Source organism: Molossus molossus, unplaced genomic scaffold (assembly GCF_014108415.1).
Source record: "Molossus molossus isolate mMolMol1 unplaced genomic scaffold, mMolMol1.p scaffold_m16_p_22, whole genome shotgun sequence".
NCBI classification, from domain to species: Eukaryota; Metazoa; Chordata; class Mammalia; order Chiroptera; family Molossidae; genus Molossus; species Molossus molossus.
The window spans coordinates 6,119,376-6,189,801 of record NW_023425358.1 but is presented as its reverse complement, the minus strand read 5'-3'; the positions used below and the strand labels follow the sequence as shown (position 1 = coordinate 6,189,801).

General features: G+C 55.4%; 1 protein-coding gene and 1 pseudogene across 1 annotated transcript; both read right to left on the bottom strand.

Moving 5' to 3' along the window:
• Nucleotides 1-1,210: 1,210 nt before the first annotated feature.
• Nucleotides 1,211-1,750, bottom strand: LOC118640278 (annotated as a pseudogene).
• A 14,978-nt stretch (nt 1,751-16,728) lies between these two features.
• Nucleotides 16,729-60,693, bottom strand: IGSF9B (immunoglobulin superfamily member 9B). The gene is made up of 20 exons (XM_036277076.1): nt 60,630-60,693; nt 50,305-50,502; nt 48,503-48,649; nt 43,575-43,726; nt 43,169-43,286; nt 41,737-41,878; nt 41,282-41,427; nt 38,787-38,929; nt 38,379-38,519; nt 38,181-38,297; nt 37,800-37,950; nt 36,650-36,773; nt 34,248-34,423; nt 33,092-33,318; nt 32,228-32,312; nt 29,603-29,764; nt 29,235-29,280; nt 27,064-28,710; nt 20,141-20,262; nt 16,729-16,937 (listed from the first exon to the last, which is right to left on the bottom strand). Exons 1-20 carry the CDS (start codon nt 60,691-60,693, stop codon nt 16,729-16,731), a joined length of 4,317 nt encoding a protein of 1,438 aa, XP_036132969.1.
• Between the last annotated feature and the right edge of the window lie 9,733 nt (nt 60,694-70,426).

The following is a 70,426-nucleotide window of genomic DNA, read 5'->3' as shown; positions in this document are numbered from 1 at the left end:
ATGTTTCTTTATATCCTCATTTTGGCTGCTTCCCTGTGTTTGTTTCTATGTATTAGGTAGAGTTGCTATGTCTCCTAGGCTTCCTAGGGTGGTCTGTTGTAGTAGGTGTCCTGTAGGGGGTCCAGCAGCACAGCCTCCCTGATCACCCAGCTAGGCCCTCAAGGTGCACCCCTAGTGTGGACTGTACACCCTTTTGTTGTAATTGAGTCTTGATTGCTGTTGGGACATAAATGGGAGGGTTTTACTCAGGCTGATCAGCTGCAGGGACTGGCTCTGCCCACTGACCACTGACCACTGACTACCTTGGATGATCAGCTGTGCAGGGCCTACCACACAGAGCAAGACTTATTTCAGCAGGGCTCTGGTACCCCCTGAGTCTATTCCTTGATTGTGTCACTTTTGAAGGTAGTTGGGTGGTGGTGCTTTGACATGGTCTGAAACTGTCCACTGTGTGTGCTGGCTCTAGGGCAAGGTCAGCCACTGCCTGTGTTCTATGCAGGGCCACCAGGCATAAGCTACAAAGTGATCTGCTGATGGCTGCTTCTTGTGCTGGGCTTGGAGGGGCCCAGGCGAAGCCAAGCTGTGAACCAAGGCTGGCTGCTTCTGGTGCCAGATCTGGGGATCGGGGGCCACTTAGCAAGAGGTATGGGGCTCACTGTGGCCAGATGCTGCTTGTTTGAGATAATTTAGGAAAATCTGAAGCAGGAACCAAGACAGGCCAATCCTATGGTAAAGCCATTGAAAACAGCTTGGGTAGGCCTGAAAGTTGGATGGGGCGGGGCCTCAGGGAATCACCAGAATGGGGCAAACAGTGTGAGCCAGGTTGCTGGAGTCCCAGATATGGTGCCTGTCTACCTGCCCTGGGGAAGGGCTCACCAAAGGAACAACAGCCTCCACCAGCACGTCTGTCCGGGAGAAAGCTGCCTCTTCGGTCCTCACCCCGATGCCTAACAGCTCAGTTTTTCCTCGTATGTCTCTGGTACCTTTCAAGCCGCCTCCCCCATGCTGGAGCCAGTCTCGATGTGGCTTCTTTAACTTCGTAGTTGTTGGACTTCCATTCAGCTCAATGTCAGGCGGTTCTGAAGGATATTTGTTCTGTAGTTTAGTTGTAATCTTGACGTGGTTGTGGGAGGCAATACCACGTTTACCTATGCCACCATCTTGACCAGAGTCCTACTTTATTTTTTTTTTGACAGATAAGCAATTTTTTTTATTCCTCCTCCTCCTCCTCCTCATCTTCATCTTCCACTTCCACCTTTTTCCAGGCAACTTTAGTGGGTCCCTTTGCACCATCAAACTCCTTGACTTATAGTCGGCGACATCCGTCTCATACTTCTCCTTCAGCTCCGCAGCCTTACTGTTGTAAGGCTGCTTTTCACTGTCACTTAAGTTATTCCACATCTCCAACAGAGATGCCAGGGTTTGTGGATTTGATTTTGGGGCAGAATCCTGAACAGAACAGAAAGAATCCAGATGGTGGCCTTTGGGGGCATTGGGGTCTTTTTTCTTCTTGCCTTCCTTAGCTGGTCCAGTTGCTGATCATGACGTACTGTGTGTGCCTCTGCCATCTCATCAGATTCAGATTTCTCCTTCCCCAACTGTCTTCCACCCCTTAGAGCACTTCTTGGAAAATTCTGCAAAACTGACAGGAACTTCTGGGTTTCCTTCTATGTTCCTCTCTGCATGTCTGCACAAAGCAGGCGTAAGCAGACGTCTTGCCCGTTGGCCTCTTGGGATCACCTTTAGCCATCCTGACTGTATTGTTCACTAGTCCCTGCTTTGCTTATTGAGAGTTCTTTACATATTAGCTATATTAGCCCTCAATCTATGATCCATACTGCTTTCCTCCCAGTTTGTCATGGTTTACTTTGGCCTTTTTGCCATGTAAGATTTTTCCTAATCTTTATGTAGTCAAGTTCATTAATTATTTTGTAGGTGGAAATTTATTAATTTTTAATGACATCTGGATTTTGAGTCATAGTAAAAAAAAAAGTTTCCCACACTTTATCTTGATTTCATCTAGCACTCATGAAGGCAAAATTTTACATTTAGAGCTTCAATACTTTGGGAGCTTATTAAGAATATCCGTTTACTCTATATATCGGTTATTGATTGCCTCAATAAGGCTACATTAAAAATCAACTGCCCTGGCCGGTTTGGCTCAGCGGTTAGAGCATCTGCCTGCGGTCTGGAGAGACCCGGGTTCGGTTCCCGCTAAGGGCATGTACCTCGGTTGCAGTTTGTCCCCGGCCCTGGTTGGTCGTGCAGGTGGCAGCCACTCGATGTGTCCCTTTCACATCGATGTTTCCCTCTCTCTCTCTTCCTCTCTCTCCCTCCCACTCTGTCTGTACAAAAAATGGAAAAATGTCCTCGAATGAGGAAAGAAAAAAAAATCAACTATAAAATGTCAGTGGCATATAACAATTGTTTATTTCTTATCTATCTGGAATCAATTAAGCGTCAACTAGGTATCCCGCCTGACTGTGGCTAGGATCACCCCCATATCTGGGGACCAGCTGATCTACCCGGCTTCTAATAGAGATGCGCTCCTTCTAGAGCAGTTAGAGCAACGCGGTTCTGCTCTGGGTCTCAGCAACCCTCCAGCAGGCTGCCACGGCATGTCCTGCAGCAAGGGCACAGGACAATGGAGCAATCCTTAAAGCACAGGCTCATTCGAGCCTTTGCTTGTGTAACATCTGCTGACATCCCTATGGCCAAAGCAAAACACCTGATTAGGTCTAGAGTTCGAGAGGGAAGGCAGTGGGAAGGTACATGGCAAAGGATTTGAATATAAGAAGGAGTGAAATCTCTACATCCTGTAGTTGCCTACACCTAGTTCACTCTAGGTCTCTCCTATCACCTAGGCTTCTTAAGTCTTTATCACTCACTGTCTCCATCTCCTCATATTCCCTTGTGCCCAATGCTCTGCAATTTGGCCTTCTCTCCCCATTTTTCCACTAAACCTGTTCTCAACAATGTTGCCAATGGGCTCTGAATTGCAAAATCCAACAGGTGTATTCTGGTTCTTATTTTATGTGACACAACATGTTAGTTGAGCATAAATTTGAGTCCTGCGTTCTATGGGCAGGTCATGTTTGTGCCAGATTTCTTCTGATTGCCCCTCAAGATCCATTCTCCACTCCTGTCTTCCCTGCTCTCTTCCACTACCTGAGTTATATCAATGGAGCCCTATACCCTCTGGCTTCTACTTGATTTCAGCCTGTGAGAATCCTTGTTAGGAGGGAGAAAGGAGATTGAGATCAAAGTATTTATTCCCTTGGTTCCAGACCTGTGAGGTCATCTGGGGCTGGCTGTAACCTCGGTCACTGCTCCTATCAAGGGGGCCTGCTCTATATGACTCCTACTTCTCAATGATGGTGACCTCTCCTTCCTGCTTGCCTTCAGGCCTAGGATGGTGCTGACCAGTGTGGCCCCTTCAGGCACAGGATGTCCCCTCCTCTTGGGAAATGCAACACACAATCTTTGCAATGTCAACTGTTTCCTGGTCTGTTAACCTTACCTCAAATGTTCTATTAATACTGTACATTTTAAAACACTAGGCTTCTCAAGAGTGTTATCTATATACATGGTCTCTAACTGCTCATTTCAGATGTCTCAACTTACTCCGGTCTGGCTTCTGCTCCCATTATTCTGCCACAGCTTCTCTTACCGAGGTTACCAATGACCTTCAAATGAAATGATACCAAATAGGCATTTTCTGGCCAGTCATCCATTCTTTCAAGTAAGTAGTTAATAAATATCTCTTTTGTGATAGACTCGTGGGCTCCAACAGTGAACAGGACAAACAGGGCCCAACCTCTAAGGAGCTTACACACAAGGGACACAGACACACACACGTGCAATGTGACAGAGTTAAAGGGCACTGAGCAGGAAACACACCTGCTACTTCAAACTGGCAACGAAAGCCCCAAACTGAGGACAAACAGGAGCCAAGCACCTCTCCTCCTCAGCAGAGCCGCAGTTCTCAGACAGCAGTGCCCTCCAGCCAGCCTATCAGGAGGTGGCATCGTTGGCACCAGCACCACCCAACTGACCTCTGCTGCTGTAAGTCAGGCCTGGGGAGGGAAGAGCAAAGGGAAGACCAAGTCCAGAGTCAGTGCCTATAAGTGCAAGAGGCTTGTCGCTCTCCTCCCTGCGTGGGCAGAAAGGGTGTGCTGTCCCCTCAAAGTCAGATGAAGTCACAGAGATGGGGGTGGCCAAGGAGAGCACGTCCCCTCGCAGTTTCTGCTCGTGCCGTCCCAGTGAGGCCCACTCTGAGCACCGTTTCCACTGAACCGACACCCACCCTCTGCACTCCGGTGCCCGTCCTGCTCCCTAATCCAAAGGCACCCACCACCGTCTTGTATTCTGTGCAATTTCCTTATCGCCGTCATTGTTTATGGCCTGGCCTGGCCCACTAGAGCATCGCCTGGGAAGAGCAAGACCCCATTGTTCCGTTCACTGATGGGCCCCAGCGACCGGAACAGTGGGCTAGCACGTAGTGTACCCAGTTCACATCTGCTCGGTACATGAGGAGTAGCTCCTCAGTCTCCACGCCTCGGACCCTTTCAGAACCGTGTTGATTAGGGAGACCTAAGCCAGAGGTGAGATTAACATCAGTAACTACTTCCTAGGTATAAATAAAAATTAGAAATATACTTTTTTTTAGCAAATGTTTATTCATAGCAAAATACAAAACATTTCTGAAGCGAACTAATGTTACATGAGGAGCAATTAAATACTAAACTTCCTTTACTCCGTTTAACTTGTAACACTCCCAAGCATACCTTCAGGATCACCCGTCTGCTCGTGAGATGCGCCTTTGTTTCCCTTCTTTTGTTTGTTTGCTCATATGAGTGTTTATTTTATTTTTAACTCACTGTATGAACATGGGTTACTGGCAATGGGGTGTTAGTAGCCGGCAAGCCTGGAGATACCAGCGAGTGGAGCCTGGCACGGCGGCCTGAGCCTGGCACGGCCAGATGCCTCCTCTCCCTAACTGAGTCTGAGGCCTCAGTTTTCAACTGGGGACAAGCTAAGGCCAAAGGAGTCACCGTCCTTTGCAGCCAGGGAAGGCATTATTGCTTAGGGCCACAGGGCAGGCATGGCTCAGGGGTCCTCTCCAGTCAGGTCTTCTTTGTTGATCAGGAAGAGGGGAAGGCCCACCCCTCAGAGCCCACCTGGAGGGGCCGCAGCTAGAACAGGCCCAGACCCAGGAATGGGAGGTCAAAGGCCACTGTAAGAGGAAACCCTTTCCCAAGGACGCCAGCAAGAGCTAAGGAGCAGGGTTCCTCCCCGTCTTGACAGTCTGTGATTTGGTGGTTGGAGGGACCGGCCTCCTGGACAGGCCGGTTATAAACATGTAGTTTGCAGTCTTTGAGGAAAAAGCACCTGTGGAGAGTGTAGCTGTTTCCACACACCTCCATTTCCTGACAGCGAGGAAGGGGAGAGACAAGAAACAGGTCATCACCGTGGCCACCCCACCCCAGAGTCTGCCTGGGTCTCCCTTCAGGCCCCAATTAGAGCATTCACTTTGGCATTGTACACCTGTGAGTACACACACACACCAGCCCTCACACATGCACACGCACGCACGCACACACACACACACACACACACACGCCTGGTTTCCTTGCAGAGTCTACCCAGGAAGCAGAATGGTATCCCATCTTCACCATCACCCTCTGCTCCAAGGGGTCCCCTTGGCCACAGGTCCCCAAGACCCAGCCCCAGGCTTGGCACTCGCTGGCATTCCCAGGCTTTTGAGAAGAGGGTGACAGAGCAGGGAGCTCACCAGAGACGGGTTATACAGAGTGTAGAATATGTTCATATAAGGCTTTGGTACGGCACTGATTTAATGTCCTTATAGTTTGATTTCTAAGTTGTCTTTTAGAAGAAAAAAAAAGCTTACTGAAAAAATAGTGTTTTTATTTACTTTTCAGTTACATACCTGAAGTTCAAATAGTAAGCCTCTAGTTGCCATTCAAGTTCACACTCTAAGGTGTTGTGTGCAGCTGTACAATTTGTTGGTTTGTCTTCAATAGTTAACCAAAGTCAGCCAACCAATACCAGGAAGGCAGCTGCCCATGCTGACCGTAACCAGTCCACACACACAGAAAACAGGAACACAAAAGCCACCCTGAGTCTCCCCCCCAAACCCCCAGGGAAGAAAACCAAGTAGAAAACAAAACACAGCGAGTTGGGAGGAACCAGAGCACAAAGGAGGGTCGGCCCAGCTGGCCTCTTCAAGAACAGCACCGTGAAGCACCCTAGCGCAGTTGCGTGTAATACTCGACATTCAGGAAATGGAAACGAGTTTGAATGGTCCTCAGAAGACCTGGCATGGATGGAGGGTAGCCCCCAAAGGAAGTTGAAGAAGGAAATAAGAGTTCGAAATGAGAGCAAGAACCCCCATGACGAAACTGATGTCATATCCAGACTCGTTGAAAAAGAACGGATGCGAGAGGCATCTAGAGGTATGGACATTTTTTGAGGTCTTGGGGAGGCATCAGAAGCCCCTCCCCACCCACACTGCCTAGTCACCTCCCTCAATATGTTCACAAGCCACTGGGTGAAATGCAGAAAAGCAATTCATACAAAATTGCCTCCAGGTGTGCCGTGGAAGAATTATATCCAGGAGGAGCAATTTCTCCTGGGAGGAGGGGAAGAGTTGAAGATAAAAGGAACCAGAGGTCACTGCCCTGAAGCATGATGTGGCCCCTTGCAGTCAGTGGCCATGACAAGAACACCTGTTGGAAGCACATCCCATCTGTGCCCTCAGTCTCTGGCCCCACCAATGTAATTAGGAAATTAAATCCAGATGACACATTAGAGGTGTTCAAGATTGATGTACATGACTTGGTAAGTGTAGCTTTAAACTGCTATTCTCAACGAGACCCACATTGCCCTTGTAACACTTCCGTCTAAAGCCCCAGCAATCCAGCTCACTCCACACGCACCCCCCGCCCAGTCCCTGCACACGACACCACAAGGGACCCTGCTCTCCGGGGTCACGGCCAATCTCATGGACAGCAAGCATGCTGTGCAGGTTTCTCCCCTTCTCCCTTGTCCTACTATTATCTTGTCCATAGTGGCTCAACCTATCATCTACAGCAAACAGCGAAAGGGCCCAGCAAAAAGCCAAAGAACAATGACCAAACCCATCTTCCCCAAGATACTGGTTGATGTACAGGAGAGAGGGGCCCACACTGATCCTCGGGTGAGCAGTTCCCAGTGGATCTGTCTGCTCCAAACACTCGCTCCACAGAGCAGAGGTCGCAAAACTAAACAATCCCACTACCTGGGAGCCAGGGAGCGTGGCACACACGTGGAACAGCTCATGCTCCTGAAGTGGCCGTGGGCCTCAGTGGCTTCTTCAGAACACCCGTCCCACCAACCTGTCCATTAACTGACAGGTTCAAAGACCAGACCTTTTGCTTACTCCATAGAGTCAGACCTCAATCCATTCGGGCCTTTACGAGTGGCTGGCTCCAATGTCCACCCTTTCGCTGTCTCTCCGAGGCCTTGTGGCCAGGACTGTGGAAAGGGCAGAGGTAAGGATTACATCCTCTCCAAGCTCCATCATCTCAAGGCAGAGGCTACACCGCTTGTCTTCACTTGTGCTCACATAACCAAAGAGCCCCATGGAGGCTGACGCATGGAATGGGAATGGACAGGTCAGTGACTCTTGATCTCATACACCTTGATGCTGCTGAGGTTTCTAAGGGCTGAGCCTTGGGTTTAAGGTGGACAGAAGTAGAGTTTAGAACAACCCTAGACCTAGTGGTGGTATTAACCCTCAGCGGGCCTGTCTTGCTGAAGTAACCTATTCTACTGGTTGCATGTGAACCAGACGGGAAACAGGGTCGTGGAGAAAGGGAGGAGGCTGGCTCTCAGAGCCCACAGAACAGTAGTGGGAAGTCTAGGTGTGGACTTTGGTAGGTGGAAAAGGGCTGCAGCCAGGAGGGCTTTTTCTCTTTCTCAACCTCCCTAAAAATTTTTCCATGAAACGTCTGGCTGTATTCTCCTCTGGCCGCTAGTGAAGACTGCAGGCAACATGAACCACCTCGAGGACAGACACACAGCCACTTGGACCCAGTACTGGAGCCCTTCCAGGACTCTGTGAATAAAGCTCATTTCTCCTTCAGTGCCCTTGGAAAAGGGAAGGGTTTTCAGCAGGTGACTCCAGGGACTCAAGGACACTACCTGCGTGAAGGGCAGGGACCCATAAGGTCTACATTATGGAGGGTCAGGAGTCAGACTAAAGCTCCATCCTACCTGCCCTACTCTTCCCATAATATCCCCCAAATGTTAAAAGAGCCCTTTCCCATGGCTGAGGCATCTGGGTTCCTCTAATGATCAAACTCCATGAGACAACAGCTCTGGGACAGCATGACGCTTTGGTTGGGGAGGAGGGTGATACTGCCTTTGAGTTGACAAGCAGGACGAGAGCAGAGAGACTCATCCATGAGTTTCTCCTGGATGACTGCACCATCTGGCCCTGCGCCAGTTCCAAACACGTTGCCCTCAGCTCTTGGCAAGTCAGAAGGTCAACCAGCACGGGGCTGACTGCTGAGGCTGCAAAGTGTGTGGCTCTTGCAGTTATGTGAGGTCCTGGATCCTCCGAGAGGTCGCCTCCGGGCACACAACGTTCCCTGCTCAAATACAAGTGAGCTCCTGCTCCCCAGAATCTCCAGTTCTGGGTCAAGTTCTTCTGATACATTGTTCAGCTCTCTGAGTCCCAGGCCAGGTGCCAGGAGTTCCCACCTGGCTCCACCCTCCCACATGCCCAAGTTCTCCTCTCACTCCTCGCCACATGGTGTCCCAGGACTGAAAATCCATTTCCACTGCCACCCTACTTTCCAAATAAAACACTAACTGAAAAAAGCATCTATGATCTATTTATAGGAGATATCACATTCATACTGGTTCCAAGAAACTGCAGCAAGAATGAGCAGGGTATCCTTCTCCAAGGCCAAGTCCATGCCGTCAGCCTCATAGCTATCTGGGGGCGCCCCCCTCTCGCACCACCCCCTCAGGAGTGCTTGAGTCGGGACGGGTACTACAAGCCCCTGGGTAACCTTGACTTTCTCCTTTCTAACGTGCTGATCCGGACTCCTTCAGAGGAACGGAGTACCAACCACAGCAACACAGGGATGGATTCCACGCTCCACCCTCACTATGCTAAGCACCTGTGTCAAAGCTTTCACGCCAGTGTCCCCTTCTAGTGACAAGCAATACCCTGGATCCTGGTTTAAGGAGCTATCGGACCCAGTAGCTCCCCACAATCTTCAGCTCACCTGTCCTTTCTGCAAGTCGATTGTTTTGTCGTTCACATTTTTCGTATGTACACATTTCCATCAGAAATACCCAAGCAGCTCTGAACAGTGTCTGGAAGGAAGAGGCATAGAGGAAGGATGGGGAGGGAGGGACATCAAGGCATGAGCTAGTATCGCAGACCACCTGGGTGGTCCTGCTCCCAGCATCTCTAAGCACAGGTACAAAAATAAAGCAAACTATGACTTCATATAGATATATAGATATATAGATAGGCTAGCTAGATAGACTTATATAGGTTTCCTCTCTAAGTACATATGTGTGCTGAGGGCACCAGGCCCCGCTTTTCTGGCCCAGCTCCGTCTGCTACCCTCCCATCCCCCACTCCCCAGATGTCTCACTGCCTGACGCCTCCCACTCATGACTATTGCATCTGACCCTTGCACCCACCCACCCCCTTACATAAGTTTCCCTGTCTCCTTAAAATAGAACAAATTATATATATTTATATATTTTATATACAATCTCCATAAAAAATACACTGAAGGTGGAATATTACTAACTTCACCCTCTTACCAAAACAGAAGTTGCCCACCAGAGAAAAAGTCAACCAAAAAGAGGACAGCCTATGCTCCTCAGGTGAGTTAGTGTGTCCCTACAAACCTCTTCACACACACACACACACACACACACACACACACAACACACTGCAAACACTACCATACCACAAACACATACCACAAACATCCCCACCCCACCCCACACAAATACCCACACATCACCCCACACAAACACCTACATACCACCCCAAACACCCCACCCCACCCCACACAAACACCCACACACCACCCCACACAAACACCCACACACCACCCCACACAAAACCCACACACCTACCCCAAACACTCCCACACAAATACCCACACACCACCCCACACAAAACCCACACACCTACCCCAAACACTCCCACACAAACACCCACACACCATCCCACACAAACACCCACATACCACCCCAAACACCCACACCACCCCACACAAACACCCACACACCACCCCAAACACCCACACACCACACCACACAAACACCCACACACCACCCCACACAAAACCCACACACCTACCCCAAACACTCCCACACAAATACCCACACACCACCCCACACAAAACCGACACACCTACCCCAAACACTCCCACACAAACACCCACACACACACACACTCTCTTTACTTCCTGAGCCCAGGAAAGGAACGCAGGACCAACAGCTGAGAGCCTAGCGGCCTCAGAGGGACAGGGGAGACAGTCCCCTCTCTCTGACCCAGCCCAGACACCGTCTGCTCAGGACAGACCTCTGGTTGTTTGCAGTAGGTGGTATATGAATGTTCACTGAAAGTGATTGACGATTTCCCTTCCAAGGGCTGCAACAAGACCACGAGGAGGTCTGTTCGCCTCTGCTGGGAATGAGGTTTCACAGAAGCCCTGACCTAAAGGGACCAAAGGGCCCTCAGCCCTCATGACCAATATGAGGGGAGCTGGCATTTGTCCCTTCCATCTACATATGTGAATACCCCACACATGGCCCAAAAGCATGCTTGTGGTATTTCTAAGGCTGAAAATGCAACCCCCTCCCAGCCCAACCTCTCTCCCCTCCCCGATCCCCTTCCCCACCCAATCATCTCCCCAACGTAAACCATGCACAAGGTCAAGATCCCTGGAGCCATAAACAAGAGGGGTAAGGAAGGAAAGGGAACCTGATTGGTATGCACATGGGGTGGAGGGGAAGAGTTTGCCCTAATTCCTAAAATAAGCCCAGGAAACCCAGCACCAGGGAGAGGTAGAGCACACATCTCCAAGGCCCAGACAGCCGTCATGTCACCATCTGTGGGAGGGGACAGGCCGAGCCAAGGGACCAGAGACAGGAACTGAAAATGTGCACCACTCTCATTCCCCAATCTAGCTCTCCCGGCCGGGGTACGGAGCTGAGAGCGATGTCATTGATGCCATCGGTTCTCTTCAGAAACCCTAATTACCACACAGAACCACCACAGGAGAGAAAACCCACATGATTTCAACTGCTGGTTGCTATTCAAACAGAGTACTTAGCAGTGGACATACTGTGGCCCCTCCTTCTCTAAGGCATGGCCAGCTATTAAAAATAAGCCCACCGATGCTTAGTTTTTCCTTATCATACACAAACCTTTGGCATCCGAGGGCGTCTTTGGACCAGACTCATCTATCAGGATTATTCTATCAACTTAAAATAAGGTCATGAAAACACTTGCACCCTCTGAGCAACCCAGCACACAACACATCAGGTGGGGATATTTTCTCTGCTCCTGAAAGACATTTGAAAGTATAGGCAGGGAGGCCCAGAAATAAAACACTGGACCAGTGTGGCCTCACCACCCGCCAGAGGAAGGTGGGAACAGACACCCCCAGCCAAACCGCAAGTTGCTAGTACAGCAGTCCAATCTGGGCTCTGCTTCTTGGGTTATTGACTTCTTCTAAAGAAGAGATTTTTAATTCTGCCTCTTGGTCAGAAAGGAGGCAGAGTTGGAGACAGAGGCATGGCTGGTCTGACCTCAGGGTAAATCTCTTTCCCCTCCTATGTCAACCAGACCAGACCGGTGGCCTGAGCCTACCAAAGGGAGAGAAATGGAGAAAAACCCTCTTGGGATAAAGCCACGGTGAGCTTCATGGTCTGAAGGTATAGTCTCCGCACCTCAGGAAGAAAGGGTCATAAATGCAAATGCCAACCCCAGCCCCTCATCTTCATCAGCAACAACTCCTCGGGAACAGTGTTAGGTCATGGGAGAGGAGGGAAGGCCACCTGCCCCCTCTGTTCATGAGAACAAACCCACGAAGCTCACAAGAATGACTCTTCCCTCTCCACTACCAGCGCTGCTGAGAGTCCGGGGATCGCAAGACAAGTGCTAGTTGAGGGCCCGAGGAGCCCCCAGGAGCACGTGGTAAAGTTGAAAGACATCACAAGGAAGGTGTTTGTTTGGTCTGGGCACTTAGTGTTGCAGGCTAGTTCCGGAAGAAGCAAGCAAGGAGGTTTAGCTGAGAAGCGAGGCACCTTCCAGCATCAGTCTGGGCGCAGAATCACGCGCCCGCAGCTGCCCCCCAGCGGATCTTCCCCGCCACCCCTTCTCGACCTGCCCACCCCGGGGCAGTCACTCTGCTTCCTTGCCTTGAGATGACCTCCAACCTGTACGCGGACCTCTAGGAGCAGCTCAGTTATCATGCGCCCCAGAGAGAAGAGGAAGCCTGGATGTCCCCCGGCTTTGCTCTCAGTCTCACCCCAGGATCCGCACTTTCAACTCCACGACGGACCGAACTCTCTATTCCCTTTTTCAGGCTCACAAACACCTGGCGAAACAACTCCACCTCCTCTCTCCGCTCCGGCTCTTTAACTCCGCTTCCTGAAGTATCCAGCCCCTCAATCACCTTCTTCCTCCATCTGGACATCGGCACACCTCCTGGGCCCTCTCCCCAAAGCAGCCCGAGGGGCTCTGGGCCTCAGCCTGCAGAGTCTGCCTCCCTTTATTTTGGACAAGATAGAAAGGCAAAGCTGGGCTGAGACTGTCCATCTTCCCAGAGGGAGCGGCTTATCGACACCTCCGACTCCTCCTCCTGCTCCGCAGCGATCCCTGCCATGGCCCCCAGCTCCGTTACATGCAAGCAAAGCAGGCCCAATGAACGGTGAGCTTCTCTGTTCTTGTTTCTCTACACGATAATAAAAGTACTTTATGTACAATTCTTCCCAACCCACCCCAAGCCCCCAAAAGCCTTCTTCAAACAAATTGGAATAAACAGCTCCAGTCACCCACACCTCAGCCCTGGATTCTAATCCTGGGGAGCGGCAAAGCCGCCCTGATGCTCCGTGGAGTCTGTTTCTTCCCTGAAGCTACTGTTTTGTCAACCTTGGGGGAAAAAAAAAAACCCTTGTCAGGAAAGTCCACGTCTTAACCCTACCCAGTTTCCTCTGCAGGAAAACAACTGAAATCAGTGCAACTGCAAGTATTTTCGATCCCAAATCAAAAATAAAGACAGAGAGCGTTAAAAAAAATCAATCATTTCTCACCCCACCCACCACTGCTTGGGACTCCCCGGCCCCAGAGCACGGTCATGGGACACAGGCCCCTTCACAGGGGACACAGACCCTGCCAGCCCAGGGCAGGGAGCAGGTTCCCTGCTGCGAAAGGAGAATCTCAAAGGCCCCTCCCAACCCCCCGCCCAGGGGAAGCTGCCAGGGAGACAGGCAGGGGGCGCGGTGGCAGCACTGCCCAGCACAGGACAGGCAGGGGCCACATGACAAGCCACACGCAGGACCCCACTCCTGCCATGAAAACCGTTCAGTGTTGTCAAGACACAGGACTCCCCTTCCCCTTACTGTTCATTTTCTGCCTCCGAACAGTGACAGTCAGGTCCCCCTGGTGCTCAAGCCCCTTCTAGAACATTTGACCCTTTTCCGGGTCGAGGGAGTCGCCTAAGCCAAGGTTCCCGGTTCGGATGCAGAAGGGAGGGGCAGGCACGGACCCCACCTTCATCCGAGCTACTTGCACTGCAAGGCCACCGACCACCTCCCAGACCATCCCCCACCGTGGCAGGAAGCTGACCGGTGCCGCCGCGGCTTCTTTGGGGCCAGACTGCAGAGACGTTTGGTCCCTACACGCCCATCGCGCACTCACAACCACACCTCTCAGGCTGGCACACACCCAGCACTTAAACGTGTGCGGGGGACATCTTTACCCTCTGTCACATGGACACAGGGGGCTGTCATCTGCCCATTTCCATCACAGTCCTTAAAGGAAGTACTGAAATCGCTCCCAGGGGTGTACGAGAGCTGCCGGCCTTCAGACACTGTCACGAGAAGGAAGCCCTCTTGGGAGAAGGGAGCCCAAGGCCATTCAGAGGTTGGCCTTGTGTCCCGCCCTAGCCTGGGCCGCACAGCCGGGCCGCCACCCAGCGGCCAGCAGAAAGCACTGCACCCACCACTGGTCTGTGCTGGAGGCAGGGGCACCACCAGAGGAAGAGAAGGGAGGAGTGGGCACCTTTGTTAGCACTGGCGACAGCTCGCTGCCCTCCCCCCACCCTGGAAAGCACAGCCTGGGTCGGCAGCACCTCAGCCCAGCGTCTGGCTCTCGCTCCTGTACGACACCCTAAAAGAGCAAAACCTTCACCCTCCTCTTCCCCGTTTGTGATCTGAGGGGCCGAGAATTCCAACACGAGGCTTAGGGAGCTGACCTAATCCCCCTGCGCGCCCACATCCCCACATCCACAGGAGTGAGAAATGGCAGTCTGAGCACAGCTGGGGACAGGGGCGAGGCCCGCGTGCCCCAGAGAGGTATTCGGTGAGTGCTGATCGGTGGTGGCAGAGGTGCTGCCGCCTGGCGGAGAAGACCGTCACCCCCTCAGCTCCGTCCCATGGGAGCTGCTGGCCGGGGGTAAGGTGCAGGTGGATGTCCAGGGACGTGCATTAGCCGGAAGGGTCCTCCCAGGCGCAGGCCCAGCCCAGGACGGGTGGCCGCTGACCAGGGCCAGAAACCGCCCTTCCACCTCGGGCACCCCTCGACGTGGACTGCGGCTGCGTGGCTCGTGTGGAGACCCCGGAGGAACTGGTCCTCGCGTGCAGGCGAGGGGAAGGAAGCACCGGCGTGGGCGAGGCAGGGAACTCGGCCCTCAGACAGAAGCTCCCAGGAGCAGCTCCTGGCTCTCCGGGCCGCACCTGGCCTGGGCCGCTGGGCCGAGCCGCGGGCAACCACGAGGCTCGCTGGGCCGCAGGGCTTTGACTTGGCCCATGTCTAAGCAGGTAACTGAGGAGAGGCAGATGTCCCCAAACCCACCAAGACAGCAGCACCGAGAAGGAAATACCAACAGCCACCTTAGCCCCCGGCGGTGCGAAGGGCACTCCCGTGGAGGAGGCAGGGAGAGAGCCAGAGGCACCGTGCCCCTCGGGCCTCTGCCCTGTGCTTGGGCAGTACCGTTATCTTACTGGAAGAGAGAGATTTGTCTTTAGTTGTTTTAAGATGACCTCACAGAGGCTTCTGGGTACAAATAGTTTGAAGCAGGACAAGATTTTGGCAGAGAAAGGCTCGAAGACCCTTCTACCTTCACTCCCATGCCTCAGCCAGTCCCACTTAAATAGAAGAAGGGGCTCTAGAGCACCCCCAGAACCCAGAACACTGAGGCACCCTAGCTTGGTCCGACCCCCCTGGGTGGGCGCCGTGGGCCCTGGGGTGCAGGAGGGCCCAAAGAAGCGTCTGCTGGCGGCGTGCAGGGATCATGGGAAGCAGCCTCGGCGGGCTCCCCACAAGTGGCAATTAATCAATCTGGGAAATTAGCTCCCACAAAAGAAAAGGAAGAGCCCAGTCAGCAGCTCGGAACAGCGCTGCGGAGGGTGCCGAGCCACAGGCAGGCTATAAATAGAGCAGTGGCGGCGTGTGCTCAGGGCGTGTGCTCAGCAAGACGGCTGCAGATGGGAGGGAGCCTTTGGCCCCAGGCTCCAGGGCCTGGCGGGGCCTGGCGGGACCAACGGGGCTGATGCATGAGCTCGAGTGTGTGCAGTGGGGCCTGCTCCTCGACCCTGCTGCAACCTTCCACTTCTGAGCAAAACTGTGCAAGGAAGATGCCAGTCCGGCCCTTTGTCCGCCACCCTTTCTTCCCCCAGGAACCAAGGAATAAGGCTTGTGTTTAGTTCTGTGACAACACGTAGCTGAACCCCCAAAGCAGGCAGCTGGAAATCATGACAAGCCCCCACTTCTGCTCTGGATGGGAGAATGTAGAGAGACAAATGGTGAATTCAGCGGAGAAGGCGTGAATCCTGTTTCGGGAAGAAGAGTCCCCGGGGGGCCCGCAGGACGGCCAGCCAGCTCTGCCCGTCCTCACCACGGAGCCCACAGGACGGCCGCCCCGTCCTCTCCTGTCACTGACCACGGAAATAAACAGCACTTTGCTCCAATGTACATATATACACACACAGAGAAACCCACAAACTACAGACCTATGCATTTGTACCTATATCTATATGCATGTAGAGTTCGGGAGCGGGACAGAAGTCCAGCCCGCTCCCAGGACTTAAAAAATGAAGCGGAAGCAGAGCAAGCAGGAGAGCCATTGCGTCCCTCTTCACTTCCAGAGATCTTTGAGGAGCTGAGAAAAGTCAGTGTCGTGAAGAGGGGAGCAGTGGGGCGGAGGCAGACAGCTCCCTGTCCCAGTTCACTTCCCGATCTCCACCCACAACCAGAAGGTCTGCCCAGTCCCCCGCCTAAACACGAGGCCAGCTGGCCAGGTGTGGAGGAGGCGGCCCCGCCGCCTGGAGGGTGGCCGGGCAGACAAAGGGTGAGCAGCCTGCACAGATGGGGAAGCGGCGGCCCTGCGCCCGTCACCCCGCCTCCCGCCCCGGCCCTCAGCCCAGCACCCTCGCTCTGGGACACTTAGAGTTCTGTCCTCACAGCAGCGTGGCATGGCCGGGGTCATCATGATCCACGCTGTTGAGAATCGCCGTCTGGTCTTCCGGAAGCTGGCGATGGCACAGGTCTGAGAGGCGGGCAAAGGGGTCGGGCCGAGAATGTCTCTTCTTCTTGCGGAGGCAGACAGCTTCCTCGGGCCACAGAACCTGCGAGTTCGGAAGCTGCTGCGCCTGGGAGGCAGGACCGTCTAGGAAGGTGGACACACACACAGAACAGGTGGACAGAGGAGGTGGGTGAACAGGAAGGCCGCGGCCTCACGCACCCACCCTGTTCACCTGCCAGGGCACGCATCCCGGGTTCAGTATTAAACCCAGGGGTCGCCTGAGTGTAGGGGAGGAGAGCACACTGCAGCCGAAAAACCAGCTTCTTCACCACAAAGGCCCCCACACCCACGTCCGCTCCCCTGGTTCCCAGGAGAGCCAAGAAGCAGGGTGGATCTAGCCAATCACTATTTATATTTTATCTTTCATTTATTTAATATATATTATATAGTACTCTTTTCTTTTTATTAAAGAAATATTGCCCTGGCCGGGTGGTCCAGTTGGTTGGAGTGTTCCCTTACACCGAAAGGTTGCAGGTTTGATCCCCAGTCTGTCTGTCTGTCTGTCTGTCTGTCTCTCTAAAAAAAATCAACAAAAAAATTATCCTCGCACCCATTCGGTGGGGCTCAGAGGACTGAGCGTCGTCCCACAGACTAAGAGGTTCCAGTTTGATTCCTGGTCTGGGCACATGCCCGGGTTGCAGGCTTGATCCCCAGTAGGGGGTGTGCAGGAGGCAGCCGATCGATGTTTCTCTCTCACATCAATGTTTCCATCTCTCTCTCCCTTCCTTTCTCTCTAAAATATCAATAAAAAAGAAATAAAAAAAAAAAAAACATATCCTCAGGTAAGGATTAAAAAAAAAAGAAGAAGTATCAACATGTCTTTTTTTGTGCCACCTAAGTACCAGGCACCATGCTAGGCGCTGGGCTTGGGACTTAACACAGTTTTCCTCCTCCACCACCCCTTCACTTCAAGCAGTGATGGATTTTACACAAGATCTCAGTCACATGCAACAGGCACAGTGGACCTTCCTGGGCAGCCAGGGCCGCTCCTGGGCCTCATGGCCCTTCTGGGGAAACAGATAAAGCCCTTACTTTCTAGAAGAGTACACTTGAGTGAGGGGGACAAGACAAACTGAAAGACTTAACATTACAAAAATAAAATTTTCAGATACTGCCAGTGCTACAAAAAAAATAAAACAGTGCAGCTGGTGTGGCTCAGTGGTTGAAATGTCGACCCATGCATGCACCAAGAGGTTGCCAGTTCGATTCCTGGTCAGGGCATTTGCCCAGATTGTGGGCCCAATCTCCAGGAGGGAGGCATGCAGGAGGCGGCCAACTGATGTTCTCTCTCATCGACGTTTCTCTCTCTCTCCCCCTCTGCCTTCCTCTCTCTCTAAAAATCAATAAAGAAAAAAATTTTTTTTTTTAAAAAGATACAATGGGGTCATGATATAGCAAATGACTGAGACACTGCTACTCTCTGAGTCACACTCATGAGCTTCTGAAGACCTGAGGCAGTGTTCCCACGGAAAGACTGTCAGTGTGAAGGCCCGGAGAGCGGACGTGGCGTGCACCAGAGACGGAAGGAAGGCCTCGGCAGCTGCAGCAGAGTGCACAGAGAGAGTCAGGCAGGAGACAGACGGGGGATGCTAAGAAGTTTAAAAATCTTCTCTGGTTTCAGTGGGAAGCTTCTGAAAGGTTTTCATCAGAAGGATGCATGTATGTGTGCACGTGTGTGTGCATACGTGTGTGTGTGTGTGCATGTGTGTGCACATGCCCATGACCAAAGGAGAGAGTACACTTTCTAAAGATCGCTGGTTGCCATGTGTGCCGTGCACTGCAGAGGGAGCAGGATGGAGTCAGGGGGACCAGCTGGGAGGCCATTGCAAAGTCAAGGCGAGAGACGAGCGTCACTCAAATCTCATTTTAGCAGTTGAGACAGAAAAAAGTAGGTTCAGATTCAGGATATGTTTTAAAAGCTGAGCCAACAGACCTTACCAAATGGACTAGATATAACATAAGAGCAAGAGAAGAATTAAGGTTGAGCAACTGGGTTGGTAGCAGTGCTATTTATGAATCTGGGGAAGAACCGAGAAGTAGATTTGGAGAGGATAATCAATAACTCTATTTTGGGCCTTATAAAATATCCAAATGCATGTTCAGCAGGCAACTGGAAATATGAGACTTGAGTTCATAGATAGATCTGGGTTAAAGACATATTTGGGAACAGGACCACTGTAAGAGAACAAGAGAAGATTGGCAGCTGATGTGTCTTTTTTACATAAAAAGAAAAAAAGATAGGTAGGTAAGTAGGTAGGTAGATAGATAGATAGATAGATAGATAGACAGATAGATAGACGGACGGACAGATAGATATAAGTCTTGGGCTGAAATGAACTTACATAAGTTAAAAATTTGGCTTTGGGCTCCAATTTCCCACCCAAACTCCAAAAATTTCGTTTTCTTTTCCTCTGCCTCAGTATTCCCATCTATAAACTAATAGGATAATAGCACCACCCAAAGGTTAGGTGAGAAGTAAGGCTCACATTCTCCAAGATTCGAGGGGGCTCTGTATAACACTTCTTCGTAACAGTCTCTAAAGAAAGTGGCTCCACAGTGTTGTCAAAGTCCTGCCGGGAACTGTCCTACAGTCCTTCTCCCACAACCTGTCCACTCCCAAACCCGCTGGGAAGAGAGTACCGGGAAATTATGAAGGAATCCTCTACATCTGGAGAAAAAGCGGAACTGTTTGTCTTAGGAGCTCCCTGTCACTGCTGGAGAAACATCAGACATAATTCATTAGAGGTGTCCTTTTTACAAAATGAGATTTCACTCTCTCGTTGTGAAAAATGTGGTCAACCTGCAGAAGCTAGTCCATGCACAGTGCCCCTTAGCACGGAGAAGGACCCCGTAACCCCCGTGCCCCACTAGAAGGCCTGAAATGATAGGGAGGGAATCTATAAGAAGATCAGAGTATTGCAGAATGGAAAAAAACAAAGATACTATTTATGTTGTTTAAAAATACATTAAAACCAGACAAGATCTTTTCTAAAGGTGTGGCCCAGACAGGTCCCGCAGAAACACATGCCGCTGGGAGGAAGGGCTCCCAGGTGGGGGCAGCAGAACTGGAAGGACAGTCAGAGATTTTAACTTCCTCTTTCCTGTGTTTTATATGAAAATTATATTTGTGTGTTCACTGAAAACCAGTGCTAGAGAGAAACACAGACAGAGATAACTGATGGATTCACTTCTAAAGGAAACCCTAGGGGGCGACCCTGAGCCGAGCAATCCCGGAACGATGGTGGGCACGGTGGACAGAGAAGAGCAAGGCACGTCCCGCCCTTTACCGGATCGTTTCTTTGACTTTGAAGAGCCCTTGGATGACTTTTTGGGCTTCTTTATCCGTTGGTATTTCAGAGCCTCCAGCCTCTCAGGTGCAGCAGTGTTCCCAGGAGCAGGTGGATGTGTTCTGCAAAGGGACAACCACAGAGGCACGGGTCAGCTCCCGCACAGGGCGCTTTGGAAGTGGGGCTGGAAACAGCCACAGGCCGGCCCATTCGAGGACACAGTGCAGTCCTATGGAGTCCCGATGTCCACAAGGGGTCCTTGGCACCTGGTGTCGACTGCACCTGGAAGGGAGGAGACCCACAGACAGCTCCAGCTACGGGAGGCTACCTCGGACGGAAACAAACCTGCAGAGCAATCAGAAGACCTAGGAAAGGGAGAAAGAGACTTTAATAGCAGGCCCACCACACTGAACTCAACCAGGGAGGAGGAAGGTCGGAGAAGGAAGCGGCTTCAACGTCTGAAGTTCTTAGAAACCATCACAATCAAGACCTCTCAGTGAAAAGTAAAAGGGCAGATTAAAGCAGGATGTGAGCAACCGCGTCCCCATCAACTCCTCCTCCAGAGCCAAACAAGACACCTGCTTCACAGACCCCTTTCTCCCCGAGACTCGGGCAGACCCAGCCGCTAACAAACACTGGTCATCTACCGACATGCAGCAGGGCTGGCTCCCTGGCCTCTGCAGCTGCGCTCAGGTTTCTTCAGTCATGGAAGAGAACACAGGGTGAATCCTGATTAAAAGGAGCCGGACAGATATCCTGTGAGTGGAAAAGAAGTCCCCACTGGGGAGCAAACCGTACGAGGTGTTTTTTGAACGATGGAGGGACGGGAGGATCACAGCTGCATTGCCCCAACACTGGATACCGTTGTGGGATCGAGGAAGAAGAAACTTACAGACTAATTGCAGACACGCCTCTGGTCCCTGGGTTTCCTGCATTAACTGCAGTGAAGCAACCTTCCTCTTCTTTGATGGATGTCATCCTTCCATAGCCCTTCAGTAAATCAACTATCAAGAAGATCCTCCAACGCTCAGGTCAGAGACAACTTCCTGACTTCCACAGCCCCCGGCAGCACGGAGCTGGGAAGCCCAGCCTACATGTGCACAGTCTGGCAGAGAAGTCCAACTCACCACCAGAAGCCAGGTCTTCCGCCCCCAAAGACCGACTCTGCCAGTTCCCCATCCCTTCCTCCTTCACAGGTTCCAGTCTACCCACAGAGATCTCCTACGGCAGCGGCAGCAGCTGGGAAGGCATTGGGAAGGCAGGCAAAGGGTGGACAGGGCTAGAGCATGAGGGGCATGACTGTCCAATGCTGGTGGAAGGTCCTCACCCCCTTCTCATCCTTGACTAAGGTTTCTTCATGCTGCCTAAAAGGAAAACCACAGATGTAAATCTGCTGTTCAGTTCATCTGCCGCCAGGGCCCAACCAGCCTCCTCGGAAGGACCACACACGGAGAGTGATGTACGGTCTGAGCGGGCACAGGACAAGCAAACAGTGCTTAGAAACATAACCCACTGGGGCACGAGAGAAGCTGGTGCAGGGTGACCCTAAAAATTCTCTGGATTCTCCAAGCCAGGTGCAACCTCCAGGGATGTTCTTATTATTACAATCCACAAATTGTTACTGTTATCTATTTCAATCACACAGCATCTATTTACCACTGATCATGCCAACAATGTTCTTTAATCCTAAAGACAACTCTAAGGGGTAAATACTACACTGACCCATTTTTCAGATGGAGAGACTGAGGTGAGGCCAGGTAGCTTGTCCAGTTGTCCAGTTAGTATGAGATAGAGCCAAGAGTCTCAGCACGAGGGTAGCCTATCTTTCCAGTGTCTTTCAGGTAAAGCAGGTGGAGAAGTCACATCAAAGAAAAACAATGCGTCCACACGGATCTGAGAAACCAGCCGGCCAGAATGAACTAGCTACCGCAGCCGCTGCCCTTCTCAGCCGTGGTGGCCCAGCTGACACACAGGAGACAAGTGGCTGCTTTGGGCAAAAGTGCCCACACAGTAAGGGCCCAGAGGAGGAGAAGCCAATTCTCTCATGGAACAGCCACACTCTCGCCCTTCCAGGACCCCTGCCGTTCACTGTTTCCCTCTGGGCTCGGGGCTCGAGCACAGCCCAGACAGAAGTCCCTGGGGCCACAAGGCTCCCTCCCAATGCAGAGGAAAGCCACCAGCAAATGACTAGGCCAGGGGGAGACAGACAGGGAGGGGGCGGGGGCAAAATGGGTCTTTGTTTTTAGCACAATATACAGAAAAGACACATGAAATGTGCTCCCACAGACTTTGCACCCTTTGAAGTCAAATTGCCTCCCTTTTCTGGGGAGGGTGACCAAGTCCCCTGTCAATGCCAAGCTCATCTGGGGGACTTCCAGGTAATGAGGCTTTGGGTGCTGGTGTCCCTCAGGCAGAAGGAAGCTTGGGGTTAGCGACTCCATCTACCCCTGGAATCATGTTGGCAAGTAACCCTGAGGCTGACTCGCAGGTTACCCTTCAGAACAGAAGCCAGCCCCGGGCTCGCCAGGAAGTGGAGGTCCCAGTTCTCTTTCTAAAATCAACCTCAATTCTTCCCAAACAACAGGAGTTCTGCAAACTCCGGGGAGCTCCTTCTCCCGGGAAGTAAGAGCATTACTGACAGGTGAAGGCCGCAAAGCTCCAGGACGTTCTGGGTCTTCCCTGCTGCCGCTCCGGCGTGTTGCTTTGCAGTTCGGAACTGCCTGGAATCTACTCTAACTCCCACCCCACCCCACTCCGTAAAATCCATACAAAATCCAAATCGTGACCAGTTAGCTAAGCTGCTTAGCTCTGTGCTGATCCAGAGGCAGCCTGGTTCAAAATGTAGGCGAACCACAGGACAGGAAAGGCAAATCCAAAACCCATGACGGACACTGCCCCCTGAATGCCCGAGGAGCTGACGGCGACGACACAACGTGCCGCTCCCCTCCGGTCCACGGGCCATGATTTAAGGAGCATTTTCCTCCTTTTCTTAATTGCCGGAGAGCAGACTCTGCTCGGCTGGTTCTACGCTGGGGTTGGCAGACTGCGGAAACCCACACGTGGACAAGGCGTAGCCAGGAAAAGGGTGAAACTCCTCCACGTACAGAGCAGAAGGCCAGAGCCTGGCTGGCAGCTGCTGCTCCACGCTGACCACAGATGGCACCTTTCTAATGGGATCAGGGCACACACCCAGCGCTTGGCTTGGCCTCAGAAGTCAGGAGAAACTCGTTCCAAATGGGAGCTCCTTCCTATGGTTCACCTAGTGAAAGGGGCCCATCCACGCTCCCAGACCCACCTGCAGAATGGAGGCCAAAGTCGGCATTAACGGGAAAGGGGGAGAGAGATATGACAACCGGGGTGCTACTGGTATCAGACAGGGAGCTGAAGAAACCGCTCCGCCTCCCAACCATCCACAAAAGAACAGGTCCACGCGTACAACTCCCCATTCGGAGCAGGGAGTTGGGAAGAGGAGAAACGGGGGAGAGAGAGGAGGAGAGGCAGGGGCGAGGAGAAGGGACAGGAAAGAAACAAGGAAACAGGACAGAGCAAGAACGAACGCAGACAAGACGAGTCACATCTCCAAGCAAGACCGAGTGAGACACATGCAAAGGCAGCATGAGGACAGCATCTAAGGAGGAGCCTGAGCCTCCCAATGGCCCGCAGCTCCCGCACCCAGGAGAGCCCTCAGCAAGCAGGAGGGCGAGCCGCGGCCCCTGCTGCCCAGCACCATCAGGGTCTATCTGCGGCCGTGGAGGACCTACTCTCCTAGGCTGGGGACGCTGGCCAGGCCCAGAGGAGAGTGCTCTCTCGCTGCGGGCCCTGGTTGCTGGGTTTGCCACAGCAGGGAGAGTGCCCTAGCTCAGCTCGCTCAGACCTGACGTGGTGGGGACAATGGCAGGGACAGGGCTCAACAGTGAGGTGAGGGGAGTGGCAGGAGCAAATGAGAACGGGGTCCAGGCACCCTCCAGGGGTGGGATGAGAGCTGGTCCTGGAGCTGTGACACCTCTGGGGGTGACAGAGGGTCCTAACAGGGCAGGGAGGGAGGGCAGGGTGATGGAGGACAGCCAGTCACTGTCGCTCCGCGGTGTCCACCCAGCAGGCCACTGGTGGCCCTAGCACAGGTGGGCTCACAGACTCCCTGACCCTCCAGTTATCCCATTGCTAACGGCCTCACACCATCCAGGGCCTCTCAGCTGCTGACACTGTCACAGCTGCAGACAGTTAAGAGATGGCAGAGCATCCTCATTACGGGACGCTTTCTTATGACTGCAAAAGATCTGCAGTCCTGAGTGGGAATGATCAGCCTCCCTGGACATCTCCAGGTGGCAAAGGGAGGCAGCTGCTTCTCACCTACGGAGCCGGGGTAGCAGGAGGCTCGGCCTCTCCCCGCCGAGCGTGGTGGCCTCATGCTCCCAGGAGCACGGCAATGACATCATGGCAAAGAGAAGCATCTTCTTAGCTACTATGAGCGAGTGAGCCTCGCAGAAGCCTGCAACCTTTTTGAGAGACTTGATACCCCTCTAAGTGCCCAGTTCCTGAGACTCCACCCAGAAGGAGAACAGCATCCTGGGCAGGGCTGCCTCTTGCTAAGCCCACTTCCTTCTGCCTGTCCTCTCCTCTTCAGAACTCCCCAAAACTCTCCTGCAGCTCGGACTCAGAGTCAGCTACTCCAGGGACTTTGAGAGCAATCTGAACCTAAGGGCGAGGTCTCCCTCTCAGTCCCGTGACAGCAGAGAATGGCTGCAGAATGCAAGGAGCAGGGGACGCAGTGGCATCTCCCTGGCCTTGTCCCGGAGGACGACAGGTGACCTGGTCCTAAGGCAGATGCAGTGGTTGAGGGAAGGAGCTGGGCCACACCTCAACCCTGTGCTCCTTGAAAGGAACAACTATTAGTAAGATCCCAAGAAGACTGTGGGGGACCAGCCACCCTGGAAAAGGCTAGGGAGGAAGGGGTGCTATTCCTGAGGCTGCTGGGAAAACAGGGCAGAGAGGGGCTGGGGAGTTTCTGGGTACCAGTGTGGCCCCAGAGAGATTCTCAAGGGCAGAGAGGCGAAGCAGATCTGAGGCAATCTGGGTCCCTCAGTGCATGCAGGTCCCACGGGACTCTGTGGAAGCTCTGGGCGTGTCAGCAGCAGAATGGCAAGGTGTCTGAGTGAGGAGGGGCACTGCAGGGCATGGGAGGAAGCTGGCCATGTGGGGTGGGTGAGAAGCTGCAGCTAGGCAGTGCCCGAGCGTGGCCTGGGGGCTGTTGGAGCAGCATGATGTGGGGAACCCAGAAGCCTTGGGGTTCAAGGGGCAGAGGCTGCTGCCCCCACTGAGGGGGTGAAGGGGTAGGGTCTGGATTCCCCTGTAAAGGAAGCGATGGCCCTGCCAAAGCCCCGTCCGCCTGTCCACCCCCCGCCCCGCCCCCGCCGTGGAGCTCCCTTACCTATTGAGCTGAGGAGAGGCTTGTCTCGACAACACTGCCCAGATAGCTGAGATCAATCAGAAACAAAGCAGTTATCAACACAGGCGCGGGGGAACCACCCACGCACACCCAGAGGGGAGGAGGGGAGGAGCACAGGGACCAGAGAACCAACGAGGAGGCCAGAGAATGGGCTGAGGGGAAGGAGAGGAGAGAGACAGAGAACCAGACGGCAACACGGGACAAAGCAGATGAGAAGGAGCGCTGCGAAGCAGACACGGGGTGCCCACAGCATCTCCTGCACAGCGCACGCACGGCCCCGCCTGGCCCACTGGCCGAGCTCTCCTCCACCTCCTGAGGCCCCTCCCTCCGCACCCCCAGGAGCGGCTGGGGCTGGGAGGTGAGGCTCGGACTTCCAGGTACCAGACAGGGTGGTAGTGAGTGGGGCAGGGGAAGGGCACTGGGCTCCCTCCCCTCAGCCACCACCCATCCTGCCTACCACCAGGCCAGCCTCCTGGGAACTCTCTGCTCCCCTGCGCAGGCGGCCACATCAAGAAGAGAGACCAAAGGATGGGACAAGAAAGAGAGGAAGAGAGAAGGGGAGGGCAGGAGGGAGGGCGGGCCTGGGGTACTACCGAGACACTGCAGGATCTTCTGAGCAGGCCGGGCCGACCCAAAGAGGATGGAGAAGGAAGACAGAAGACAGACTTGAGGAGGAAGGAAAGGGAGGAGGAGAAGAGAGGAGGGCAGGAGAAGAAGACAAGAGAAAGAGGCACAGACAGGCGTCCAGGCTGACTGGTACCTGGGATGCCAGCGGCTACTGTCTAGAGTGTGCTCTCGGGCAGGCTGATTGCAGGAGCTTGTCTGTCTGTCTGTCTGTCTGCAGCTTCCTGCGAGGCACACACATTGGGGTGGGGTATGTGGCCCCAGACACATGACTCACAGCCTGAGCTTTGGCTCCCAGCCTCCAGGACGGGCCCCCTGGAGAGGCTGCAGGAGGGCCCAGTGCTCACTAGGCTGTTAAGGGCAGGGTTTGGGAATAGGAGCATCCCTGGCCTGGTGGCCCAGGGAAGTCCGGCTTCAGGGTCCTGCTAAGCAAGGAGGAGGGGCTAGGGAAGAAAAGGAGACTGGATTCGAGGTCTCTGGGCAAACCCTGAAACCAACCCAAAGCCAGGATCACAGGGGCATGGTGAGCTCTCCACTCCACGAGGAACTGGGGTGACTATTCACTGGGAAGGCACGCCCTCCCCTTGCCCACGTGTGCCCACTCTTGAGAGCTCCGGGCTGGATGGAGAAGATCCCTTATGCTCCTGGCAGGGTACCTGGGCAGGTAAGCCCCACCCCCACCCCAGGACTACACCCGGCCGATGCAGAGACCAGGACTCTCCAGAAGGGATGCTGCAGGATGTCCAGACAAGCCCTGTTGTTCTGGTTGATGGAAGGGTAGAGGCCGGGGTAAGGCGTAGGGTCAGGAGGATGACGAGGTGAAGGTGGGCAGGAGAAACCAGCTCACACTCACCCTGAAGTTGATAACTGTGGTGGGGGGGGCTCTGGTCTGAGCAGCTCCTCCCCCATCCTTCGAGGGGAAGGCGTCTGTCCAAACACATCCAAGTTGTCCGCAGGCCCTGCAGGGCCCGGTGGAGGGGAAGGGTAGCTCGTGGCCAGAGTGGTGAAGCCCATGGTGGGCCGGTAGCTGGGGCTCCCACTGCGGCTGCTCTGCGACGGGGAGCCTGTGGACGGCGTGGACTTGCAAGAGAAGCTGACGGCGGCCGGTGGCTGCAGGGTGATCTCCGACATCTCGGCCTGCTGCAGAAGGCCCGGGCGAGGCCGGGCCCGGGCGGCCAGCTCAGGGGAGCCAGTGCGGGAGCTGAGGGGGCTTTGGGTCAGAGGTGAGAGCCGGGACGGCTGTAGCACCACTTGATGTAAACTGGGCTCAGAGCGCCTGGCCTGCCGGGGGCTGGGCCGGGGCCGGGGCTGGGGCTCATACCACCGGGTGTCCAGGCCAAAGGTGCTGGGGCCACCGTGTGCCCCCGGCTCGGCCGGCTCGGGGTAAGGCAACACGGGTATGCCCATACCTTGGCTGGTATGTCTTAGCTGCCCTTGGCTCACCAGAGGTTGCATAGGTCTGTCCTGCCACTTGGTGGCAGTGGGCACTGGGACAGGGCCTCTGCCCTGCGACTTGCCTGCCCAACCCTTTGGCGCCTCTAGAGACAGGATGCCCGGGTAGGCCGAGGGCACCTGGAGGGGGGTGGGAGGTAGTCCTCGGGGCAGGCAGGCCTTGGGCTGCAGACTCTCGGCTACATCACAGGGGTGCAGCTGGTGGGGGAACATCATGGCCGGGGTTTCCAGACCCCCAAAGGGGAATTCCGGCCGGCCCCAGGGCTCTGGGGAGCGCCCGCCGGTGGGTGTCTGAGTCAAGGGCAGAGTGCTGTTGGAAGCATTTTCTCCGTTTTCCTCAGGGATGGTGGGGTGGCCAAAGGGCCCCTCCGTGTGCAGGGGCGGGGAGGACATGACAGAGCTCAGGGGGCTGCTCCCTTCGGGCATGTAGAAAGGCGGCGGCTCCACCTCCCCAGGGCTGCTGCTGCTGAGGTACCCATAATACTGGCCGTGGTGGAAGGGCCGGGGGGCAGGCGGCCTGGCTTGGCCCGTAGCCTGGAGCCGACCTTCCAGGCCACTGGGGCCCTCCAGCCCACGGGGCTGGAACCGAGGGCTGTATGCTGGTGGTGGCAGGTAGGACTCCTGGCTGGACGACAGAGGGGTCAGCTGGGACTTCAGGGCGGCCACCGACGTGGGCACAAGTGGGTCCTCGTTCTCCTCGTCCGACTGGCGGAACTCAGGGTACATGTCCGTCTCCTCCGCAAAGGGGAAACCCTCGATGCGCCTGCCCTTCCCAGGCTCCGCCTCGGAGGGTCCCATCACGAAGCGGCCGTCGGGGCCTCTGCTGATGAGCTCAATGGGCGTCGTGGCCTCGGCCTCGGCCTCCGCCTTGGCCACGCTGTACTTCTTGCTGCTGATGGCTCGTTTGGTCTTCTTGTACAGGGACAGCTCCTTCTCCCGCGTGGGGCTCAGCGTCCTCGTGGCTGCGGGCGGGCCCTGGTCATCGGAGGACTCCGAGGGGGCCCGGAGCGTCCGGATGCTCTCCGGGCTCACCTTGCCCGAGGACAAGCTGTGGGGACAGGTGAGAGGGCAGGTGGGGTGAGGCTCCTGATTTCTTTGTGTTCCCTTAACAAGCACCAACCACAAACACCGGGGGAGACAGGACTAAGGAAAAGGACCACAGATGACCCTAGCATGTGGCATGAAACTCTTGGGCCAGCGCTTAACGTTCTGGATGTGTCTTCTGAGTGAACGCCCACCCACATCCCCACTCCTGCCGGCCGCCCCACTGTCTGCAGCTCTGTCTCCTGCGCCTGCAAGTCCACCCCCAGGGGCTCATAAAAAGTAAGCTCGTTTTCATAACAACTCAAAATACAGCAAGAAGGCAAATCTGCCAGGATGACCAAAAAGTCACAGAAATGCATTCCGAAACCAAGGAGAAGGGGCTGTCCTTCGTGTGACCGTCTGTGCGACTGCTCCTGTGGGACAGTGAGGGTAACGGGCTGCCCGCAGCTCAGCTAACTGACCGGTGGAAAGTCCGCACCCGCCCTCCGCCCACACCGCGAGCAGGCTGCGCCGTCAGCCGGCACTTACGGAGACTCCAGGCTCTTCCTGCAGTGAGTGATGGAGAGCGGGGGGTCTAGAGGGAAAGAAGGGGAGAGCCTGCTGAGGCCGCAGACAGCAAAGCACATTCCAGCTGTGGACAGGGCCCGAAGCAGGGCCACGAGGGAGACAGTCCTCTCCACACCGGACGCCTCCGGGTCCCGCTCAGGGCCTGTCCCCGCCACCGCACGGGCTGCACCAGGCTCCCCCGCCCCTGCTTCCTTTCCCCTCGATCCGATCAAGGTCCCCTGGCAGCTCGGACACAAGATCCCAGTGTCCCTCTTTTCAAAGGGCGCCGAGCTAGAAACAGGGAGCTTTTGGAACCGGGCCAGGTAGAGCGGGGGCGGGACGACACCCACCTTTTTTGCGCTTGAGCTTACGCTTGCGCTGCTTGTTGACAAAGCAGGCGGCCAGGGTGCTGAAGAGGATGGCGGCTGCCAAGAAGCAGATGGTGGCTACGATTCCAGCCAGCACGGGCCGGGCCAAGCCGTCGTCGGTCAGGTCCGGCTGCGGGAAGACGTCTGCAGGGAGGGGCGGGCACGTGAGGCCCCGCCCTCGGCCCCCAGCCCCCACTGCCCTCCCAGTGCCTGCAACTCAGACAGCTGGGGCTGGGGCTCCACCCCAGCTGGAGCCCTGCAGAGGTTTCCGTGGCCCGGGAGAAGGGGGATGGTTACACCGGGCAAGCGGACACCCCACGGCTAGGAAAGAGGAAAGAGCATCTACAGCTACCCCTATGGGGATAATCATTCCAATATAATGTAATTTCAGCAATCAGTGCTTTTGGCCAAGCGTTTTCATGCATATTATCAGATGGTTTCACATTAACCCCATGAGGTAGACGGGGTACATGTTATTGTTTTCATTCTCTAAATGAAGTATCTGGGCTCCGTTTGAGCGACTCATGGCCGAAGCCACGGTGATTCTGACTCCCAGGCGGTGTTTTCTGGCTTCCACAGCGCCAGTCTCTACAAAATGAGAGCCCAGACCCAAAGGCTCCTTGCCGGTAAAACGCTGCGGCCAGGAGAGGGGATGTCACTACGCGATTCCGCTCCGTCCATTCCTAAGCCTCGCACTACAGGTGAGCACCTTCTCCAGGGAAGACTCGCCTGACCCGGTCATCTCAGGTACCGACTGCTGGAGCCGACAGGGCCGTGGTTGGTGGGTCCAATTTCCTCATTTTGCAGGTCAAGACCAGAGGCTCGCTTTGTGCCCAACTCTGCGGTGCTTGTTAGTGATAGAGCCAGGACTGCCTCAGTTGACTGTATCATGCTGCACAGGCGGGTTCTATCAGCAAGTGCTACTCTTTAGGTTCACCAAAGGGGAAGGCTATAATTCTGATATATTTGGCCAGAATCCATTACTATGTTGATAATGACAATAGACTAAAAAAAAAATCCAAATCACACTGACTAGTTGAGTAGAAAAGTGAATGTTACAGTCTTTGGAGATGGGGGCTTTAAATACAGGGGATGCTGCCCGGCCAGTGTGGCTCAGTGGTTGAGCATTGACCCATGCACCAAGAGGTCGCCGGTTTGATTCCCAGTCAGGGCACATGCCCAGGCTGTGGGCCCGATCCCCAGTGGGGGCATGCAGGAGGCAGACAATTGATGTTCTCTCTCATCGATGTTTCTATCTCTCTCTCCCTCTCCCTTCCTCTCTCTCTCAACTCAATAAAGAAAAAGCATTTTAATACAGGGAATGCTGAGGTTGCTGTGTCCTTGTACACCCGTGAGGGATCTCCCAACTATGCATGTTTTCTTTGGGGAGCCAAACACAAAGCTGCTGAATAAAGAGCAGTTCACTGAGATGAGCCCACAGAGCCTGCAGTCTGCTAGTGCAGCCTGGGTGCCAGCCCTGTTCCCTATCTCTCCGTCTCTCAGGCTCTTCCCTGGAGGGGAGCCAAGACAGAAGTATGCTGGGTTCTGCTGCCTAAACGAGGGACCTTTGTGCATAAAAAAACAGAAACAAAAGCCCCATAGTGCACAGGAGTCACACTCCACTCCCCCCAAATACCCTCAGGCCACTTCTGTCCTCCGCTGCCCACCCCACATTTGGCCAAGCTCCTTGCCCACTGGTCTCAGGGGAGCAGTGTCCACGGAAATAGTGCCTTTGCTTCATTGCTAAGCAAGCGCCTCTTCCCACACCAAGGGAACCACTCCATGGGGAGACAGAGGGACCCTGCTATGTTTCAGAAACTATAGCTGGAGAAAGATGTGTCGACATGGGACCAGGGACAACAAAAAGAAAGAGAAACAGAGAAAATGCAAGGGAGTGGGCTTTATTGAGCCTGAGAAAATCTAGGGAGAGGAAGCAGTGAGGAGAAACAGCAATGGCAGTTTTCCCAATAAAACCACCATCGTCATAAAGCAGTCCTACAACAGGCATTCCCTGGGTACCTGCTGACCTGCTGTCTCTGCTCCTCCCCACGACACCGAGGAAACAGATTTTATGGAAAAATAACTTAACCCGAGTTCTTCTTTACTACAGTGATGCGATTAGCTGACTTTCTTTCTGTGGCTCTTACAGAAGCTGTCATTAAGCCCTGGCCGGTTTGGCACAGCAGTTAGAGCGTCGGCCTGCGGTCCAGAGAGACCCGGGTTCAATTCTCGCTAAGGGCACGCACCTCGGTTGTGGTTTGTCCCTGGACCGGGGTGGGTTGTGTGGGAGGCAGCCACTCGATGTGTCCCTTTCACATTGATGTCTCTCTCTCTCTCTTCCTCTCCCTCCCTCCCACTCTAAAAAAAAAAAACAAGAAAAGGAGAAAGAAGCTGTCATTAAGGCAGCTCTCGGGCTGGAGAACTCCCAGCATCCTGGAAGCACGGATCCGACGGGTGAGGAAGAGGGACAGTTCATGCCATTTCAACCCGAGCTATCCGCGGTTTCTAGGCGAGGCTCTATTCCCGCGTGAGCAGCTCACAGAGGGACTCCCCTGTGGCTCTGGGGCTACTCCCCTCGTGTCGCAGAAGAACCCCACCCCCAAGTACCTGTGCTGGAGACACCGGCGATGTTGCTGGGCTCGCTGATCAGATCCTGCATGACAGCCAAAACCCGGAACTCATACCAGGTGTCCTGCAGCCGCAGGGACAACACCCTGTCAGCCAAGGGGCCTTCGACAGCCACTACCCGCCACCGACCCCACCACCACTGACCCTGCAGTGATGTGTCACGGAACACAGCACCCAAAGCAGTGGGACCCATTCTCAAGTTTAAAAAACTCCTGGTTTGTAGCACGTGCCAACGGCCGTGTGGCAGTGCTCTGACCACGGCTGAGCTCAGGGGAGGTCAGGAAAGGGAAGACGGGAAGAGACACACAGGGGCCCTCAGGAGCCACCCGGAGCCAATTCCAGCGCTAAGTGAGTTTTCAGGGAAAGAAGACAGAAGGTGGCGAGACTGTCTGGCCCTGTGAAATAAGCTGCTTCCTCTCTCCGGCCAGAGAGATGTCCAAGTGTAAGGGGGGTCAGCTGGAAAACAATAATGTATCCTCCGGGGCTCTAAACTGTTAGAGTGCGAAGCTAGACAGTCCTTCTGGGCAGTGCCTCGAAGTTAGGCTCCCAGCAAGGGGCTGAGGTCAGTGCCAGCTTGCACGGCCGGGCTCCGCCCCACCCAGCTTGTGTCAGCGCCTGGAGAATCCCCTCAGGCCATCCCCACTGCCACAGAGCTGGTTCCGAGTCTGTGGCACCCCAGTCACCGTGAGCGGAGGACCCCAAACCTTACTAGCAGATCTGGGAGGACACGTGAACGGCGTGGCATGTGGTCAGACCTCACGCCGCCGAGCTGGGTCGTCCCTCCAGAGAGAGTCCTGGCACGCACAGGACTGGAAACAAGAAGCAGGGAGGCCAGCTCCTCACCTGTGACAGATCCTTGGCAAAGAAGTCTCCGTCGGAGCCCGGGATGGCGTCATCTAACATCTCCCAGCGCTCTCCGACTCGGAACTCCATGACGTAGCGGTCGATGGGGAAGCTGTGGTTGGCAGGTGGGAGCCAGGACAGGAGCACACCCTGCTGGGTCCGGTTGGCTGTGAGGCACCGCGGTGGGGTAACCAGCACCAGGGGTTCTGGAGTTGTAACAGGGAATGCTGCAGCGATAAGAGAAAGGGGGGACAGCGCAGTGCTGGGGTCACCGCGTCCTTCCTCATCGTCCACGCTATCTTCCTCCTCAGCACGGGGTCCCTGGGGTCCCCCCGCCCCAGGGCGATGGTACATGCCCCACGCGGTGCTCGCAGCATTTCAGGGCAAGAGTGTCAGGAAAGGAGCCCTCCTGGCCCAGAGGAAGGAGGCCTGGCAGGTGGGCCCAGGGCTCTGCACCTGTTTTCAGAGCACTTCTCAAAACCTCCCGGGACGGAGTCAAGTTCCTCCAAAGGAAAACAGGGAACCACAGGGAAGAAGGAAAAACTATACGTAATGATCTCTTTAATAAGATAGTATCTTTATAAAAATACTGCAAAATGTATCTTTTGTTCCCTTCCGGAAGGAGCAGGAATATCTTCCCGCACACACTGCTGACTCCTCCAATCCCCTTCCCAGGAAGGGGAGCCTGCGGGGGGTGAGCGCTTTGTCACTGCTGCCCCCTGGTGGCAGTGAAGCAGGCTGGGGTGGTGCACCTGTTCCCAGCTGCGCTCTCGGGCCCCAGGTGGGTCCAGGAAGGAAGAGGCAGCCACATGCTCGCCACCGCCACCGAAGGAGCCGGGGGCCAGAGGGACGGACTGGCAGGAGCACAGGGAGAGGGAAAAGGGCTCCCAATCTCCCCTGTGAAGCCACAGGGAGACGCAAGCGTGTGGCCTGACCAGGAAAGATAAAATGCAAAGCCTCTCCTGTCCGTCTAAGGATGCTCCGATGCGGGACGAGCCTCTTCGAGCCAGACAAGCCCTTCCCGGGAGACCAAACGACAGACTGCACAACACACGCAGCAAGGGGCCTCGCCCGCCGCTGGCACGCGAGCGTCAGCTTCCAGGACCGCCGCTGCGGCCACCGCCTTTACCCTGCCCAGGTCCTCGGGCGCCCTCACCTAAAGTGTTCACAGTGACCACCTCACTGAAGGCGCTCGTGCCCAGCTTATTCTGGGCCAGGACACTGAACTGGTACGCTGTCTCCGGCTCCAGGGCGTCCACGATCAGCCAGCTGGGTCCCGGGGGCACTGGCAAAGACAGCCAGTCATGGGGTCCAAACTGTGCCCGCTTCGTCCTGGCCGAACAGAGAGAAGATCGAAGACAAAGGAGTGGGGTGGGTTACACTGGAGACACGAGAGAGCACACTCGGTCTTCCGGAGGCGGCGGTGGGTGGACTGGCCGCCCTAGGTTCGAGGAACAGGCAATGACCACGAGGGATGGCCGCCCGACTTTGGATGTGCCAAACCTCACGATGCCAGGTCACCAGCCACTGCTGGCACCTCCTCTTCTGAAGGGGACACTTAGGTGTAAGTAATGCTCAGACACTGGTCAGATCACCTACTAATCTCACCCGCTCACAGCCCTCCGAGCGGCTCTGCCTTGGGACAGGGAGGACGCTGGGAACAAACAGGTGCCATGGTACAAACATGAAGATGAGCAATTCGCAACAGTAGCACTAAAGAAGAAACGCGGGTAACCTCAGCCACCCACCCTCACAGGGCAGCCACAAGTGGAACCTGGAGTGACCCAGAGGGCTCACTCAGTCCAACCAGGTTTGAGTCAGCTGAGGGGGTCCAGGGTACATGACAAAGGTGACCTGGTCCCACAGTGGGGACCAGGATACCTAAGGGCGGAAGGGTTAGAAATCACAGTGGAGGGGAGGGTCCCACTGTTTGTGGGAAACACTGCCACTTTAACAGTATCTGCATCTTCTACAGGTGCAGTGCCAGGCATCACCACTGGGGGGAGCCATCGCCCTGTGGACTGAGATCACACGCAGCCCTCTCTGAGTCCTGAGCTACAATTGTGTGGATGCCCACCGGGTTCCCATTTAGGTTAAAGGCTCAACACCATGTATGCCCAGAAGCTGAAGCGGAGGCAGGGCAAAGCACAGAAAGAAAAAGAAAAAACAAAAAAAGGTAGCGCCAAATGTCTCAGTCAGCAGAGTTAGAGGCAATCAGACAGACGGAAGGAAGGAGACTTCCAACCTTTTCACAGGCCCTTCCCCGCCCAGGCAAGTGAGCAAGGTATGAAAAGCAACACAGGTGAGCAGCAGCGTGGAGCACAGCTACAAGCAGTGGAAAACCCCCATCTGTGCCCAGATCTTCCGCTTGGCACCCCCAAAGGTGGCTCGGCCATGCCCAACGCAGCCCTAGCCAGGGAGCTGCCTGGCAGCAGCATGACATCACAGGGGTCACCCAGCAGGGTGGTCGGGAGCCCCTGCGCCTGCCCCACCCTGGGGAGGACTAGAGATAAGGGCTGGGAGGATGTTCTGATTGCAACTCGGAGTTCCCCAAGCTCACCATCTAGGTCCAGTTCGCCTTCCTGAACTCAAAATGCCTAGGATGTTCAAAGTCTGGGGAAATATCCACCAAGTCACCATGACGGCAGAGAGCAGGTCCTCGCTCAACATCCCTGCTGTTGAGAAGCACATCCAGGCTCCTCCCTGAATCTCCGGGCGCTTTCCTCTGGACTAGGAGGCTTCCTCCTCCCCAGGCCCTGGCTGTCTGGCAGGGAATGCCCCCCACCCCGATGACACAGGCCTCTCTTCTCAAGGAAGAAGTGAGGGGCCCATCCTCTGCGCTCAGGGATAAACCCGCGATGCAGGTGGCCAGTTCTTGGCTCCGGGTAGGAATGTGGGAAGAGGGAAGGACGAAGGCGATGGAGGGGTCAGCTGTGGCTTCTCCCTCTCTCTTTCTTATACCTCTGGTCCTCAGTCTGATTCGTGCAACTCTAAGATCTCCATCTACCCCAAGGTTTGGGCAAAGATGTCAGACACTGCATCTGGCTGAATGAATAACAGAGACATAAACACAAGGGAGACACACAGTCCTAGAGAGGAAGGGCAGGCGCTGAAGACCCGGCCAGGAAGGCCAGCGCCCCTCCGCACTGCTTTCTGGAACACAGGGGAAGCACAGTGGAAAAATTAGCTTCTATACTTCTGGCTGGGCGGTTTCACATGCCCTTGGAGACTGGGAGTCTCTTCCAGGCCCTAGAGGACAGGGAAACCTAAAAGCAGAATGACCCGAGGACACAGAAAGGAGGCAGCGGGATTAGCTGGGGAGCAAGCAGCAGAGCATGACAGACAGCTCAGGAACCGGCTTCCCAAGCCTGGGCTGGGATACAGGAGCGCCCAGAGTCCCTCTGATGCCCCACCCCACACGAATTGAGCCACTGTGTCAACACCTCACCACCTAGAGGTCTGGTGAAGAACCATGTTCTTCTCATAGCCTCCACCCACCCGGGATGGACTGACGTGGGGGGAGGGAGAAGCAGAGCGAAGCATGCGGGGCTGACTCACAGAGGGCCGTACCAAACTGAGAATGTCTGCTCGAATCCTCCATCATAGCCTGGCTCCCAGGACACGTTGGCAGTTGTCATGGAGACCTGGACTCGGACACTGCCTGGGGCATGGGGGCTGGTGCCTGGAGACCAAGGAGAGACCTCTCAGACTGGAAGAACTGAGCCCACTGAGCTGGGCACCCATGACCTTGCTGCAGGGGAGCAACAGCAGGACCCCACATGGAGCGGCGGCACGAGGGGCATTCTGAGGAGCGGCACCCTGGCCTACTGGGCAGAAGGACAGAGAAGGAAACCCAGCCCGCCATGCAGTAGCCTATTCAGCAGGAGAGGGCACCAGCCCTAGGAGCACGGGCCCAGGGAAACCAGACCCCTCCGTCGCCCGCCCCAGGGTGAAGTCCTGCGCTCATCGGATCCACCAAGCACAGACCCACTGTCCCTTAAGGGCACTGCAAGGCCGAAAGCCCCTCTCCTGAACGTTCTCCAGCCTCAGGGGACACCATAAGCCCAGGCAGGGCGGCACGGCACAGCAGTGAGGACGCCACCTGGAGCTTGAGGCCGGGAACTGCCGTCGGTGAGGTGGCGCTGGGCAGTGTTTGTCCCGGGCATCATGACCCCGCCTCACAAGTCGTGGATGACGGGCGTCCCTGGGCCAGAGCCTACACTGGTAAATGCCCCAACATGATGGCTGCTGCCACGCTACAGCCGTCTGTGCCGAGGTGCACACGGCACACACGGAAGTCTTGGGGACACACGCCCCAGGCCCATAAGTGGGAGCAGAATGCCCGGTGGAGCCCCAGGAAATGTGAGCACCAGCCACCTCCTCTGTGCCAGGCCCAGCCAGTGGACCTCGGGGCCGTCACCCCTCCCAGATCGAGGCCCTCCAGTTTCCCACGAGGTCCTGGACTCAGAGCTCCAAGCAGTTGCCACTGGCCACGCGGGAGCTTCGTTTCTGTGTCAGGGGGTTGCTGGGTACACTTGCCTGTGCCCATCCAAAAGAGACCTCCCCAGAACAGGCCCCATGTCACCTCCCTTACAGAGTCCACAGGGCGCTGGGCTACCGTGGGAGGCTCCTGGGTCAGGGTGGACTGACGGGAAAGCTCCCACAGTGGCCATCCCCCAGACCACGCCCTCCCGCCCGCAGCCCGTACCGATGACGGTCAGGTGGGTGCTGGCAGTGATGCTGGTGACCACGTTGGTGGCGATGCACTCCCACTCGCCGTGGTCCTCTTTGCTCAGGGCTCGGAACTGGAGGCTTCCGCTGGGCAGCGCGCTGTGCTTGCTTCTGCTAGGCTTCCCTACCTTGGCCAAACAAGGGGTAAGGAGGAGGGCAGGAGCGGGGTGGCAGGTCGGGCAGGGGAAGAGAAGCCACAACACCTCAGGGGCCGGAGACAGGGACGGAGAGCACAGTGCCTACCCCGTCCTGGCCCCTCTTCCAGGCCCCAAGGCGTCACCGGGGCTCCTGGGCACCTGCCCCCAGAAGAGCCCTTCCCCTCCGCCACGTTTCTCAGGAGCCCCAGAAGCAGAGGTACCTTCCTCCACGTGATGACCGGGAACGGGTCCCCCGCAGCAGCACAGGGGATGAGCAGCTCCCGGCCAGCCTCCTGCCTGTACTCCCAGCCTGGTAGCACCGTGAAGTACGGGGGGTCCTGGGGAGAGCACCGCAAGGCCATGAGGCAGGCGTTTCGGGCACCCGCCCTCCCGGAGGCCCTGGCCATCCTGGGCCTCACCTTCAGGACCAGCCGCGCGGGAGCAGACTGGCCCATGGTCCCCAGGGTGTTGTAAGGCACACAGGTGTACGTGCCAAGAGCTTCCTCTGTGGCCTCCTCGATTCTGATGGAGCCGTCCTCCATCAAGGTCCAACCTAGATTCTGCCGGAGCAGACAGCAGAGCGGGAGCCATGGTCAGGGGGCGGCACTCAGCCCGTCCTCAGGCCGGACTGGGCTGGGCAGCTCCACCGCCAACCACTGCGCAGGCCCGGGCAAAGCACCAGCTGCCCGAGGGTGGGGTTCCGGTGCCCCGCCGGGCTGCACACCCCATGGGAAGGATCCCTGCGCTTCCCCAGAGCTTTTGGTGGGGTGGGGACGAAGCCCCAGAGGGTGCAGCTCCCTGGGACCCCGCGCACACGGCTCCAGCACCTTCTCCACCTGCAGGGGGCGGCCGTCCTTGTTCCACTTGACCACGGTGGCCGGCGGCTCTGCGTCCACAGGGCAGCGGATGTAGCCGTGAATTCCCACAGGCACGTAGATTACAGGGGGCATGTTGAGGACACGGGCTGGGTCTACAGAGGGGTATGAGGGGTGGGAGAGAAGACAGACACAGGGAAGTCAAGAAGGGAGAAATCCAGGCCGGGGGGTAGGCCACCACACAGGCACCCCCAAAGTACAGCCTTCCACACCCTCCACCCATTCAGTACAGTGCTGAGAGCCAGGCCCACCGGGAAGCAAGATGAACAATCCCGGGCCCTCCTGGGCTGACGGCCCGAGGCCACAGGGAGCCAGTGCAGGCTGCGGCTTCTCTGTCCAGCCTGCGGTTCTCTGAACCACTCTGTTCTGAATGCTGAGGGGCCTGAGGCACGTGCTGCCTGCCCCGTCTGCCGTCCTTCTCCAATGCTCTCCGGTGGACATCACTGCTGGGCAGGGCTCTCTGTCCCTTTCCCACACCCCTCCTGGGACTCCCAGCCTAGAGTCAACAGCCTCTGGGTGGGAGGGTCAGACCGCACCCTCCCCCACCGGCTCCTCATCACCTCTCCACTTCCTAAGCCCAAAGAGGACTGGTTTCCCATGCCTGTCCCCCCTGCCAGCTGCCCAGCCTCCAGCCTCAGTTTCCCTCTGTGAAGCTGGGATGCAGAATCAGTCTTGGGCACAGAAGAGACGGCGGGCTCTGGGACAGCAGCAGGAGTGCACATCCCGCCATGTGGGTGAGTCACCCCCTTTCCGTTCTCCCCGAGCTCCCTGAGGGCTACCGGGGGGAAGATCCCGAACTTCAGGGAGGCAGTGGGGTGAATGGGCTGGTATCTTCCAGGCACTCGGAGCTCTTCAGAGAACAGCATTACATAAATACCAGGCCGAGTTATATATTTAGACATAGCTTCCTACTCTTGCATGGTAGAGGTTCTTTTCCCTCCAAGGTTTTTCGAGGGTTTATGAATGGGAAATACTCTGAACACCGCTTTTAGCAGAAATAAAGATCCTCGTCTCACCCACCTGAGTCTCACCCCCCGGGTTCCCTCGGAAGGCAGGAAGGAGGTAGAAGGGGACCAGGGGGAGCGGGTGACGGGCTGGAGACAGGTAAAGCACAACCACGCGAGGCAGGAAAGGGCCCCCAGCTACCAGGACAGGCCTGGAGCCTGGTGAGGCCCGTCAGCCTCCCGAAGACCACGCCCTGTCGGCTCCCTCCCTCCCCAACTGCCACCTTCTTGCACAGGTGACGTGAGCCCACAGGATGCTGCTCCGAGTCCCCTTAGTGTCTCCACATCCAGCCAGCGTGGGCCGCATGGCGGGTCCCTTATGAACAGCTTCTTGACTTGCTCTTCCCGACTGCAAGTCTGGGTAGGACAGACCTGAGGCCATGGGCCGCACAGCTCCTCTCGGGCTCACAGCTCTTAACAGCTTGGGACCCTGACACAGCTGGAGGTCCCTGCCCTGCGGCCAGCGGCGAGGAGACATGCTGCCTTTGCCCCAAGCAGCAAAATCGTCACAGAGAAGAAAACAGAGTGTGCGATAGGAGCGCGGGGTCTGGGTGCAGCCTGGCTCCGCACTCATTCCGTGGCAGACAAACACCCCGAAGCTGGGTCCAACACGAGCCCGCCTCCTGGGGTCCCCAGTTGTTCTTGTACTTGTCCCCAGTTCAAGTGCTGACTCCAGGTCTCCAGACTGTGGCACCTCTCACCCTGCAGCTCTACACCAGCCTTCGAGTGACAGAGCCTGTCACCTACAGCAACCACGCGGGGCCTTTGTTGCCTGAGTGACAGGGCCATCAGCCAATCAAAAGGAAGAAATTAATCCTCACTCCGCACCCTCCTCCCTCACAGTGATCAGCGTGCCAGGGGGTGGGGAAGCGATGACTGGCCCGGAGCATTCCAGATCCGCACAGAAGCTCTCCATTGTTCCGCCGGAAGAGCTGCCCATTCATCGGGAGCTCTGGCAGCCCCAGAGAAGGAAAACGAGGGAGCCAAGAGGGAGCCAGGTGTTGGTGGAACTGGATCAAGTCACCCCAGAAGAGGGTTTCTCCCCCTGGCCCCTCACACCATGGCGGGGGGGGGGGGGGGGGGCAGAGAGCTGACTGGAAACCTAACCCTGCACAGCTTCCAGCTACACTTCCTCAGACACCTGCGGGAAGAAGCACCAGAGCATCTCGTTCCAGGTGGAGAGAGGTGCTGGCTGGCTTTCAGCGCACTGTTCGGAAGGTGTGCGGACCCGCGGACCCAGCGCGAGCCTGGCTGACGGCTGGCTTCCCCTCACTGACCAGCCCAGGGATGGGCCTTCTCGGGCTGTCCTTGCTCCCTGCCTGGCCAGCCATCCCGCCACCCACCTGCCCGGAAATGAGGCTGCCCCCCAGCCTCCAGCCGGGCTGACGTGGTCTGAACCTTCTGGAGCCCCACGCGCGGAGGCCCTCCCTCACCCCGACTCACACTGCACAGTCAGGTAGGCCGAGGCCGAGGGGGAGCGCCCCAGGCTGTTGCTGGGGACGCAGGTGTACTTCCCTGCGTCCTCAGGCTTCACCCGGAAGATGATCAGGGTCCCATCGATCAGGATCCTGACTCTCAGCTTCAGGTCGCTGTTGAGGAAACAAGGAGACACGGGGGAGAGGGCGTTGGCAGGTGAGAACAGGGCCTTCCGTGAAACTCCAGAGCAAGGTGGCCGCGAGTCCCTGACCCCCATGCATGAGAAGAGACCCACGTACCCTCGCATCCCCAGGGCCCCTCTCGAGGCCCCTCTGTGCGGACACGGGCCTCACGAGTGGGAGTGTGCTCTGACCACCCCCTCCCCACGTCCCAGAGCCCTTGGGAAGCCTGCAGCAGCCCCTGCTCGGAGGCCTTGCCCCTGGGCGCCTGGCTGCCCCCCGAGACCAGGCCAGGGTGCTCACTTCTGAAAGTAGACATTCTCATCCTGCCAGTACCAGGTGTAAGTGAGGTTGCCGGGATACGCCTCCGCCCGGCAGGTCAGCAGAGCATCCTGGGATATGTTGACAGTGATGTTCTCAGGAGGGGACACTATGAAGGGAGGCCCTGGGGACACAGGAAACAAGCATGACCTCACCTGATGAAGCAAGGGGAGGAAGAGCACCGGGGCCTCCCAGGAGGCTCCAGACGCCTCCGGAAGGGGGCTCTGAGCCCGGAGAGGGAGAGCCAGGGGCAGCGCTGGCCCGAGTTAGCAGCACAACCCCAGGCAGTTGTCATGGAGACGCTTCTAGCTGCTGTCAGTGCTCAGGTTCTTACTCTCCCTGCAGGTCCCAGAGATGCAGATGGTGCCACCATGTGTCCCACCCCCTGGAGCCAGCTGTGGATACCTGGGCACATACCTGCACCCTGCCTCCGTAAATAACCCCTCTACAAATTCTGGCTCCCAAACCAGCTATCTAACCCCCCCACCCCACCGCCCTTCCTGCCCATCTCTACAGCAGAGCCGCACGGAGGGAGAAAGACACTCTTTCGGTCCAGAGCAGTGGTTCCCAACCTTCCTGATGCCGCGGTCCTCATGTTGTGGTGACCCCCAGCCACAAAATTTTTACTACTTCGTAACTGTAACTTTGCTACTGTTGTGTCTTAGGCGACCCCTGTGAAAGGGTTGTTGGACCCCCAAAGGGGTGGTGATCCCCAGGTTGAGCACCGCTGGTCTAGAGTGAGGAATGACGTTGCGTCAGGGAGGGGAGGCAGGGGCAGAGGGTAGAGTCCCAGCAGCGCCAGGAGCTGACTTCCCATCAGGCTGCAGCTGCCCCCGCTGGCTCGCTGCTGGGACACGCCAGCTCCCCTCCTGACGGCAGCGGGACCCGAGCCGCCTCCACTCAGCGCTCCCAGTCGGAAGGCAGGCAGGAAGAGCACATGTCCCAGTGTCCTGGCAGCCCCACGGGCCACCGCCAACCCTCACCAGCTCCCCCAACAGGCAGTGGGGAGGCGGAGCAGGTAGACGGGCTCAGCAGAGAGGAGATCTTGCCACCCAGATGCCGCCCCTTCAGAGCACTCTGGGGTCCCAAGCAGGACAGAGTGGCATTTCCAGGTGGTGACTGCGCAGACCCCAGTTCTAGCAAATGCCCAACTGTCCTCAGTGTTATTTAAATACCTGGACAAATCCAGAAACCAGAAACCCACCCAGCATGGGGCCTCACACCATCCGTGTGACAGCCACCCAGCATGAAGTTCATGACATTTGGGAGGAGCCCTGGTCACTCCTCATGGCTGCCACTTCCACCTGCCCCCAGCTATGCCAGTCATGCTCTGGGAAAACCCTCTGCAGCTCCGCTGGGCTGGAGGTCCCTGAAACAGGCGGGGGCACAAAGCAACCTGAGAAATCTCTATTACCTTGGACGAGCAGGTGGGTGGTATGGACTGCCTCTCCCTGGATGCTGTATGCACGACAGGTGTAGGCACCTCTGTCCTCCCGACTGACTGATGTCACTGTCAGGCTCCCATCACTCACCTGGGCCAAGGAGAGACAGAGCTCAGCACCCACTCCTGGGCCCTGCCCATGCCATCCTCCGGCGGAGGTGGCCTCGGGGCTCATGCACCTGGGGATACGGAGGCAGGGGCCTCATTTTTCGTCTCCCTCCAACAAGACACCAGCCAGTCTGCCTGCTGTCTCCATCTCCCCCTGTGCCTTTGTACAGTGTCACTGGTCACAGGAAGTGGGGGACAGCCTTGGAGAGGGAGCAAGAGGCAAAGGAAGGGAGCAGGGAGTGCAGTGGCCCCAACGAAGAACCACACCTACCTGGTATTTCCCACTAGCACCTAGGAGTGTCCCCTCCTTGAGCCAGGTGACAATAGGCTTGGGGTTCCCAAAAGCTGTGCAGGTCATGGTAATACTGCCACCCTCCTTGGCCTCAATGTACTGGGGAGGTGTTTCAGTAAAGGTGGGAGGAGCTGCAAAGAGACCACGAAGGCTCCGGGTGAGACGGGCCCTGCAGGCACCAGGCACACGCCATGTGTCATCGTCATCCTCGCAGGCCACGCCTGACCCTCTTCCGGGGACACGGATGAAGGAAGGAAGGCGGGGACAGGTAAAACACTCTGTCCGTGAATCTTACACCAGGAGAGGGGACCTGAATTCAAAATCAGTCTGGCTGTGTCCAAATTCTACACCTTCCCGTTGTGCTCGGCCAACTCCCGATAAACGCGTGTTTGTTGAGCATCTGCAGGGAAGCACCGAGTTCGGCGCTCAGACAGCGTGATGGGCCAGACAGCGTCCCTGCCTCCACGCGCCTGTGTCCGCCAGCTCCCAGACTGTTCCGTCAGGACCGCCCTTGATACCCCTGCTGCCTGAGCCCACCGCCAGGCCTCCCGCCCCGGACACTTGCCGTCCGCCTCCACCTCGGCTGCCTGCCCCCATCCAGAGCCAGGCTGTTCCCTTCTTCACTCTCCTGCAGTTACACAGGGTTGGCCCCTACAGAGCCCCCTGCACTGGAGTCTTAACTAAGATTCCAACTTGTGGGACAATCAGCTTTTAGGAGACTTGGTCTCATTTCTGTGAACTGCTTGGAGCGGCAACCTGGTCTGTCTTGACACCTGGGACTCTCAGTTCTTCTGAAGTGACAAGGAGGGCCACTTGTGAACACCCCTGCGGGTCCACAATGTCATTTTGAGCTCATCTCAAGGCATCCAAAGCTCAGGGCCAAGTTCACGTGCCGGCCGGCCACTTGCTGAACCCCACCCTCCAGAACTGATGTGAGAAATAAATGAGCTAAAGTATGTAAAAAGGATCTTGTAAAATGTAAACATGCGAAATCACTATCCTCTCCCCAGGAACCTCTGAAGCATTAATGAGACAATTTCAGAGGGGTGTCTCCTGCCCAGACCGCCCTGCCCCGAGAACCAGCCAGAGCATTTTAGCATTTGGTGCCCACCTCCCCATCTCTGCCAACCTCAGTTTTCATATTCTCCCTTTCACTGTGCTCTAACCACACTGCCTTCTTTCCCTTCCTCAAAGGTGCCAACAACACCCAACCTCAGGGCCTTTGCATTTGCTGCCCTCTCTGCTTGGAGCTCTACACAAATATCTCCCTCCTTCAGTCCACACAAATCTTTGCTAAGATGCCACCTCTGCCTCACCTGGTCAGCCCATCTGTGATGGCACTTCTAGCACTCCCTGAACCCTTAGACTGCTTTAAAGCACTTATCACTAAGTCTCCTTAGGAGCAGAGACCTTTTCCACAAATCCCACTGTATGCCCAGCTTTCAGCATAGTTCCTGGCATGTAACAGAGCACTCAACAGACATCTGTCGATGCATGAATGAATGAACGAACAAACAAATTAATGAATGCACACACACATGCACACACCTACAGACCAACACGAATGTAAGTAAAACTGCTTAGGAGCACGCACATGGCAAGCCTACTTCCTTGCAACATCTCCCAAGCCCCGAGCTCAGTGTGGGCACACGGGAACCCTGGGAGAGTGAATGAATGAATGAAGAAGCACATTCCATCACACACCACAGCCTCAAGAGTCACTTCTCATCCAATGTCTAATACACCAAAACTAACGATAAAAATCATCCAAGTCCTTGCAAGGGGTCCTGTACTCCTAATGTCCACGCCTCTCCTCCCGCCCTGAAATACGCTCTCATCTGCAACAGAGCCGCCCCGACCTGCCCCCTGAAACACAGCTAATGCAGCCACAGCCTCTACTGCCTCTGGCATCAAGCTTAAAAGAAAAGATAACAAATTAAATTATGTCCTGAAGTGACAAATTAATTACTAATTACATAATTACTGTATTATTTAGGTGCTAATCAGGAAAGCACTTTGAACGATTTCGAGTTTTCGGGAGAAGAATGGTCTGACTCGGGATGACGGGCTGAATTAGGTGTCAGCTGGCCGTGTTTCCAGGCTCCATCCTTCCTCACAAGGGCCCCTAATGAATAGTGCAGGTTAGCAACAGTCGGCCACTTCTCCAAGGAATTCGCCAACCGAACGTGAGGCCTGGCTGGGGCCTTCCAGGTATTTTATATGTGATAAAGAAATAACTTGGTTTGTTTCCACACAACCCATCTCCAAGAAACCAAGGAAGGAGGATGAGACCATTTGTAATTCTAATTTCTCACTGGCCTCTCCTTTTCCAAAGGTGCTCCCTGTCGGGAAATGCCTGGCATTAAACATTCTCGTTTGCTGGTGCTCCAGACCCTTTCCTTCGGCCACGACATGTTTATGCTGGAGGAAAGCTCAGGACTTGGGATGAAGGGAAGGGAGAATAAAGGAGAGAGGTCTCCCTTGCACCGTGGGAGGTGTCTGCGGTTCTACCTATTTGGGGGGCGGGCTCCCTGGTAAAGGCCGAGTATTCTATGCGGAGCCCGTTCTGAAGCCTGGAGCAGATGGTGCACATTCTTCGCTTTTCCGCTAACACTTCCTTACAAACAACCTGCCTGCGTCCCTGGTGTGCCCGCTCCCCTTCCTCTGGGCTTCCCAGCGTGCTGTTCCCTCTGCCTGGAAAACTCCTCCCCGCCTCCCAATCCTGCCCCTGCCTAACTCCTCGACCCTGATCAGGTCTCTGCCCAGGGCCGTTTCCTCAGAGAAGCTCTCCCTCCCCTGGATGTGACTGCCCACTGCTGCACCCTGGAGCCGGCCAGAGCGGACACTGAAGAATGTGTTTTTAATGGATAACTGGTGGACACGCACGGACATTTACAGTGACAGTCTGCATCTTCCAGCCTGGAGCACCTCCGCTGTCCCCGTATCCCTGCGGCTACATTTCATCGGATTCCATGTTCTTTTCTCTTGAGAAGGAGGGTGGCCAGCATCTTACACATCATCACCCTCATGTAATTAGCATTTCAGACACTGGGCGAGACACTTCCTCACAACAGCTTTGCAAATAGGCATTGTTTGGGGGGGACAGAGAACGGGAGCTCGGAGAGGGACCTGAGTTGCCCGGCACCACAGAGCTGACAAGCTACGGACTCACGAAATAAATGAAATCTTTTCATGCCAATTCCACCCCTGAGCAATTAGGAATCCCCAAAGAACCAGCTCCCACGCATCCACACTAAGACAGAGCCGTAACTGAACACACAATTCTACTAATTCCACTTCCTGTCCTGCGAGTGCTGCTGCCGCCTGGCCCTCAGATCGCTGACACGAACACTGGAGGCCGGAAGGCAGGAGGCAGGCAGAGTCCAGCCCGGGAGGAGAGGGCCCAGGAGAGAGGGGGCAGCGGGGGACGTTGGCTCAGTGCTCAGTGAAGCTTTTAGCAGCGGATTTACCTTCCTAATTATGTTTTGCTTGGGCTAATATTAAGATGAGTTTTCATTCCTGGCACACACAACAGCTTGCAGCAAAAGGAGGTGACTCAAAAGCTTGCCAGGCGGTGGGGACAGCCCATCCAAGATTTAAAATCAGCCTACAGTCAGTCAGACTGACTGCCCAGAGCCGACTGCATCTAATGGACTGACACGGACCTAGGGCTGCCATCTCTAAGTCTGCTTTTCCCAGAGGTCAGTGCTCTGGATAAAACATTCTGTACTTCCAGGATCCTGGATGGGTTCTCAGGCCGGAAGGGGTGTGGCCTGACCCAGCCCTGGGAGGATGACCCAGCCCACAAGGTCCGGCACACAGAACTGTCCATCAGGCAGATCAGTACTGAGAGAAGCTTCCAAGCCCGGAACAACAGCAACCTCCCTCTCCCAACTCGGCATCTCCAGTCCCAGACATCAAAGCCAGAAGGACCAAGCTGTGTGTGCTCGTCCAAAGCATATACGCTGTTGCAGTCTCAGTAGCTGAATACATTGTGTCAAACACTGAATGAAGAAGAATAAGGGTCTAGCCAGAAAAACAAAACACCAAAGCCTGCTCTCTCCACACAATGGGGTTCACTCTCCTTCCAATTCTCTCCACAGTCCCAGCTTCTCCTGGCTCCTCCAGGGGACCTCTTCCCAAGTCAGGACACCCAGTGACACAAGGGGGTCCCTCCATCCAGGGAGACCCAAGGGGCCCAACCCCCGCCCTGCCTAGGCCAACCCCAGAACCAGCATGCTCCCCCTCCCCCAGGGCCGCCACATGGGGTTTCCTTTCCGGAACCTTGAAAAGCTTCGCACAGAGCACAAGTCATTTAACCTGAGCTATAAATAACTGCTAACCATTAAAACTGTTCCTCTTCCCAGGATTCTTCCATTTATTAGACAGTGAAGCCGGTACCAGCAGGGACTGAGCCTGGTCTGCTCAGCATCACCCGCCCACCACCTGGCGCAGAGCTGGGCGTAGACCCTCACATATACTACGCAAATGGATACTTTTAACAAGGAACCCAAATGTCACCCTGAAAAGGAAGACTGCAATGGTGGGACTCTGGGAACCCCACTAAGAGTGGGGAGGCACTGCCGGGCTAGCAGGTCTTCCCGAGGCGGGAAATGGTACCAGCAGTTACTGCTTCGGCCTCCACAAGCCTGAACCCCCCTGGTTTCCAGAGCCAGAGTCCTTCCTCCCAGTAAAGAACCCTGACACACCACCCACAGCAAACCCCACCCGGGGCTCAGGGGCACCGCGGAGGGGCGCAGGAGGTGCGCCCAGCGTGCTGAGACCCTCACTGCAGCAGGGGCTGGGAACAGGGTGGGTGCCGTCTAAAAAGATGCTCCCCTTAAGCAGGCCCGCCACGAGGGGGTTTCTGGGCCGCTCGCCCACGCCCGGGAGGAGGCTGTACTCACCGTTGATGGTGAGGTGGACCCAGCTGCCGTTGTGGAAGGTGTCATACTGCTGGTCCAGCATGAGCACTTTGCACTCGTACCAGCCCTGGTCCTCAGAGCGCACCTGCTCCAGCCGCAGCGAAGCTTTGTCGTGAAGACTCGCTCGGCCTGGGGACAGGCGGACAAGAGCCCCGGTGGTAAGGCCCACAACTCGACACCTCCACCCCAGCAAAAGCCATGGGGCCCATCATCGCCTGCAGACCATTTTTCATGGCAGGGCCCCAAAGTAACAGCTGGCACCAACCTCTGGCCGCAGGTGGCAACGGAAAAGGCATAAAGCCTTGGCCATGGAGCCACAGCCCCCCAGCCCGCCAGCCTCAGCTGGCCCCATCCCAGCTGCAACTGCATCTGTGCTTGTCCCTGAGAAGGGCCTCAGTTCCTCAGAATGCTCCCCTTCTTTCGGAAATCTCACAGGACAAAGGAAAGGCATGAAGGACACAGAGCTGAGGGGAAAGAAGGAGGGGTGGGGAGAGAAAGGGAGAGAGTGAGGGTGGGAGGGAGGGAGGGAAGTTGGGGGTCCAGGCCAGGCCCTAGAGCACTTCCATTCAGGTGGGATAACACCCGTATCCCAGCTGGGACCAACACCCATACCCCCTCTGTCTGGCAGAGGGGAACAGGTTGGCGGCCAGGGTGCTAGGATGCCCCCCAGCCCTGATACCCGTGCCAGCAACACTGCTCACCCAGCCAGAGCCCAGTGCCCGCAGGAGCTGCAGCTACAAGGCCTACAAGCCTGAGTGAGGACAGGGCCCTCCAGCAGAGCCAAGACCCCTGGCGGGCCTCCTGAACTCTGCCCTCACCCCCTAGGAGGGCATCTTTGCCCCACAGCACTGAAAGGTGACATTTGCAGCAGGAGCCAAGCAGAATGGGGAGCAGCCCCCCTTTCTCCATGACAAGGGAGGAGGTCCTCCCTCCCCTCATCCACCACCTCAGCCCACCCCTCACTCCAATGTCACAACCTCCTCTGCTTTCTTCCTTGTCTCTACACTGGCAAACTGCCTAAACAGCAGACTATCAAAACCAACCAGGCCAAAAGGAGAAAAGGAGACACAGGCGCGGAGGGAGAAAGGGCGGGAGGGAGGGGAGGATGGGCGTTTCTGAGGGAAATGCAGGGCAGACCCCGGCAGCCAGCATGCAGACACCGGCAGCCAGCAAGACACAAGCAGTGTCCTGCCAGCTCTCTCCCTTTACACCCAACACACATGCGCACACTCACGCACACACTCACTCACGCACCTGCACACACGCCCCAGGCCAGCAGGAGCGATGGTGGCGGAGGAGACAGAGCGGGCGCCGCCACAGGCAGACGCCCTTGCGCTCAGGCGGGAATGAGGCCCAGCTTCAGAGCAGAGGGCGGTGTGGGTGCAGGCAGACCGGCAGCAGCACAGCTGCGGTGCACCCGCCCCGTCGGCGGCTCTGACTCAGCTGCCTCCTGCACAGAGCTGCCCTGGGCCAGCCTGGCCCCCCACGCGGGCTTTCCGGGGGCCCTCCTGCTCTCTGCCCTGCGAACCACAGGCTTCGTGGTTTAGGAGGGCTTCGTGTCTGCATCACCCCCTCTCCCCTCTCCTCGCCCCACTTAATAAAAACCGACCCAAGTCCAAAGGATGGAGAGAAGGAGGCAGAGACGGTGGAGACGGAGCTAACAGACCAGTCAGAAAAAGAGGAGGCAGCAGGCAGGCAGGAGGGAGCCAGACCGCTGAGAACGGGCCCGCAGGGGAGGGGCAGCCTTGCCAGACCGGACAGGAGGCCAAGCGGCCGGACCTTACCTGCATACTCAGGGTCCACATGGGGTGGGTAGTAGCCGAACTTGATGAAGATAGGGATGGGCACCCCGAACTTGAACCACTCCACAACATAGGGCGGAGGCTGTCCTGTGACCGGGTGGATCACGTCGCATCGCAGAACCACGCCCTCGCCGGCTCGCGCTGTCACGAACTCCGGCTCCTCTCGCAGGCCGTGGGCCACTAATGAGACAGCAACGTAGGGACTTAGAAAAGGAAGTGACAAGGAGAGTCTGCCCTGGCAACCCCAGAGGCAGCCCCCCGCCCCTGTTCAAGGGCCTCTGCCCGCTTCCCCAAGGCCAGCGGTCCCCCAGTCCTCCTAAAGAGGAGCTCGCTCACTCCCCAGAGGTCCAGTGCACCCTCCACCTTTCTCCCCCGTCCCCAACCATGAGCCCACAGGGCGGGGGGGGGGGGGGGGAGAGCAAGGGAAGCAGTTCTCTTCAGTCCTGCAGGCCAGCCCTCCCCCCAAATCCCAAAGGGCAGAGCCATCACCATGCTCTCCCCTGTGACCCCCCTGCCATGAATTCTAAGGGGTCTGAACTCTGAGAAGATGGAGGGCCCTCGGCAGACCCATGGCCAGGGTAAACTCAGATGGTCTTCCTACCCCAGGATGCTTCCCACCAGAGCCTGGCAGGAGCTCCCGCCTCCTCCTGCCCTCCTCCTACACCCCACCCCCACTCAGTCTGTCCTTGGCGGCACAAAACAAGAGTGCTCCATACAGGAACAGGGAATCCCTACCAAGCTGAGCAGAGGCTGCTAGGGACAACACCAGAGAGAAAACCCAGGCCAGGCCCCTCCTCACATTCCTTGCTGGGCCTCCAGCCCTCCAGCTTCCAAGCCCCAAACCTGTCAGGCTGTGAAGCCCCAGATATCACCATTAGGAGAGGAGGATGCTGGGAACAGAGGAGGGGGCTCTGGGGCCCACTAAACCAAGACAGCTGAGGGGAAACCACTACTCTTTGGGCAGACAACAAACCATACAGCTGGGTAGGATGCACCCATACTCCTGGCAGAAGAGGGGGACAAGGTGAGAAGACCCACCCCCTCCAAGCTGGAGGTTCACCCAGACACTGCTTCACACTACTCAACAGCATGCTCCTGGACCCCTAAACACTAGAGCCCCAAATGAGGTGTGCAGCCCCACCTCCAGTTTGACACTCCTCACTCCACACCAGGCCTCCATGCCCACAAAGTCACCTTGTCCAGCTCACTTCCCAAACAAAGGGACAGCTGAGGAAGCCTCCCCCTCTTGCCTTCCCTCACAAGACTCAATACAACCCAGACTGGAGCAGGGCTTCCCCATCCCCACAGGCTTCCCCTCCCGGTCCCTGCAGGCAGCACCATGGACAGCGGCTGTTTGCTGAGGCTGAAAATCTGGGAGCCACTGGGCCCTGGCACCACTGCACAGAGAGGATGCCCAGGAGAGCAGTCTGTCTGTCTGTCTGTTGGCTGCCTCTGAGTCTGATCCTAATGCATCTCTGACTCCTGTGTGCTCCTGACTGTCTCCTTCCTCCATCCTTGCCTCTCCTTCATGTCTTTCTGTCTCTATTTTCTCTAGTCTGTCTCTCTGTGGTCTGTCTGCTCTCTTTCTTGTTCCTTCTCCATGTCTCTGTCTCTCTAACTCCCACTCTATGCAGGTGATTCTGTCTACTGTCTCCCTGTTTCTGTCTCTACCACAGTGTGTGTGTGTGTGTGTGTGTGTGTGTGTGTGTGTATGTGTGTGTGTATTGGGGGGATACATGGGTTTTGGTTCAGCCATGCAAGGGGAAGGGGTTTTGCCTTCTTTATTCCTGTGTGGATCTCTGTCTCTGTGTGCTTGTGTGTGTTTCATCTCTCTTTTTGTCTGTCTGTGTGTTGTCTGTATGTCTCCGTGTCTCTCTTCCTCCTCCTCCCCCTCTCCAGCTTCTCCCCTGCAAGTTGCAGAAGGAGGAGGCAAGACCTTCCAGAAGCTGATTGGCTACTGGTGACATCACTGTTTTCTAGAGAAAGAGCTAAGATCACAGAGTATTTTTGGAGCAGAGTGTTGCACTCACCTGCCTGAGGCCCCAGCAGGTTTCCCAATTCCCCCAACCCCCAACCCTGCTGCAGACTCAGTTTGAATTCCAGCCCCTCAGGGAAAGCATGAAGAAGGCCCTGCTGCAGTGGGGGCCTCTCCCACAGCCCCAGGGGTACCCAGACAAGGACAGAGCCTGCCTCCCAGCATCCAGGAGCACAAAGGCTGATCCCAGACCCAGGAGGAATGGGCTAACAGTAGATACCACGAGTGAGCAGAGCAGTAATATGCGTATGCGTGTGTGTGCATGTGTGTGTACATGTGTGTAGCTCTTGGCAAAAAGGACATGTAGGTGTGTGTGGATGTGGTATGCACATGTGTGTATGGCACAGACTTTCGAGGAAATACAAGAGCCTGGGGAAAGAGGAGGGAGTGATTCCCAAGGTCTGGGTTACCTGGTGGGGGGCAGGGAGGCTGTCCACAAAAGGGGGCTCCTTCCCTAGGCTTTGGCACTAGAGCCCAGGAGTAGAAAGAGGGGCCCAGCACTGATGGCAGCTGGCTGCCCACCTCCACCAGTGAGGCTGCTGGGGATGAGGACTCTGTGGGGCAAGCCCAGGAGGTGGGTGGGCTCTGGGCTCTGACAGGGCTTCCCACAGTGCCAGCTGCTCATTGGCACCTCTTACTGCCCCACTCCTGGCTCACACCTGCCCCGGCACCGGAGCAGGCCCCACCCCACCCCCAGCACCCACGGAGGCTCAGCCTCAAACCCGGCTGCATCCCACATCTCTTCTCAGGGACCCTGCCCACCAGGGAAAAGACGCTTCCAGAGCTCGGTGAGATACGCCCCCCGAAGATGAGAAAAAGGCAAGAGACAGAATTCCCCAAGAGGAAGGCAAAGGCCCTGCCTGGACTCTGAACTCAGTCCTGCCCTTCGGGTTTTCTGAATCCTAAACTATTTATCAGCTTTCTTCATCTGCTCACCACACACACTCACACACACACACACACACACACACACACACGTGTTCTCTCCATCACCCACAAGCACTTCTCTCTACGCCTGATTCTTTCTGAGCCAAGCATGTCTAATAAAACACTTTCTACAGAAAAGCTCACTACAAAAAAAAAAAAAAAATGGACAGGCTAACAATGACGAGGGAAAAGGGGCTTGATGGCGGAGAAACAGAGAAACTCAAACTCAGAGGACACCAACCCAAACCAAAGAGTGAGAGGTTCAAGAAGCAAGAAAGGAGAGACACAGAGATGGGTGTAGTGCAGGCCAGACACAGGCAGAGCCCAGCCCAAGGCGAGAGGGAGAGAAGCACACTCTCGGGCACAGAGGACTCGGCCACTGGGACACACACACAGGCCTTCGAAGGGCCCAGAACCAGCAGGTGAGCACAGCTCGGGCTGTTCCTGCGGGGACCAGGTGGGCTTCTCTCCAGCAGAGCTGACTGCAGCAACTGCCCACTGGTTCTGAAGGGAGCAGGAAGGTGGAGGGGAGGAGAGACGGAGAGAGGGGAGGAGGAGGAAGGGAGGGAAAAGAAGGATGGATGTGTCCTGAGGGGGGGAGATGCTGCAAGAAGGATAGAGCCCCAGACCCCCTGCCCCAGCACAGAGCCTGAGCGGCCAAAGGGACTGCTACAACCTCCCAGGGGAGGCTGGTATCTGCAGGGGTGAGCACAGTGGGAGGCTGTGCGACGTGCTGGCTTTCCCGGGTGTACCCAGTTTAGAGAACCCAGGCTGAGCCTAGCCAATCTGCACCTTGGGGCTCTGCCAGCCCACTGTGTGGCTCTTTTACCCCAGTAGAAAAAGAGTAGGAGGGCAAAGGAGGCTGAGGCAGCCCCTGCGGCCTGGCTGACCTTTGGAAAGCTCACAGTACAGATCTCCTGCTCTCTGGGCCAGGTGGTACACCACAGGGAACCGAGTCCAGGACTGCCATTGGGTCCCCTGTGCAGAGAACCATGAGGCATCCAAAGCCTGGCATGGCCCCATGCCTGACAGTCACAGCCTGGAGCTCTTCCAGGGCAGGGCCACAGAAAGAAAAGCATGAAAATGAGACTCTTAATACCAGAGAAGGTCCAGGTGCCAGTGCAGACAGCTCCAGCTTCCTCTGCACACCTACCCTAGGCCAGGCTCTGTGCTGGGCAGGTAACACGGAGTTCCTTCTGCGCCCACGATGCCTACCCGACAGAAAGACTACCATTTTCATTTCACAAATCAGCAAACTGGGAGGCTACTTGGCTCAGCCAGGCCACTCAGATAGCAGGGGGCAGCGTGCATGTCCTCTTTGCTTGTCCTCATTCATGCCATCCTGCCAACCACAGGCCAGGCACCAAGGCCTCTCCCCGACTGCACCCAAGAAACAATACTGCCCCCTGCTGCCCCCTCCCCACAGCCTGCTCTGCACAGGTTCTAACAGCCAGGCTCCTGCAGCCCAGGACCAGACAAAGATGACAGGCTGGGCATTTCAGAAGGCAGCTGGCCGACTCGGGCTGGCCCTGAGCTAAGTGTCACTGTACCTGAGACCCAGGAGCCTCGGGCTGGGTCTGGCAGCCGCTGTGATAAGGCAGACCATGAGTGAGCACTAGTCTCCATGGTGCATGAGTACAGGTCCTTACTGGAGATCCCTCTTCTTCCTCCTCTGTCTCCCTCCCACCCCCTGCCCTCCTCTGGGCACCAGACTCCAAACTACAGGCCTGTTGTCTAATAATACAAGCGACAGCCACCGCCACCTCCATCTGCCAGCCTAAAAATAATCCCTGCTGAGTCCAAAAAAGGCACAGCCCCTGATAGCCCCCAATCATTCCTCCCTGACAAGCCAGGAGGCTCCCGGAGACGGCAGGGAGCAAGCGGCTCGGCTCCCAGGGAGGCACAGCCGGAGGATGGCAGGAGGAAGGCAGGAGGCCAGCTCCCCAAGCTAAGGGCACTCTCAGTGTAAGGTGCAGAAGATGCCCGTGTTCAAACTTCAGCTGCTGCCCTGGTCCTCTTTTCCAGAAGGCGGGTGGGCTACAGGTCACCTGGTTACCATTCTGCCTCCAGCGAGGACCCCACACCCATGCTAGACAGGTCCTCAGAGAAGTCCCCACCTCCTATGGTCTCTGGATCGGTGTTCTCGCAGCCTTCCGACCCCACCCCCCTTCAAACCTCTCGGGGTGGAAAGTCAGAGGTCAGGTGGGCCCAGACTGGCCAAGCCGGGAAAGTTTCCCATCTCCTGGGCAGCAAGGCACTAGGGAGGAGGGACAGGTCCTCCTGTGAGGACCGCTTCTGTCTATGCCTCTCAGGTGGGGTAGCCCACAAGGCAGCAATGCTGTCAGCCAGATTATCTTTCCCAGAGCCCCTCCCCCAAGAGCCCCAGACAGGAAGCAGCCAGTAATTCAATCTCAGCTGGGCTCCTTTAATGACTCCTCAGCACAAAGGCAAAGCCACACCCACCCCAGCCCTCCCCACCACCTGGGCAGAGGCCGGCACCTACACACTCACGGTGGCCAAACGCACGTGTGTGCCCCAGAGCCAGCAGGCAGGCCTGGCCAGATGAGCAAGGTGGCGGTCCTCAGGTAAGGTGCCAGGTAGACAAGAGGGAGTGGGAAGTCAAAGCCCCACACTTCCTCCGGCCGAGCGTCAGCATGCCCTCTCTGTAGCTGGAAGAGGGCAGCGGCGCATCTCACACAGCTTGTGAGGATGCGCCTGTGTGCAAGCTGTCCGCCAAAGCCTGTCTGGGCGGCTGCCTGCGACCCGAGGGAGGAAAAGGAGACAGGGCAGGGGACAGAAGAGGCCGAGAGGGAACTATTCCTGGCCCCTCCTGTTAGGCCTGTTAGGCTGGCTGGGGCTTCCCTCAAAGCCCTGGCCACATGGAATTTCCCCCAAAAACTTAATGGAGGCCCTGTCTCTGCTCACCAGTCTGGTGCTTATTCATGCAAGAGAAAATAGAAAAGCAGGAGATTCCGAAGAAAAATAGGTCAGCTGCCTGGGGCAGACTGAACTGGCACCCGTGGGCACTGCCCCTGAGGGGCCCAGGCGACAAGCTGCTTCCCCAACCCAGCACCCTCTCCCTCGTCCCAGGGACCCGGCCCTGTCTCCTCTGGGTTGTGCTGAATGACAGCAAGGGTGTCAGAGCCACTGGAGTAGGACACACTTGCTGTCAGCACTCCCGGAGCTCTGGCTGGGCTTGTCCCCCTACTCAGACTTTCTCTCAGAGACTTCAGGCACCCTGAAATCTAGAGCCAGGGCGGGGCCCCCAGTGAAAACTTCTGGGTCGCCTAAACTCAGGTGCAGAGCCCGAGGATACGGAAAGCGAGGCATCTGTTCTGAGTCTAGTCTCTGCCACCCACGGCACGTGGGGAGGAGAGACTCCCCACCTCGTGCCTGCAGACAGACTGCCCTGTCCTGCGGCATCCCACACATGCACACACACGCACACACACATATAGACACACGCACGGGCACACATGCATGCAGACACCTCCAGACCACTTGCACCAATTACAGCTCTTTTCACGATTCAGAGACACCCTTCACACAAGCTGCCTGACCCATCCTAGGGAGCAGACGGAAGAAGACTGCTCTGCTGAGACCCTGAGCCCCAGCCTGAGGAGGCCACAGGATGGGGGAGGGAGAGGAGCTGTGAGTGAGAAGTGTGGTAAATCTCAGGCCTAGCCCCCTTAGGGGTTTAGGTCCCCAACCTCACTCCTGGGCAAGGCACACAGGGAGGTGTCCAGCATGCCAGAGAGAGAGGCCGCGGAGAAGGGAAAGCCGCAGGCCAGGCTCTGCCGCACCCAGGCGGGCAGAAGGGAGAGAGAACACGCAGGCACTGGGTGAAAGCAGAAAGGAGCCAGGAGAGGTGGGGGGGGGGCATGCTGGGATCAGCATCTCCCCAGCTAGGCAGCCTCTGCTCCTTGGGTAACCAGACCCCACTTTCTATCTCAGGGCCATGAACATGAAACCACCCAGCTCTGGGACCTGACAACTCCAAGTCTAGCAAGTGTTGGGCCTCAGGCCAGTAGCTGAAAGCTGATTCTTCCCACTGCCCCTCCTCAGCTTCTCCTCAGCTTCTCCCCAGCTTCTCCCAAGGCACATGCTGCCAACACAACTCTGCCCCTAATGTGTGTGCTAGGGACAAGCAGGCACATACGCACGCGTGCGCACGCGCGCAAGTACACACACACACACACACCACTTGGCCACTTCCTGAGCCAGGTCCTTCCTAGCTGATAGGCTGCCCATGAGGTCTTGCTAGCCTCCAGGTCTAAACCTCCTCCCTCTTACTTCATTACCAAAGGAAGAACGTAGAGGGCACTGGTCCAGCTACAAGCAGGATCTGAGTCAGAACTCCACTTTATTTGGGGACACTGTAATCGGGAGTAATCCAACCATAGACTATGGTAGACAGGAGGAGGGAGCCTTGGGAATCAAGGCCCGGAGTCAGCTAAGCATGGCTCAGTGTGCTCCCCCAAGCTTGCTCCACAAATGTCTGGGATGCTGAGATTCCAATCACCACCTTCCAGGCTCCAGATACTTCTCCAGTCTCTCCCTTCTCCATACCCTCCCCAACCTCTCCACCAACCTCAATCCTCTCCAGACACACAACTCAAGTCAGACGGGGGAGCTCATCCCTACCTCTGTCCCACCCCAACAATGCCTAAGGGGCTGTCCCCTTTTACCCTGTGCTAGAGCAGCCCCTGCTTCTGGCAAACCCTAAGCAAAGTCCCCTCCCCCGCAGGAATCCCCCCGGAAGTCGGCTCTGCCAGTCAGAGGACAGCTGAGCCCTCTCACACAGAGCCAGGATTTGAACACTGCTGGTTCCTCATGTGAGCAGGCGTCTGGCCCCCCTTCTTCCTCTCTGCAGAGGCTGTGAGGCTATGACCTGCTTCGTCCTTCACACAAACCTCTGGCCACTGACAAAATTCCCATTTTGTAGACCTCTCAAAGGCTTTCCAAGCAGCCCAGTGGCTTGCATGCCCTCCACACCTCTCCCTGGGCTGCAGAGGGAGAAGAGATTCTCCCCAGAAAGGTCAGCCCATGAAAGGGTACTTGGTTCCTGACAGAGGCAGCCTTCTAAACTTCCCCCCAAGATATTCCTGGCACCCAATATGCTGAATGGCCCAAGGGAGAGAAATTCAGAAGAAGCCTGGAACCCCAAAGATAATGACATAATGATGATGATAATGATGATGGTAACATTTATTGAGCACTTACTATATAACAGTCATTCATTTCTTTATAGCACTAATACTCACCAAAAAAACCCTACAAACTCATCCTGTTAACCCCATTTTCCACTGAGGCTAGTGACATTTAGAGCGTTTAAACAGCTGTCCAAGGTCACAAGGCCAGCAAGTGGCAGAGCCAGGATTTGAACCCAGGTCATTTGACTCTAGTCCTAGATCCTTAACCACTACACATAGAGCCTCTTGAAGCTAAAAAGACCCCAAGACCAATATGGGGTGGCAGGCAGGAGTACATGTTAAGCCATCCCAAACAGGAGGCCCTCTCCACACCCAGAAAGAAGGCATAACCTTCATGCCCAACAACGTGCAATATTGGGAAGTCCTTCTTTTTGTCTGGCCATTTTCCTTTATTCTGTGTTTAAACTTTATTCTGAGGCTGTTCATTCCCCTCACCCTGACTTCTCAGCCTTAGAGGTTGTTTCAAACCCTCCCTTCAGTGTCTCTTTTTTATTCAAAGGTCCCAGCATATCCATTTGTGCTTTCAGTGACAGTCCCATAGCAGGAATGTACCAAACCTGGAGGGGAGGATGAGGGCACTGGAACTACAAGGAAATAGGGGAAAGAAGGAAGCTGAGGATATATACAGATTCTCGAGCACAACTCCACCCACCTCACACCCATCCCCATTCCATAGGCTCCTGCAGTTTCCCTTGGCCTCAGTGTTTTCATCTGACAAATGGAGAGTTTTAAAACCATCCCAGTCACTATACCATTTAACAAAATCACCCTTCCCTTAGCTCTCCTCTGGTTCTGTTTTCAGACCACCATCACCCCCCTCCCCAAAATAGCATGAGAGCCATTCCATTCCAGAAACTGTTTCAAAGCACTTCCCCTCCCCCCCTACAGAGTCCCAGACAAGGTGAGGAAAGGACCCCGTAAAAGGCGCCTCCTGCCACCCCTTCTGCCCCAGCGCCCTGGAAGTGGGTTCTCTCTTTGGCGGGTCCTCTGGTGACTTCACCCAAAGGCCTGTTTTCTCCCACAGCCATCTCCCCCAGGCTCTGTGAACTTGTCAGCTGCTGGCTGGCGTCGGCACGCTAAAAACCGTGAGCTCAGAGTCCTGGCACCCTCCAGGCTGCGCTCCTACTTCCATACAAGGGCTGAGAGCTGGGGGTGCCACCCAGCGGCTTGTAGGTCGCTTTGCCCGTCTCCAGAGCAAAAGCCCGCGCGTTCACGCGCGCATCACCCAACTCGCTGGCTTCCCCCTAGTCTTCTCCAGCTCAGACAAGGGGAAAAGGGGAAGGGAAAAACCTCCCTGCGCTCCGAAGTGCAGCACTGGGGACCCCCTCCCCCGCTGCCTTGCCCCCAGACAGCTCTGCCTCGCAGCCTGGGAGGGCGGCCTGGAGTCCACCGGGCTGCGGGGCGCTCCCAGGGAACTTTTACCTGGCCGGGCTCAGGTGCGGCTCGGACAGGCGCGGGCGCCTGACTGACAGGGCTAGCCCAAAGCGCACACACCTCGGAGCCCGCCGAGGGACCCCAGTTCTTCTCCTCTCTCGGTTCTCCGTGAGCCCCCCGCCCTGAGAGGAGGACTCGACCTCTGGCTGCGAAGATTAGTGGTCAGGAGGGGCGCGATCTGGAGCGGTGGGCGACCGCAGGGCCGATAATCCAGTCCCTTAGCCTTGGGTGCCGAGGGTCCCAGGGCTCTGGGTCGCTCCTCCCTGCAAGGGCTCGCCGGCGGAGCGGTGGCGCGGGAGTGCTGCAGCCTGCCCGAACAGCCGCAAACTCCCCGGCATCCAGAGTTAGGAGAGCCGCCGACTCCCCAGCGCTCGAGGAGACCGCTGCTCCGGCTAAGGGCACCAGGCTCGGCACGCCGGTGTGACGACCTGGGGCCGAAGGTGGGCGAAGTCGACCCCGATCTCAAGGTGTCTTTTCCCGAGTGCTCGGCAGCCCGTGGGCTCGGACACCTTCCCCCTTGACCCTCCAGCCCGCGGCCCCCGGCCGTCCCCTGCTGTGCCCCGGAGCGCGCCTGACCGGAGCCCGAGCCTCGCCCGAGGAAAAGCGAGGTGCTCGAAGGGGCTGGGGAGCCCAAGGCGGGGAGGAAGGGGCTGAGAACATCGGGAGGGGCAGAGCAGGGGCGCTGCACTTCAACTCACCTTGAGCCGCAAGACCTCGGGTGCTGATCACACTTGCTATCAAAGTGGCCACATACCAAATCATAGTACTATCGCGCGCCAGCCAAGAACCTCATCCTATCGCAAAGTGCTCCTGCGCCGCACACTTCTCGCCCGAGCGCCTGCTCACGCTTGCTAGACCCGCCTACGCCCCGCGCCGGTGCTCCTGCAGCCCCGGCGGCCCGCTCCCCATCCCTCCGCGACTCCGCTCGGCTCGGCGCGCAGGCTCCCCGGGCCCGGCGCAGTGGCACCTGCACTACCAGCCCAAGCACAGCGCTGCCAGCGCCACGGTGAAGCCTAGCAGGCCGGGCCTCCGGCACCGCCCCTACACCCCGCCTATTGGTCACTGCCCACAAGCCTCAGGGCTGATTGGCTTCGAGGTCTGCCCGTCACAGCACGGAGGCGAGCCCATTTCAAGGTGCGTTGAAGTGTAGCCAGCACAGAGCCGCAGAATCATGCGCATTGCCAGAGAGAAGGCGTTGTAGCGACTCTGCTCTGTTCTCTTCTCTGTTCACACTGCATGGCAAGTTTCTGGTAAAGGAAATGGTAGCTTTTCTGGTTTGATAATGGGACCCTAAGCGTCTCAATTACCCGTGATAGTTCTGAGGGGGACGGCGCCCCCGCCCACCCAGGGAACCCAACATCCGGTTTCCATCCCCCTAAAAGCAATTCCCGGGAGGATGATGCTGATTCAGTTATGGGGAAACCCAGGAACGGGGAGCCTGGGAAAGCTCGGGAACGTCCTTCGCTGGAGATCTTTTCAAAGAGGTCACGCGCAACCTCCCTCATCCCCACTCCCTTCCACACATGGGCACACTTCCTTCATCAACCCACCCCTCCTACCCAAACGTGATAAGTTAAGCTCCATCCACCCTGAAGGCAGGGGAATGACTAAAATGACCTCTGAAAGTCGTTAAGATTTAGAATGAGTCACTGGTTCAGCTGCAGGAGTGTCACAGACCCGCCTCTGGAACGCACTGTGCTCACATGCTGCCACCCCCAGTGCAGGTCAGCATTGCTCATCATTACTAAACCTCAACTTTGAGCAATAAAAGTTTTTGTTTTGTTTTTTTCCTTCTTCTAAAATAGGCTGCCTTCTCTTGCACAAGTTTCCTCCCCTCCCCACCTTACTGGGGCCCAGCCCCGTCTGAGCAGCATGAAGCCAAGATGGGTTTGGAGAGCAGTTTAGGGGTCTGAAACAAAGATACAGAAAAGGGGGAAGGTGGGCTTCTTATTCCCACAAAAGAAGACAGATGAACAGGGAAGGTCTTTTTACTTCCCCATCTCTCTACTGTAAGGGCTCCTCATCCCTTCCCCCAATACTGTTACATTTGCAGAAGAAATAAATGAGTGTCATGGAAACATCTACTACAAACGATCGCCAGCATTGTGAGGCTGCAGTGAAGATGTTTGTTCTTTCAGGAGCGAAAGCATTGGTTAGAGGGGCACAGCTTCCTAGGGTGAGCTGTTGGCCAAAGAAGGAAGACAGAGGGACAGCAAAGGGGAGCATAGGAATTTCACCTTCTCAAAATACTTCTTAGCCACAAAGCACTTGCTCTAAGACATGAAGCTCCCAATAGAACAAGAAGGAGATTTGCTTCTGTAAACATACACGCGCACACATACAACATACAAGTAGCCTTGAATACGGGACAAACAGCTTTCTGTGAAACCTGACACTCCTTTGCTCACTGCAAACCAGGAGATGGAAAGGTGGGATCCCCAGCAGGGAAGAAAATACATTGGTAACCCTTTAGCATCTGGATGTAATCTAAAGAACCAGAACCATTGAATAACCTCCTACTCTACCCACCCAGTCCCATCATGCAAACACACTCAAGATGCATAACTTTGGGGACATCTCTCACTGCACCATTGCTTTAGGTTCTCTTTCTCTGCAAAGATGCCTTTCTTGGGGATATGAAAATGAGTTGGAAGTTCTAGGTCCCCACTGATTGGCTACTTAGCAACTAGCGTGCCCAAGAACAAGTCCACCCTCAACATATACATACACACACATTCTCATGCCTTCTCAGGGGCCTGGCATTATAAAGCCTACTGAGATCCATGTGCAGAGCTGGTGATGGCAGGACTGTTCTTCCATATCTTCTAAGCAGCTAACTGGCCTAAAGAGAAATGCTGGATTCTTAAGGGCTAGCCCCAGTTCCTAGCCCTTTTCAGATATAAACAAGGCAGAGGAGGGAGAAGCACCTGTGCTCAGAGAAACATCTTCTACTGGCTTGCAGAGTAAGGGCCAGGATGAAGCCATGCTCACCATCATCCTGTATTTTCTGGCCATCAACTTTGTCCTACTCAGTGTAGTGGTCTCTGCGAGGGAATTAAAACTGTCAAATTGGAGGGAGAAAAACACATAAAGAGCTTAAGCGCATGAGTTGGATTGGAAAAGGGCTCAAAGGAACTATCTAAAAAGAAGACTAAATTTCTTCTGGATAAATCTATTGAAAATGGAGTGAAACAAAGGAGAAATGCAGAGAGGAAAGAGAAAAAAGTTATGATACAAAGGAAAAAGTTAGCAGCATCACCAGATATGTCTCAGTTTGGTTTCATATTAGCTCAGAAGAGACATCAGGTCACAGTGAGGAATGAAACCAGTTAAGTCTTTTCCTTTGGGCATATGGCTAATCTCTGGACCCAGGAAAGATGGCAGCCCCTCACTGGCATGGATACATCCAGTGGAGGATTGAAAGTTAGCATGGATCCCAGTAGTCCAAGAGGGACATGAGGGAAGGCTGTGGACCATTCCCATGAGCAGCTCATAGGTGTACCTGGTTAGTCATCAAAGTCACTGATAATATACACAGTGTAGGCACATCAGGTATGGGAGTATAGGTCATCCCTTCTACTTCTTGGAAATTAAAAATGCTAGTCTTACCAGTTACTCTATGAAAAACATATCTAGCCTCCTACCCATACATTCCCATAGATCCTTGGAGAACAAGTGAGAGAAGGGGCTGACAGAGCCTCAAGTCTAAGAGAAAAGGAGACTATCCTTGCTCCTTCCACCACTGAGCAAGTAGAACTCAGAATTAATGGTTCTCTCATGTGTCACCTGTCACCCTCCTCAGAGATTCCAGACCTCCTTGTAGAACCTAGGTTAGAACAGTTGTTGGCACAGCTGCTTGTAAGGCAAAGAGGCAGATCTAAGTTAAAACAATTTACCCAAATAAACACCAAAGAGCATGTTGAGTATTTATATAATTGGGAAACTGTATCAGTTTTCTTGCCATATTTGTAAAAAAATCACAAAAGGTAGTGACTTAAAACTACAACAGTCGTTTATTTGCTCACTGATCTGCAGTTTGGGCAGGGCTTAGTGTAGACAGCTCATCTCTATGTACTTCATATGACATCTGACCAATGGAGGCAGGGGGTGGAAATCGTACTCTCAAGATGGCTCACTCACATTGCTGGCAAGTTGATGTTGGCTGTTAGCCAGAGCATAGGTAAAGAACTGCAGTCCTTCTCCATGTAGGCTTCTCCACAGGCAGCTTGGGCTTCCTCACAGTGTGGTGGCCAGGTTCCAAGCTGGAATCCCTTCATGCCCTAGCGCTGGAAGATGCAATTCATCACTTCTGCCAAAGGAAAAGCCCTGCCCCAGTTCCAAGGCAGAGGATGTTAGATCCCTGCCTCTCAGTGGGAGCAGTCTCTACACCCCATTGCATGAAGGGCTTGTGGGATGAGAGGTTGGGTTGTAGCCATTTGGGAATTACACAGTCTGCCATGAAAACAGACTTAAAATTTTGAACAGAAATGAACTATGGAGGGAATTCCTAGAAATAAAGGGTTTGCAAACAGTATCTAGATCTTAGAATGTGCTCACTTTAATTCAAGCTACTGCTCCAGTCCCAGGCACATTACCATATGAGCTGGATCCTTGTAAAATTCTAGCCCGTTTGTGAAGTAAATCATTCACCTTGTTTTCTCTTGATATGCCAGAGACCCGTCAGCATGTTTTAAAAGAACTTGCAAGGATAGAAGAAAATATACAAAGGAAATTGGATTTCCGAAATATAAATATCTAATCTTAAGATCTGATACAGGGGAAAAGCTTTGCAAGATTCTCAAACCTCCTCATCATACGAATTTTTCATCCAGGCTCAAAATGTTCACAGAACATTGCAGGCACCTTGCTTTGCTTCCTTCTCTCCTAGGTCCCTGCTGTTCTTTTGGGTGGGTGGCCTCTGTTGTAAGTTGTCTTTCTGGACTTGAGTGGCTATTTTAACAATCCATTTTGCTCTCTCCAAAAATAAATTCCTGAAGACTTTTTCTTATTAACATTCAAAATTCATAATGATTCAAATTTCCCAGAGTATCCAGTGTTCCCTTATTCAGTTGCAGTTCCCGTAAAGGGCACATCTTTGGTTCCATGGCTGTCACTGGCCCAGAGACAGATCCCGTCCTTCCAGGCTTGAGACACCTGCTCCAACCACCACAGGATCACTGACTTTACTCTTTCTTCTTGGCTTTCCGGGCCAGCTCTGAACAACCTCAAAGAAGACATGTTCATGTTTTTGTGGCTTTATCTAAGGATAGAGAAAAGAGGTTCTCTGCTTTGCATCAAACTTTTCCTACCGAACTTTGGAGCTCCAATGACAGCCCCCCTTGTGAAGTGCCCCACAGGACTATGTTGCCATTAGTCTTCAGCAAGCCACCACTCTGCTTAGGGTGGCATCATAGGAAATGTGATTTTCTGGACCCCTGGGCAACTCGGGACTACCTAAGTGTGCCCTCACCTGCCCAGAGCTGAAGGCCCCAGCAGCGAGTCGCTGGAACAGATGGGCAGCAATGGACCCGACCTACACACTCGGGCATTCCAGAGTCTGAAAGACAGCTAGGAGTCAGGTCTAGAAGGTAGTAGGAATAAAGGTCTGCAAAGGACAGGAATCTGAAGGTTCTTATGTGTGTTTCTCTGTCACAGACTGTTCAACAGTCTCAAGTAATAGTTCAAATCTGTGTCCCTGTTACATTATACAGAAGAAAAAACTGAACCTGGCCTTATTCCAGAGCTCAAAGACTCTTGAATGGTCAAGGATTCTAGTACAGTATAGAAGCTTCTGCAGAGGCATATGAAGTCATGAACTGGAATCGCTGGCATCATTGAAATTAGCAAAAGGTTGATGTAAGCAGCGGATCAGGAAGAAATAGGGAATCAGCCAAAGAACAGTCATGCTAAAACTCAAGAAGTGGAAAGATCGGGGACCGGGCTGGAAAAGCTTCAGAAGGAAGAATTTTCCAATTAACAAGTAGCCACTAAACACCAATTTGCAATCAGCACTGTGCCAGGCACTGAGGAGGACAAGGCGTGACAAGTCACCACCTCTGTCACTCGGAAGATCGGCATCAAACTGGAAAGAAGGCTGACCCCTGGAACAACACGCAATGAACTCTGTCTACAGGGAACCTGCAGAAAGACTGGCCCGGGCTTGAATGGTCACAGAACCTGACAAAGGTGAAGACAGCAGAGATACAGGGGAGCTGAGTGAAGGAAGCGAGATTTGAGCTACATCTTTTTTTTTTTTTATCCTCACCCGAGGACATTTTTTTTCCATTTTTTGTTCAGATAGAGTGGGAGGGAGAGAGAGGAAGAGAGAGGAGAGAGAAACATCGACGTGAAGGGACACATCGAGTGGCTGCCACCCGCACGACCAACCAGGGCCGGGGACAAACTGCAACCGAGGTACATGCCCTTAGCGGGAACCGAACCCGGGTCTCTCTGTACCGCAGGCCGACGCTCCAACTGCTGAGCCAAACCAGCCAGGGCTTGAGCTACATCTTAAACAGAGGACAGGAAGAGACTGCATGGCTAAGACCAGGTGCTGCAGGCAAAATCACCAAGAGCTGGTCTGTTCTCTACCACCCCGGCACCCACCAGGTAGTGGGTGTTCCGCAGAGACTCGTGGGGAACGAATGTACACAAGAGGCAGCAGGCGACATGGCTGGCAGGTCCGTGCACAAGGAAAAGGCTTCCATGTTTACAGCAGAGACCATGCGAGGGGACGATGAGGAAAGAGGTCAACCAGGAAAGGAGCGAAGAAGGAGGAGGCCAATAGGAGTAACACAGGTGAGTGCTGGCGTAATTAGACAAGTAGGCAGGGGAGGTGAGAAACAGGTCTGGGCCTAAGAAAAATCTAAGGAGAAAGCCTCTCTCTCGGCTCAAATAAAAGCAAGGGGTGAAGAGGTGGGGGCGGGGGGACCGCAGTCAGAGCGGTGGTGTGCGAAGGGCGGTGCTTCTGCTCCGCACCCACAGGTGGACACTGCGGGTAGGGAGGAGCCGAGCCCGGAGCACAGCTGGAGGCCTCGGGGTCTATTTCTGGCACACATTCCACCCCAGACCTCTCGTTCTCCCACCCTCACACTAAGTTCTCGACCCACACAGAAGGGCCTTGTGTGTAAGTACTAGGAGATGCCAAGTGCATCTTTATTCAATTGCCCCCCTCCCCGCCCCTTCCCCAAAGCCTTGGCATGAACATCGTTGTACCAGGTGCAGGAAACAAGAAAAGAGAGGCTGAGGACCAGGCAGAAGCCAGAGGTCAGCTGGGAATGTCAGCCCTCCCTCCAGCCTCCATTCCTCCCGCTGCCTCTCTGACTCCTCCCCACTCACCCCTGCCCATTGGTTCCAGCCCTACCCTGTTTCCACTGCCCCTCTGCCACGAGACTGAGACCGTACCTCTCGGGGTTCTCCTCTTCCTCTCTGTCCTGCTCCTGGTTGGTTTCAGAGTGGCACGAAAACCTAGAGACAAGACCAGTTTATTCTTGGAGAAAACGTTCATGACAGAGGGTACCACAGCAACAAGTTTCCATGGTTCGTGGACACAAGGTAAATAAGGTATAAATGGGAGATGCCTGGACTCAGTCAGAAGACCTGAGCTCCATCCCTGCCTTACCTCACCAACACTGTACCGTCAGCAAACTGTAATCCCTCCGCCCCACTGGAATCCCGTAAGTGTGCACCGGGTACTCAGCGGCTGGCATCCACAGACACGTGGTGAGCACCTACAGTGAGCCATGCACTTTACCCAGCGCAGGGTGCGCGACACAGACGTGGTTCCTGCCTTCACAGAACTTGCCAGCAGGGTTGTTGAGGGCAGATGAGCTAAGGGGTCAGCACAGTGGGCAGTCCCCAGTAGGTGTCCAGGAGGTGCTGTGCACAGAAGGGTAAGGGAAGCCCAGTGAGAAGAGCCGTCTGGCCCCTCTTCCCCATGAGACGTAGGGGCTGCAGCGCTGGTTCAGACTGGAAGATGGTGCTGAACCTCGCGTGCTTGCAGCCAAATGTGTTTGCAGGTGGTTAGAACCTAGGGAGCAACATGAGATAGTGAAGAATCCTTAGGAGACAGGCTCGCCCAACCTGGGAAGGCCCAGCTGTGTGGGAGATCCCGGCGTGTATGCTTGAGAAGAATGTGTTCCTGGGGTAGAACAGGAGACATATATGTAAATAGCAATGGGAACTATTTTGGGAGGGAGAAGAATTCACCCAGAGCCCTGACTTCTGAGGGCTTAGAAGCTGCTCCCCCTCCCCCTCCCCCTCCCTTTCTAGGAAATGAGCTTGGAAAAGCCTATGGACTGGGGGTGGTCACAGCTGCCAGGGAAGCCCAGAGCACGAGGGTTTTGTGTGTGGAGGCCAGTTGGGCACTGAAAAGAGCATCTCATAGGGACTCCAGGACAATGAGCTGATAGAAGAGGGACGTGGCGAGAAGGGGCTGGAGGGGCAGGATGCTGCGAGGGCTGTTCTCCTGGCAACTGCCCAAGGTTAGTCCAGGGGCACCAAGAAGCCTCCAAGTCATTCCGACAAGAGGGAGGCTGGTTTGAAAAGAGCATTTGCTGTGGGGAGAAGGGGCCTTTCTCTGCCCTAGGCTGCTGCTCCTTTGTGAAGGTTCTTTGAGGCATGTGCTCCATGAAAGAGTGGGGGGTGGGGGGCAGAGTGTGTGGTTTGCCATTCATCATCTAGGCAAATAGCCTATGCTTGGCAGACAAGAAGGGGGTCAGTGACCGGTTCAGCTGCCTTCGGACCCCTGAGATGATGGTAACTGGGGAATCTCTATTCATGGAATTCAGAGTCTGATTGTATCCCATTAATTATGGGTACTCGGAGAAGAACACAAAGGGAGATAAGGGGAGAAAGCTGAGTATTAACTGAAAATTAAGCAGTACCTTTAGAGGGGGAGCAGGAGCTGACAGTGTAGGGGGAAAGCTTGATACTTCCCAAGCTCTAGGCCCCGTGTCTGGGTTGGAGGGTTTGCCATAAGAATGCCAAGGTTTTTGTCATACAGTAGTCAATACAACTGAAACCCACATCTCTCCACAAACACACACCCATGATAGGAACTCACACACATATGCAAAATCACACACACAACTTCAGGGCATGCCTGTGCACGTACTCACAGGCAGAATCTCTCCAGATAACCACATGCATGTCATGTCTGCATCTGTGTATCTACAAAGTCTGCACCTGCTTCAGCTGCTCATCTGGGCAGATGTACACCACATCTTCACATATTGCAAGTTCACACACACCGACCCAGACTTCATGTATACATGAGACCTCCTGCTTTCCCACACTAGGACTGCCAGCTTCGATACCCCTAGAATGTTCTTCTCTTCTTGTCTAAGCCTGATTCCCAAGGAGACCTGTTCATATGAAATCCACCTTCTCAGCCTCACCTTGAGCCCAGTGTCCAGGTTGTTCTAGTCTTCACCATAATCTCCTCTCCGGAGTAGCCAGTACCACCCAGACACCTGTTACAGACACTAGGTAACACCCACCAGCAGGTGGCGCCAGCAGGAACTCATGTAACCAAGATTGGTATTGAGAACAAATCCACATTTCTGGGAGGAAAACAATCCAGCGGGTCCTTAACCCTCCTTACTGTGTCCAGGGCCGAGCCCAGTGAATGGATCTACAAGAGCACCAGGACACAAGAACCGCTCCCAAGAAGAGGGGGGAGAGGACGAAAGATTGGGAGCCCCAGAGAAGATGGGAAGCTGAAGATTAGGGACAGAAAAGAGGAAGGGGAAGCAGAGAGCCAGCTTCTGTGGGGGCTGTTAGAGGCTTGGACATGTGGGCGCTTCTGTGATAGTGTTTGCACACACATCTGAGTGCCGTGCTGTCATGCCAGGGGGTTACTTGTGTGTCAGTGGATATGGAAGAAGTAGGTGTGAATAGGCTTGTGACTGTAGGAGTGTGTGTGTGTTGCATGTAGTGTGACTCAGGGAGGGATAAAGATGAAGCCAAGCAAACGACTCCTCATAACTACAATACCACCTGCATCACACACACCGGTTGTTACCCCTCTCCCACACACTTGCCACACCATACACACTCCAGAGACACACGCCACACTCTCACACCACCCACACAGACAGGTGCCATGCTGCTACTTACAGACCTGCCCACCCACACACTTTCACACATATGTATGGGCCCTGTGCAGAACCATGGGAATACATACAGATGCAGGCAAGACACACACTGACACCCAGCACACACGGGTGCTGCACGCACAGGCATGCGTGTGCACACTTGCACATTCTGTACTCCATCTGAGAATTCTCCATGCCCCCCACTCCCAGGAAAGGGGGAGAGGGGTATAGGAGATGACTCTGCTATCCTGTGCAACACCCTAATTTCTCAGCCCCTAGAGGTCCAGGAAAGAAGTATGAAATCCGGGAGCCCCTTGTCTAGGGACTGGGGAGTGCAGAGAACAACCACTCCACACACCCTTTGCGGGAGTGTGAGCAGTAGGGCAACTGCCCATCCT

Bases quoted from the DNA above. Each gene is read 5' to 3' on its own strand.
- IGSF9B (XM_036277076.1), bottom strand. From the start codon at position 60,693: ATGATTTGGTATGTGGCCACTTTGATAGCAAGTGTGATCAGCACCCGA. The intron at 38,520-38,786 runs GTGCTGGAGCCG...CTGCTCCGGCAG, and splicing joins GCCCCCTGCAGGTGGAGAAG to AATCTAGGTTGGACCTTGAT. The intron at 33,319-34,247 runs GTGAGGGCGCCC...TTATCGCTGCAG, and splicing joins GGTCACTGTGAACACTTTAG to CATTCCCTGTTACAACTCCA.